A 72,089-nucleotide genomic window follows, 5' to 3' on the forward strand; every position below is an offset into this window, starting at 1 on the left:
AGGTATTTATTAGTGTTTTAAAATAAGTGAACCATTGAATTTTTTTCAAATTTATCCTCATGATTTGACTATCAATTAACCTTTGAAAAGGTATTATAAGATCAATCTTTTTTTTAGAGGTAAAAATAAAAATTTATATTAAATTTATATCTTTAATATTTTTTTCTTAATCTATATGTCAAATTATAACAATTCATTTATTATAAAATATAGGGAGTACCAACAAAAGTATATATAGTACATAAGGTCAACAATTTATACCCGTAACCCTCTGAATAAATTAAGGCAGGGCAGGCAGGCAGGCATCCTTTGCATGTCATGTCACCAAACCCTAAATATTCCATTTCTTTCTAACTTGTATTACATTACTTATTAGGAGTACTATTTCTACTTTGTTTTCTTCTGCTACCCCACTTGCCATCATTACCTCAACCTCATCATTCCAAATTCCTTTTTCTTTTTAGGACGTGGTGGTGGGGATAGGGGACTGAAGCGAAAGGGAAAAAGAAAGGGGGAGGGTTTAGGGATTTACTTAAAAACTTTAATAGGATCATGACTTCAACTTCCTTAATTTCGGAATAAGTAAATTATTTAGATATTTATTAATATTTTAAAATAAATGTTATTAAATTTTTTTTTAAATTTATTCTTATGATTTGACAACCAGTTAACTTTTGAGAAGGTATTACAAAATTAACTTTTTCTTTTTAGATAAAAATAGAAAGTTGTATTAAATTTATATCTTTAATACTTACTCCTTAATCTGTGTGTCAAAATTTAATAATTCATTTATTATAAAATGGAGAAAATATTATTTTATATTGTTGGCTCTCTAATTTCTACAATTCTTTTGCACAAATACCTGCAAACTTTCTTACTTCTGATCATTATTAATTACATTTATTTACGAGTGATCATTATTTGTCTTACTACTACTTCGTTTGACTTGACATCCCTACTTTTTAACTTTCCCATTTTCCCCTTTTCCCAAATTCTAGAGTTCCTTATACTTATTTTGTCCGACTATCTGCTTATTTTACTTAACTTATAAGTTGATCAAAATAACTTATAAAAATAATTTGTAAGTTGATCAAAATAGTTTTAAAAAGTATTTGGTAAATTTTATAATTGCTTTAAAAAGTTAAAATAAATTTTTTTAACCTAAAAACAAAAAGTAACAAATCCTAGATTACTTTTTTTAGCTTATAATCTATTCACATTTGATCAAATAATTAACTTTTTTGCCCTTATAATTTTCATTTATTGGTGCCCTTATAATTTTCATTTATTGGTGTTCGATTGACGGAAAAGAAGATTTACTTGTCTGAATAAAAAGTTAACATTTCTCTTCACATAATCAAGTTAGTATAATTTGGTTTATTCCTTAGTGAACAATTAATGTGAAGAGAATAATTAGTGGACAATTAATTGGACAAAATATGTAACATTTCTCTTCACATTTATCTCAAATTATACCAAGGACAAAATATGTAACATTTCTCTTCACATAAGCAATTATACTAACTGTTGACCAATTATCACAATTGTCCAAATTCTATTTTATTTCTCTTGCCCATCTTTTTCAAACACAAACATTCAACAATTAAACTCTTAAAAAAATATTTTTTTAGCGCACAAATTAATAGTCATTCAAGAAAAAATTTTTAATATATATATATACCAATAATTTGGGGTTGTTCACAAATAGCGTGTGCGTACGGAATTTTTTATTCACTTAATCAGTGAAATAGTCATCATCATACCAATAGTATGGATTATCATCACTATCCACATATGAATAGTCATGAATAGACCATTGTTCTTGGACAAGATGATCTATAATTTTTTTCAAGAATTTTTTCTTGTAAATCTTTATTTAATTTCATCACCTTTAAAATAGTGATTAATGTTTTTCCATCTAAGAAAATAGTGTAATAACTCATTAGGAAGTATAAAGAACGTATTTATTTATTTTCGCCTTATATCTTTTTAATAGAAAAACCTGTGTGTTTTTAGAGCACGGTTTCTATCTAATGCTCTAACTAATAATATTTTAAACTTTTTAATTTCAGAATTAAGTGAAGCAGTTTTTAACCGATAGATTTGACAAAGATAATTTTGCAAATTCGTCATGTCTCCGTTAATTCAATCTATAATTGTTTTGGATTCCCAAAACCATTTTCTGAATTTCTTTAATCGTGGTTGTACCACTCTTATGATGATAGGAATAGATTGTTCATAATTTTATATTCCTTATAGGTACTTAGTAACACATAGTATGTATGAATGTATAAAGTAGATATGAAGACAAATTTTTCTTATGTTAATATTTTCTTGAAATGATAGAGTTTTGGTATATACCTTTCGACTTTCTTTCTATATTGTTTGTATCAACACCATAGTGTTTCTCCTTCCAGCTATGAAGAACTATTTAGCCTATTGCGATTCACTGTCTCAGGCTACTGTGTCGTCCTTCCTCCGTCAAGGCTGAAGATCACAACTTTCGTTTATCACCAACATAAAAGAATGACAAAAGATATAAAACAAACATTTTTATTTCATGAAGATATTACAACATAGGAAAAATCTTTAATCAAATCTTCCTTATACTTTTACACAAACTATTTGTTACTTTTTCCTTACGGGAGAAGTGTTTCTCACTCACTCGTATAGAAGATACCTAGCATTTTCTAAAAAAGAGATATTCAGAGAAATGTAGTCTGTCTTCTATGAGTTTCTATCTCTCCTTTTGTAGATACAAGGGGGGGTAGAATTACAATATTCAATTTTCTTTCAGGTCATCCTTCAGAAATTTTCTATTTATCTTTTGGTCCCTTATCATCTTAGCAGGATAAGATAAGACATAAGATTCTTCTTTCATCTGATTTGCTACTTTTTGGATCATGGGGTCCATCCTTCTTTATCATTTTGTCGTCTGGTGCCGACAATTATGTTGACGTAGATGTTTTTGCTTGCGTCTTTTCTTTCATTGCTAACTTCATCTTCACAGCTGTGGATTACATTTCTTTGGACATTGATGAGCTTTCGCCATCATTCTTTTTGAGATATTCATGTTCCAAAAATTTGCATGTCATATTCCAAGTTGCTGGAGTAGCTGAAAATTGGTGTGTTTTGAATTCAACAATTTTGTCCCTTAGGACTATTGATTTTGATTTTCCTTTGGTCATAAGGATCAGTGTGTATCCATGTTTAGTACCTTGTAATTTTCCTCATATTTATTTTTAAGGATGTGATACACGGCCTTCATCCTAAAGCTCTCCTGGTTTGGATTCATTTTTTATCAAAAATATGGAATCATTTTATCAACTCTTGTGGCGCTGATATTAAAGTCACTTAATTTTTTCACTGTTATATAATTAAAAGTGGAAAAATATAATTGATCATCTTGAGATTCCATTGCTATGCTGTAGAATCTACAATAGACTGCTTCCTCTTCAGCGTAATTTCTTATTGAACTAGTCAAATGTATTGGTAGTCCTTCTAGTTCAGATAGATTTGATTTGGAATAAACACGATTTAAGTAACCGAATTCAAATAATTTGGCTCTGAAATCAACCAATCCTCCCAGGAATATAGAAATCCTTGGATATAGGCTCTTCATTTCAATAACTCCAAAAGTTTTTCCACAGGTTTCTGGGAGATTGTATATTCTCTTTGTGGAAGTTATATATTCTTCTTTCATCGAATGAATTTTTTCTACCTGAAAAGAAATAAACTATTTTCCTGAAGAGAAGTTAGTCTTTTTTTCTTATTTCTCAAAGATTGTTTCAATTTTTACTAATTTTACTACTTCAGAGAAATTTCTCTGTGTTTGTGCTTGGCTTTTGGCTTTGTCTGAAGACTCGTTCATCGGCATATCCGTACTTACCGTCGAGATGTTTTTGGCACTAAGTGCTAATGGGACATCTCCTGCCACTTTGTTACCTTGGCTTTTGGCTTTGTCCGAGGACTCGGCCATCGGCATATCCAGGCTGCTTACTATCGAGATGCTTTTGGCACTAGGTATCAGTGGGACATCTCCTGCCACTTTGTTAGGGATGATTTGTCGTCCCTTGGTCTGGTTTCCAGATGCTCGCATAGGATTTGGAATTTTTCCATGTTTTGAGCTTGATCAGTGTTAAGCCGACTCAATTCAAATTGTTATTTCTTTGCCTTTTCAGATAAGGTTACAAATTCGTCTCAGATTTTGAATAGCATGTTGCTTTTCTCATTTATAGCATCATCAATGTTATTCATTTTCTTCCATATTTTATTGACCAGTACTTGAGTTCTATCATCCATATTGGACGTTTCTTGAAAGAAAACCTGCAAAAACATTGTCAGATCCTTTAACATTTTCAATTTTGAAAGAATAAAATGACAATAACACCTGTCATTTGTGTAACCTTCTGTATTTTGGATCTAAAGGTAGTTTATTAAACATCAGTCCTGATATTTGTGTATTGTCTGTTTTAACGACAAGTGGTCTTGGTAATAAAAATGTAGAAAAGTTTCGTATTTCTTTTATTACCGCTAATAATTATTTTTTATTTGTGGAATAGTTAACTTCAGCTTCGTTAAATATTCCACTAGTATATCTACAAATTTTATTTAAATCTGTTTGTAATAATGCTTCCCAATGATAGTCTGAAGCATCAATTTGTAAAACCAAATTATCTTCTGGTTCTGGTAATCTAAGCTTTGGTTGCCTAGCACATTCTTCCTTTAAGTTTTTAACACAAAGAGTATGTTTATTAGTCCATCCAAGTCGATTTAACTTTCGAATTAGTTTTTGCAAAGGATTTCTCTTCTTTGGAAGATTCGGAATAAATTCTCCTGCATAATTCAAACATCCAAGAAACTTTTGTATTTCTTGTTTTGTTGTTAGTTAGAAAATTCTGTTATTTTCTTAGAAATATGAGATTATAATTCTATTTCATTTTTTGAAATTATCATTCCTAAGAATTCTATTTCATTTTTGTTTATCTCTGCTTTCTTTTGACTAAAAAAAATTCCATTTTAACACAAATATTTTAAAATTCTTTCAAATGTGTTAAGTGTTCTTGGTAGTTTTCTGAGCAGACTAAAATATCATCTATGTAGACGATTAAAAAATTCTTTTAAGAAAATATTCTATCCATCTTTCTTTGAAAAATTTGTGGTGCATTCTTTAGTTCAAGCGGCATTACTAACCATTCGTAATGCCTATTATGAGTACTAAATGCTAGGATTGATTCCTCTGAAAGTTTAATTTGCCAAAGTCCACTTTTGCAATTAAATTTTGAAAAGTAGTTTTTTACTTTTGCAAGGTTAATTAAATTATTTTTATTTGGGATAAAATATCCATTAAAAATACAATTTTCATTTAGCTCTTTGTAGTTTATGACCATTTGAGCTTTTCCTCTTTTTTGTTCTGCGTGGTTCCTTGCCATAAATGCAAAACTACTGTGTGGACTCCTACTTGCTCTTATTAATTTAAGATTAAGTAGTTCTTGTATCTGAATTTTAAATTCAGTTTTATCTTCTTCGTTATAAAGCATTGGTTTAACTCTTATGATGATACTAGGATCTTCAAGAGTTAAGACTGATTTTTCATGGTTATTATTCCATTTTTCTAATGGATTTTCTCCATAAGAGACTTGTAAATCTTGCTATATTTTCTCAAGATTGAGACATTTACAAGAATAGTTTTTAGGGGTATCTAAAAAATTCTTTTTAAAGATTCTCATTTCTTTTATCAAAATATAAGGATTGTGTTTCGTTAGAATTTTTATAAATTGATTACATGGGGTTTTAAAACTGACCATGTATATTTTTTTATGATAATTTTGAAACAGTTGTGTAAAATCATTTCCTACTAATAAATCAGTTTCAAGTTTGTCGTATGCAAAAACATGTTTTATAGAAATAAATTTAGATCCCAAAATTATTTCTACATTTTCTTTTTCATGTATTAATTTTTCTTTATCACCTGTAATGCCGATTACAAAGGTATTAGTATTATTAATATCTCAATTTTTTATTAAAAAGGATTTTGCTAAACTAGCTTCGGAGTCGTTATCTATTTGACAATAGGAAGTCAGTTTTTTTCGTAGATTGTAAACTCTACGAATACTGATACCCTAAAAGAGGTTTCTTTAGGCATTAGATTTTAGGAATAAAACAAGTTTCATTTTCTAAGGTTATTTGGATTCCTTCTTTTTGGATATTGTAGTGATCCAAGCTATTAAGAAATGTTCCTCCTAAAATTATACTGTAATCATTTTCATGACTACTAATATAGCAAGGAACTCTCATTCTAACTGTTCCAAGTTGTATTGGTAATTCTACCATTTTTGAACATTCGTAACTATTTCCTTCAAACATTTTGTAAATATAAGATTTACCTTTAAAGCTAACTAATCCATCTAGGATACTTTCCTTGACATGATTTGCTGATAATCCTGACTGTATTAGGATTGTTTGCTTGTTCCAGTCGCTTCCGTTGAAGAATCTTCCTGAAACTTCTGTAACATTGTTAGAGCTTTCGCTATTAAATATCATGGAATTACCTTTTCGTATGGAGTTTCTCCCATATTCTATTGAGAGTCTTGAATTTAAAGCTGTGGAGCTTCCTATTTTTATAGCTTTTCCCACATGAATTTCATATTCTTTAGGAATATTTGATTGTTGAATTTCTGCTTCAACTATTCTGGCTATTCCTGTGCATTCTTCATCAATTTCGAATAAACATTTATTTTTATAGACATTCCCATAATTTGAATTGGTAACCGTATACAGAGCTTAATAATATATGCTCATAATATGATTACCTGGTTTAAATAAATCCTTTCTTTTTACTTGAAAGTGCAAACTTAAAGCTTCATTAAAATTTACATCTTTTAATGATAAACAATACCTTGGATAATAGGTGAATAGTAATTTGGTATAAACCAAATTTCCTTCAACAATACCTAAGTTTCCTTCTCTGGTATTAGTAAATCTTTCATCTGAAAGGTTAATTACTATTGGACAGTTTATTCCTTCTTTAAAAGAGAATTTAACCATTATTTGGATTCCTCCAAGATGAACATAATTCATCTTTTTTCTAATTCTTTCTAGATTTTTTCTTAAAATTTGGTCGATCATAGGCTTTGTTAATAAGTTAAACTTATGTGTTTCAGTAGATTAAGTGATTTCAATTGTGTTTTCAATTTCTTGATATTCATGATAAGAGATTTTATTTCTTGAAAAAGTTCTTTGTAATCTATTGAAAATATCTTATCATGAATATCAAGAAATTGAAAAGACAATTGAAATCACTCAATCTACTGAAAGACATAAGTTTAACTTATTAACAAAGACTATGATCGACCAAATTTTAAGAAAAAATCCAGAAAGAAATAGAAAAAAGATGAATTATGTTCATCTCGGAGGAATCCAAATAATGGTTAAATCCACTTTTAAAGAAGGAATAGACTGTCCAATAGTAATTAACCTTTCAGATGAAAGATTCATTAATACCAGAGAAGGGAACTTAGGCATTGTTGAAGTAAATTTGGCTTATACCAAATTACTATTCACCTATTATCCCAGGTATTGTATATCATTAAAAGATGCAAATTTTAATGAAGCTTTAAATTTGCACTTTCAAGTAAAATGAAAGAATTTATTTAAACCAGGTAACATATTATGATCATATATTATCAAGCTCTGTAAACGGTTACCAATTCAAATTATGAAAATGTCTATAAAAATAAAAGCTTAGTCGAAATTCACCAAGAATGCGCAGGAATAGCCAAAATAGTTGAAGCAGAAATTCAACAACCAAATATTCCTACGGAATATGAAATTCATGTGGGAAAACTATAGAAATAGAAAGCTCCACAGCTTCAAATACAAGACTCCCAATAGAATATGGGAGAAACTCCATACGAAAAGGTAATTCCATGAGATTTAATAGCGAAATCTCTAACAATGATACAGAAGTTTCACGAAGATTCTTTAACGGAAGGGACTGGAACAAGGAAAAAATCCTAATATAGTCAGGATCATCAGCAAATCATATCAAGAAAAGTATCCTAGACGGATTAGTTAGCTTTAAAGGTAAATCTTATATTTACAAAATGTTTGAAGGAAATAGTTATGAATGTTCGAAAATGGTAGAATTATCAATACAACTTGGAACAATTAGAATGAATGTTCCTTGATATATTAGTAGTCATGAAAATGATTACAATATAATTTTAGGAGAAACATTTCTTAATAGCTTGGATCAATACAATATCCAAAAAGAAGGAATCCAAATAACCTTAGAAAATGAAACGTGTTTTATTCCTAAAATCTAATGCCTAAAGAAACATCTTTTAGGGTTTCAGTATTCATAGAGTTTACAACCTACGAAACAAAACTGATTTCCTATTGTCAAATAGATTACGGCTCCGAAGCCAGTTTAGCAAAATCCTTTTTAATAAAAAAAATTGAGATATTAATAATACTAATACCTCTGTTATCATTATTACAGGTGATAAAGAAAAATTAACAAATGAAAAAGAAAATGTAGAAATAATTTTGGGATCTAAAATTATTTCTATAAAACATGTTTTTGCATACGACAAACTTGAAACTAATTTATTATTAGGAAATTATTTTATACAACAGTTTTAAAATATTTGTGTTAAAATGGAATTGTTTTAAGCGAAAAGGAAGCAAAGATAAGTAAAAATGAAATAGAATTCTTAGGAATGATAATTTCAAAAAATGGAATAGAATTACAATCTCATATTTCTAAGAAAATAACAGAATTTCCTGATAAACTAACAACAAATTAAGAAATACAAAAATTTCTTGGAGGTTAGAATTATGCAGGAGAATTTATTCTGGATCTTGCAAAGAAGAGAAATCCTTTGCAAAAACTAATTCAAAAATCAAATCGACTTGGATGGACTAATGAACATACTCTTTGTGTTCAAAAATTAAAGGAAGAATGTGCTAGGCTACCAAAGCTTAGATTACCAGAACCAGAAGATAATTTGGTTTTACAAACTGATGCTTCAGACTATCATTGGGAAGCATTATTACAAACAAATTTAAATAAAATCTGTAGATATACTAGTGGAATGTTTAACGAAGCTGAAGTTAACTATTCCACAAATGAAAAAGAATTATTAGCGATAATAAAAGGAATACGAAACTTTTCTACATTTTTATTATCAAGACCACTTGTCGTTAAAATAGACAATACACAAATATCAGGACTGATGTTTAATAAACTACCTTTTGATCCACAATACAGAAGGTTACACAGATGGCAGGTGTTATTGTCATTTTATTCTTTCAAAATTGAAAATGTTAAAGGATTTGACAATATTTTTTGCAGATTTTCTTTCAAGAAACGTCCAATATGGATGATAGAACTCAAGTACTGGTCAACAGAAAATGAATAACATTGTTGATGCCATAAATGAGAAATGCAATATTGTAACACCCCAAAAATCTGTCCCGAGACGTCACACGGTGCTTAGGACCACAAGTGATCCCAAGCTAACCCTTTTACTGGCATAACTCATGAGCAACTGATTTAAACACATAAATCTGAAGAAAAATGCAAAAAATAGATCTTTTCTGAACTTGATCAATACAAAACTAAATTCACATGATTACAACTCTGTTTTTACAAACAAAAGTAAAATCAAATACATTAACTCTACTGACTGTCTATGAAGCCTCTACTAGTATTTACTATAGGTAGCCGGGACATGACCCCCAAATATCCCAAATCAATACGACTGAATAAGGAAAGTAAAGAACATAATTAAATTTAACTGAAGTCCCCGAAGGAGGAGGACTCATCATCTTGCTGGCTGAAATCTACAACTGTCTGAATCTGAATGTACATGCTAAAACTTGTACCTACATTATGAGACAATGTAGCACATAGACATATATGTGGATCAGTACTTTGAGGATGTACTGAACATATGGGGGTGCATGCAATAAGTAAAACAATATCATCATAGTTTATAATAAATCATGCATGCTAAATGTAAATGACTCACCTAGCTTGAGTAAATCTGAAATCTGAGTATATAAATCATGAATAGTAAAGCATGTAGTGTAAGTCTCATGAGTCATTACACTTAGTTCTAAAATTTGTATCATGTTCCCATTCTCAAAGCTTGTAGGCTAAATAAAGTCTGAAATTCAATATTCATAGTAAATACTTTATCTTAAGACTTTAAATCAACAAACTGTTTTAAAAGTGGGGGACGTCAATTTGAGAGTTTCTTCTAACCGACATACACCATGTGAGCATCAATGGAGTCCCACGTCTAGCCCCCGTTAGGTAGGGCAGTTCTACCCTTTCCATCGAAATAGAACAATCTAATATGTGTGATCACAATCTTAGTCATTCACGTAGAAATGGGAATAAATATTTGTACCTATGGTGGCACATAGTTCTGTGGAAGATAGGGCACGCTAATTCCACACTTCCCGCTTGGTGCTAAATACTACTCGCAATCTTATTCTCAAAATCTTAAGAAAATCCACTTTAAAAAAATGATCTCATGGTTTATAATGAAACCAACTGAAAAATCTGAAAATCTCAATCTGTATAGTGGATTTCAATTCTATTGTGACCAAAAGGTCAAATTTTTTCTCAAAATCTAAGGATAATCTCATCATGGGGTGCTTATAGCATAAAAATTCTCAAAATAACAATGTTTAGTTAGGGCTTAAGGACCCATACTTCAATCTCATAATAAAACATCTCAAAATCCATGCTTTATAACATAAACATTCAAAAATCATCTTATAATCTAGAATTTTTAGTTTTATGCATAATAATATCAACATACTCATGCAATTCAAACTTCTAAAATATTGAAAATCTCATAATCTCATGAACAACAACATAGGGTTTAAATCCATACTTAAATTTCATAGGAAAACATGTAAAATCATGTATCTTTGTAAATTAAAATAAGTTTTGGGCACAAGGATGAAAGAATTATCCTTTTTTGAATCCCACATATCTTAATGACGACAAAATTCTAAAAAGATTGGACCTTTAAGCTTGATTGAAAGAATCCTTGTAGAGAACTTTTAAATTTAGAGCTTAACTTCTTAATTCTTGAGAGATGACACTTAGATTTTATTCTTGGGAAGAGAAGAAGGGTTTTGATTTGTTTACTGACTCCTTAGGGTTAAGAGAGAGGAGTTTATGTGATTAATATATCATAAAAATGTTTAAGAGTGATTAGGGACGGTTTAGGGGTATCAAATGACTTCAATACTCTTGATATAAGTCATGACAGAGTGTTTTTAGCACTTGGCAATGACTTAGGCATCGCCCAGTCCATCGCCCAAGCTAGGCTTTGCGTCGCATTGCCCATCGTCCAAGTTTGGTTGGGCAACACATTGCCCATCGCACACCATTACTGCCTCTCACAAAAATGGGCATAACTTTTCACTCGGGTATTGGATTAAGGCAAAATTGGTATCGTTGGAAAGCTAATTCGATTATATACAATGTTGTGGGTCTTAGGATGAAAATTTCCTTGTATATAAAATATTATACACATTTAAAGTAGACCCTTTTAGAATCACACATTAAATTTTGGATGAATCAAATGATCTTAGCTCAACTTGGCTCTAAGTGATTCCTATGAACGTTTTTAACCTCAAGAGCACTTCAAACATGAGGGTAAATATCATGAAACTTATATTCACATGGGATTCACTAGGATTATATCTTATACACGTAAGAACGACGGTTCATAGACTAGCCTGAAAATGCGGGGTATTACATTATCTCCCCATTAGGAACATTCATCCTCGAATATGGCTAATTAAGCTAAAGACACTGAGAAATCTGAGGCTATAAGCTATCATGCATGACTGAAATAAATTGAATAGCTGAATCTCAAACATAATGAGCTACTAAACTGATCTGCGAGTGCATGAATTCTTATGAAGCATAGCTATATGGCTCATATAGAAGCGAGAGTGTCAACTTATGAGTAACCATTACTTTAGGCTGGACCTGATTTCACAAAAAAATGATAGGTTTATGACATAAAAAAAACTCGCGGTATTACAACATCCCCCTCTTGGGATCGTCCATCCTCGAATGAGACTGATTTGGTTAAAATACTTGGAAAAGATTGTGATGATACATAGGATATTTACGAACTGAATCATGACTTAATATCTGAAACTAAAATTGATGCATGAACTGAGCTGAGTTCCTAATTTACATAGATGCAAACACATTACCTTTTGGAATGGTCATACGCATGAGACTGCGGATAGTAAGACCTTCATGATCATCCACTGTACTAACTTTGTGTCTAGTGCTAGACATGATTACCAACCCAACCTCACATACTATTCTCACTTGGAAGTTATAAAATAATATATCAAGAAACACTAGTCCACTAGAACTTTATGACAACAATAATCGGTCATAATCAAATGGCCTATCTTATCATAATCCATTCACACATCCTCCTTATACACCTCATTACTATTTACCCTTCTATATATCTACATTACTATCATAGCTCTATAAATTTCAACTAAACTCCCTTTTTGCAACCTCAACAGAAGCTTAACTTAATGATACTAAACCACTAATTACTTCATTAATAATCTATACTTTTCTAACACAATAATTATCATCAATAAATCCATCCACACTTCAAGCAAACAACAATCACCTTAACTAATAACTCCCTCTCTATCCTCCGCCAACTAACACACAAGAACATATAAGCATAATGCAAAATTAATAGCATGCATAAATTTATCTTTATACTTTCTATCAATCATCATTCCCACTTTTCTTGTCACTACTCTTCTATACCCATACTTTCAACTATAATAAGGTTTTACTATTCATAAATCGCAGCACTGAAGTTTATAATATCCCTCGAATGTGCGCTACATTTAACAGTGTAGGTTCATACTATCTTCTCTCATGAGCATTATCTAGGGAGGAACTGAAACTTGCTAATTATGTTATCTCAATAATAAGTCATAGATGAGGAATTTTGGGGTAACATATAAATAGATAGGAGATTCTAAGAGAACAACTTTACTGCATGGTCTAGAGTAGGAAAGAAATGAAATATTTCTTAAATGCCTCGTAGCCTCTCGAACAAAAGTACAAACGTCTCTATACCGTTTCGCAAAACTCTAATATACACGGCTTCACAGACACTCTAGGATACTTGAACCTTGTGCTCTAATACCAAGTTTGTAACGCCCCAAAAATTATCCCGAGACGTCACATGGTGCTTAGGACCACAAGTGATCCTATGCTAACCCTTATACTGGCATAACTCATGAGCAACTGATTTAAACACATAAATCTGAAGAAAAATGCAGAAATTAGATCTTTTCTGAACTTGATCAATACAAAACTGAATTCACATGACTACAACTCTGCTTTTACAAACAAAACTGAAATCAAATACATTAACTCTACGACTGTCTATGAAGCCTCTACAAGTATTGACTATAGGTAGCCAAAACATGACCCCGAACTATTCTAAATCAATACGACTGAATAAGAAAAGTAAATAACATAATTAAATCTAACTGAAGTCCCCGAAGAAAGAGGACCCATCATCTCGCTGGCTGGAATCTGTAATTGTCTGAATCTGAATGTGCATACTACAACTTGTACCTACATTATGAGACAATGTAGCACATAGAAATATATATGGATAAGTACTTTGAATATGTACTAAGCATATAGGGGTGCATGCAATAAGTAAAACAATATCATCATAGTTTATAATAAATCATGCATGCTAAATGTAAATGACTCACCTAGCTTGAGTAAATCTGAAATCTGAGTATATAAATGATGAATAGTAAAGCATGTAGTATAAGTCTCGTGAGTCATTACACTTAGTTCTAAAATTTGTATCCTATTCTTATTCTCAAAGGTTGTAGGCTAAATAAAGTCTGAAATTCATTATGCATAGTAAAAACTTTATCTTAAGACTTTAAATCAATAAACTATTTTAAGAGTGGGAGACGTCTATTTGGGAGGTTTTTCTAACCGACATACACCATGTGAGAACCCATGGAGACCCATGTCTAACCGCTGTTAGGTAGGGTTGTTCTACACTTGCCATCGGAATAGAACAATCTAATCTGTGTGATCACAATCTGAGTCATCCACGTAGAAGTAGGAATAAATATTTGTACCTATGGTGGCCCGTAGTTCTATGGAAGATAGGACACGCTAATCCTACACTTCCCGCTCGGTGCTAAATAATACTCCCAATCTTATGCTCAAAATCTTAAGAAAATCCACTTTAAAAAAAATGATCTCATGATTTATAATGAAACCAACTGAAAAATCTGAAAATCTCAATTTGTATAGTGGATTTCAATTCTGGTGTGACCTAAAGGTCAAATATTTCTCAAAATCTAAGGATAACCTCATCATGGGGTGCTTATAGCATAAAAATTCTCAAAATAACAATGTTTAGTTAGGGCTTAAGGACCCATACTTCAATCTCATAATAAAACATCTCAAAATCCATGCTTTATAACATAAACATTCATAAATCATCTTAAAATCTAGAATTTTCAGCTTTATGCATAATAATATCAACATACTCATGTAATTCAAACTTCTAAAACAATGAAAATCTCATAATCTCATGAACAACAACATAGGGTATAAATCCATACTTAAATTTCATAGGAAAACATGTAAAATCATGTATCTTTGTAAATTAAAATAAGTTTTGGATACAGGGACAAACGAATTATCCTTGTTCAAACCCCACATACCTTAATGATGACAAAATTCTGAAAAGATTGGACCTTTAAGCTTTGATTGAAAGAATCCTTGTGGAGAACTTTAAATTTGGAGCTTAACTTCTTAATTCTTGAGAGATGACACTTGGATTTTATTCTTGGGAAGAGGAGAAGGGTTTTGATTTGTTTACTGAATCCTTAGGGTTAAGAAAGAGGAGTTTATGTGATAAATATATCATAAAAACATTTAGGAGTGATTAAGGGTGATTTAGGGGTGTCAAATGACTTCAACATCATTGATATAAGTCAAAACGGACTGTTTTTGGCTCTTGGCAATGACTTAGGCATTGCCCAGTCTATCGCCCAAGCTAGTCTTTGCGTCACATTTCCCATCGCCCAAGTTTGGTTGGGTGGCGCATTACCCATCGCACACCCTTACTGCCTCTCACAAAAATAGGCATAACTTTTCGCTCGGGTATTCGATTAAGGCAAAATTGGTATCGTTGGAAAGCTAATTCGATTATCTACAATTTTGTGGGTCTTAGGATGAAAAATTCCATGTATATAAAATGTTATACATGTTTAAAGTATACCCTTGTAGAATCAAATATCAAATTTTGGACGAATCAAATGATCTTAGCTTAACTTGGCTCTAAGTGATCCTATGAATGTTTTTAGCCTTAAGAGCACTTCAAACATGAGGATAAAGATCATGCAACTTATATTCACATAGCAGTCACTAGGATTATAGCTTATACACGGAAAAACGATGGTTCATAGACTAACCCAAAAATGTAGGATATTACATTATCTCCTCTTTGGGAATATTAGTCCTCGAATGTGACTAATTAAGCTGAAGATACTGAGTAATATGAGGCTATAAGCTATCATGCATGACTGAAATAAACTAAATAGCTGAATCTTAAACATAATGAGCTACTAAACTGATATGAGAGTGCATGAATTCTCATGAAGCATAGTTATATGGCTGAGATAGAAGCGAGAGTGTCAACTTATGAGTAACCATTACTTTAGGCTGGATCTGATTTTGCAAGAAAAGATGATAGGTTTATAACATAAAAAAAAACTCGGGGTATTACAAATATGTTGTTCGAAGTCCGAGACGAACTTGTAACCTTGTCTGAAAAGGTAAAGAAATTATAATTTGAATTGAGTTAGCTTAACACTAATCAAGCTGAAACCATGGCGAAATTCCAACTACTATGCGAGCATCTGGAAACTAGACCAAAGGGACGACAAATCATCCCTAAAAAAGTAGCAGAAGATGTCCCACTAGCAACTAGTGCCAAAAATATCTCGATGGTAAGAAGCCTGAATATGCCGATGGTCGAGTCCTCGGACAAAGCCAAAAGTCGAGCTAACAAAGTGGTAGGAGATGTCCCACTAGCACCTAGTGCTAAAAATATCTCGATGGTAAGAATGGATATGCCGATGGCCGAGTCTTCGGACAAAGTCAAATGTCGAGCACAAAACAGAGAAATTTCTCTGAAGTAGTATAATCAGTAAAAACTTAAACAATCTCTGAGAAATCAGAAAAAAGGACTAACTTCTTTTCAGGAAAACAATTTATTTCTTTTCTGGTAGAAAAAATTCATTCAAAGGAAGAAGAATATATAACTTTCACAAAGAGAATGTACAATCTCCCAGAAACCTGTGGAGAAACTTTTGGAGTTATCGAAATGAAGAGCATATATCCAAGGATTTCTATATTCCTAGGAGGATTGGCTGATTTCACAGCTAAATTATTTGAATTTGGTTATACTTAGACCATGTTCATTCCAAATCAGATCTATCTAAACTAGGACTACCAATAATTTGACTAGTTCAATAAGAAATTACGCCGAAGAGGAAGCAATCTATTAAAGATTCTACAACATAGCAATGGAATCTCAAGATGATCAATTATATTTTCCCAGTTTTAATTATATAATAGTGGAAAAATTAAGAGACTTTAATATCATGCCACATGAGTTGATAAAAAGATTCCATATTTTAATAAAAAATGAATCCAAACCAGGAGAGCTTTAAGGATGAAGGCTGTATATCACATCCTTAAAATAAATATGAGAAAAATTATAAGGTACTAAATAGGGATATACACTGGATCTTTATAAACAAAGAAAAATCAAAATCATAGTCCTAAGGGACAAAATTGCTGAATTCGAAACACACCAATTTCCAGCCACTCCAGCAACTTAGAATATGGCATGCAAAGTTTTGGAACATGGACATCTCCAAAAGAATAATGGAGAAAGCTTATCAATGTTCGAAGAAATGTAATCTACAGCTGTAAATATGAAGCCAGCAATGAAAGAAAAGATGTAAAGCAAAAGCATCTACGTCAACATAACTGTCGGCACCAAATGACAAAATGATAAAGAAGAATGGACCCCACAGTCTAAAAAGAAACAAATCAGATGAAAGAAGAATCTTATCTCTTATCTTATCCTAATAAGATGATAAAGGACCAAAAGATAAATAGAAGATTTCTGAAGGATGACCCGAAAGAAAAATGAATATTGTAATTCTACCTTTCTTGTATCTATAAAAAGAGAGATAGAAACTTATAGAAGACAGACTACATTTCTCTGAATATCTCTTTCTTAGAAAATACTAGGTATCTTCTATATGAGTGAGTGAGAAACACTTCTCCCGCAAGGAAAAAGTAACAAATAGTTTGTGTAAAAGTATAAGGAAGATATGATTAAAGATTTTTCCTATGTTGTAATATCTTCATGAAATAAAAATTTTATTTTAGATCTTTTGTCATTCTTGTATGTTGGTGATAAACGAAGGTTGCGATCTTTAGCCTCGACGGAGGAAGGACGACACAGTAGCCTGAGATAGTGAGTCGCAATAGGCTAAATAGTTCTTCATAGCCGGAAGGAGAAACACTGCGGTGTTGATACAACCAATATAGAAAGAAAGTCGAAAGGTATATACCAAAACTCTATCATTTCAAGAAAATATTATCATAAGAAAAATTTGTCTTCATATCTACTTTATACATTCATACATATTATGTGTTACTAAGTACCTATAGGAAATATAAAATTATGAATAATTTGTTCTTATCATCATGAGAGTGGTACGACCACGATTAAAGAAATTCAGAAAATGGTTTTGGGAATCCAAAACAATTATAAATAGAATTAACGAAAACATGACGAATTTGCGAAATTTTCTTCATAATATCTATCGGTTAAAAATTAATTCACTTAATTCTAAAATTAACAAGTTTAAATATTATTAATTAGAGCTTTAGATAGAATCGTGCTCTAAAAAACACACAAGTTTTTCTGTTAAAAAGATATAAGGCTAAGATAAAGAAATACGTTCTTTATACTGCCTAATGAGTTATTACACTATTTTCTTAGATGAAAAAACATTAATCATCATTTTAAAGGTGATAAAATTAAATAAAGATTTACAAGAAAAAATTCTTGAAAAAATTATAGATCATCTTATCCAAGAACAATGATCTATTCATGACTATTCATATGTGGATAGTGATGATGATCCATACTATTGGTATGATGATGGTTATTTCACTGATTAAGTGAATAAAAAATTTCGCACCCACACCCTATTTGCGAACAGCCCCAAATTATTGGTGTGAGTGTGTGTGTGTGTGTCTATATATATATATATATTTGTTTATATATATATATATATTAACAACTATAAGGGTATTTCAGACATTTTGATCAAAAATGTGCTTAAAAGCATTATTTACCAAACACATCAATAATTTTTTTTCAGGTTCAGCACTTTTATTCAAACACTTAACTGCTTATTTTTAAAATAAGTTCAGCATTTTCAAAAGCACTTTTAAAGAACTTTTTTTCAGCCTATCCAAACGGGCTCTATACTTGATACTATTTGATAATATTTTATTTTAATTTAAGTAACATTATTTGATTATATATGAAATTTATATATAAATATTTTAAAACTCATAATTTATAATGATCATAAGATATTTATGCTATAATAAATAATTTTATAATGAATAAAATAAAAAAAATATATAAAAAAAAATAAAAATTAAACTATATAAAAACAAAAGAATTAACACGACATGCTTTCTTTGTTGGTAGTTGCTTTTTTGTCTCCGGATATTGGTAGTTGCTCGACATGGCATTTTAATTTCATTTAGAAAATCACAGCTTTTTGTCAAGTTGAAAGCTAATCAGAAATTTCTTTCTGATGACACTTAATTTCTAGAGGGAGTAGTTAAGCCAAACAATTGCACTACTCCCTCCGTCTCAAATGATTAATTGTGATTACTAAAAATAATTATCTCAAATTATTTATCATTTAAAAATTTAGCATAGTATTAGTGAAAATATGTTTCAATTCTATCCTTAGTAATTGTCCTTAAAGACTATAACACTTCAACATGAGGTGATCGATCACATATAAATTGAGTGAATGTCTAATAAAGAGATATTATAATTTAAGACATAAATGAGGATAAATCAATCAAAAATCCTCTAATTTAATATTTTAGTAAAGGCGTTTGGAGAGAGTATTTATTATCATTAGTATCATAATTATATGAAGCCCACACTGGTTAATTAATAAGGAAACTAAATATGCGCACGTTAATTAGTTGGTTTGTTGTCAATTGTCATAATTGAAATCATGAAATTAATTCGTGCCTACCATATTAACTAAAAGGAAAATAAATAATAGTATATCATAATAATATGTTTCAGTTACAATCATGAATTATTGAAGGAATATCAGAAAAACTCATGATGGCTTATTGTTTTGTTTCCACGTGTCTAGAAAAAATCTTTTTTTTTTTCTTCAGGTTTCCTTCTATTTATTTGGTCCTTCAAATTTGTGCAAGAAAATTCAAATAATAATTAGTAGACCTGTCAATACGAGTCGGTTCAGTTCATTCAGGCTATCTCATACGAGTTTTAAAATTTGACGGATCAAGTTGGGCTGGCCATCAACATGACAGGCTAGAAAATAACAACTGCGGCCCATTATATTGTGAGTTGCGGGCCTTCACGAGTCGGTCCACTTTTTAAAATATATTATTTTTATAATCTTAATTTAAATTTTAAAATGTTAATTACATAAATATTTATAATATAATATTACATAAAATTACTATGTGTTAATCAAGTCTCAAATTTAAAAAAAAAAAAAAAAAAAAACTCCTAATAATCTGTGAAATTGAATAAATTTTGACATCAAATTCAAATTAAATAGAGATATTGAAAAACAAACGAAACAGTTATGAGTGATAATATAAATAGTTAAATAGCAATAGTAACTTAATTTTGTTTTAATTGGTCACAATAACACACAAAGAAACGTCAACATTTAATCCATTAAAAGTGAAAGTGAACTCTTAAAAAAAAATTTCGTGGAACTTATGGCTTGTTCATCATCACATCATCTTCATCAAATATATTTGATTCATTAAAAAATTTTGTATTTTAGTTATTTATATATTTTATAAACACAATTAATATTTAAATATCTATGATGGTCCAAATAGACTTTGAGTTAGGATTCCTTTTTTTATTCTTTGTACTTTATTTTATTTTTTTTTATCATTTTTTGTGTGACCCACAAGTCAGCCTAGCCCATATTGCTTAAGCTCCGCAGCTAACGGGCTTATTTGGGTCGGGCTGAAAAGTCATCTTCTTAAATGGGTTGTATAAATCGTATTATAGGCTAGGTCGGGCCAGCCCAACGGGCCTAGCCCATATTGATGAATCTAATAATTAGTATACTAAATATCTTAATGATACTACTTCTATTATGATACCAACATTAGTAAATGTTTCGGTTGAGATAATTAATGGAGAAAAAGATAAAGAAATAGTTGTACAAGTGGAAAAAAAATATTACTCATAAGGGGAAAAATAAGAATTGAAAAAGGCGAGCTAGAGGAATAGAAGCAATAGGTTCTAAGAATAATAGCATAATAGAAAGTTCAAAAAATAATTTATTTGATGTGGTAGTGATTGATTTATATATCAAAAATTTGTGTAATAAAGGAGAAGGAAAAAATAGTGAAATGTCAGACATAGAAGCTAAGAAGCTAAAATTAGTGATGGAATGGGAGGTCAGCCCGAAATAGCTCTCTTCTTTCAAATGAAGACGATGGTGTGGAATTACCCAGACTGCCGGAGGAGGGGGGTCTTTGACGGTTTTCTTTTTGAAGGATAAAATACGTCTCCACTCTCCGAGTATGGTTTTTTTAAGAGAGAATAAGAATCAAGAAAACATAATGCGAAGAGTTCAGAGACAGTTGAATATGCCACATGCAATTAGCAGGAGGGCTATGCTTGTTTTGGAATGATAAAATCCAGGTATGTTACTATCAATCTATCTCCTTTTACATTGAAACATATGTACATGATATAACTGTAAATAGTACATGTTGGTATGTGTTGTATACTTAAGTACTAATAAAGCTATTCGTAGAATTAAATTAATTACAAGAACTTTGCGGCAAATATAATAATTGGAGACCAATGTGAATTATGGATGGTGGTTTTAATGACATTAGGGATAATTATGAAAAAATAAGAGGTAGAGTTCGAGAGAGGTCTTCCTTTACAGACTTTAAAAACTTCTTATGGAAGATCAGAGCTATAGACTTAGAATTTAATGGGAAATCCTGGACTTGGTGGTGTCTTAGAAAAAATAATGGGATAATTCAAGAAAGACTTGATAGAGCTTTAAGTTTTCCTGACTGGAGAGTTAAATTTAATCAAGCTAACATCACCCATTTAGAAATGGAGGCCTCTGACCACTTAGCTTTGCTTATAAACTCTGAACCTAGCCCTATAGAAAAAGAAAAACAGGTTCTTTCTCGATAAAAGGTGGAGCGAAAAAAGAAAAAGTAAATATGACGATTGAGCAAACGGGGAATAGAAGTGTAGAAGGTACTAAACAATCTTTAGTGAGCTTCAAGTTAAAAAAATGTAAAATTGCGCTACTAGCTTGTCTTCGAGATGGTAAAGGTAACTCTAGGGAAAAAATTCATGAAATTAAGGATAGAATAGTTGAACTTAAGAACGACACTAGTCTTTTTGATATAAATAAGTTGAAGGTGCTTAAGAGAGAATAAGGCCAGGCCTATAAGGATGACGAAGTCTATTGAAAACAATATTCTAGAGCGTTATGGCAACAGAAGGGCGATATGAAAACATCTTTCTTTCAGATGAAAACTATCCGAAGACGTAAGTGTAATAATATTAAAATGTATGGCCAATGGATCTCCGAACAAAAAGAGATTGTGCAAGAAATACAACGATTTTATAAGAATCTCTTTACTACCTCTAGACCTTTCAACTTCGATTCTATTTTGAGCTTAATTTATCCGCTAGTTGATAACTCTATGAATGATAGTATTATTAGAGATGTTACAAATGAGAAGAATAAGAATGCGATATTTGATATTCATCCCTTAAAAGCTTCAGGAGCAGATGGTATGACTCTATTTTTCTTTCAAAAGTATTGAAATACTTTATCCACTACTAAAAAGATAGGAAAATCGACCACAAAAAATCGATCATAGATTGTGGTCGGAAAAAACCGACCATGTAGTTAGTTTTTTTTTAAAAAAAAAAAAAAAGCGACCAGATGTGGTTGCTTTTATATTTGAAAATTTTAAAATAATCATATCAATAATTTTTACATTAATTATTATTTCTTTTACAAATAAAAAATAAAAAAGCTAACCACTTGTGGTCGGTTTTTAATTTAAAAAAAAAAAAAAGAAAATAATTTTAATAAACTGAGCACTTGTGGTCAGTTTGTAATTAAAATAAAATAAAAATTAAAAAAATCGACCACTTGTGGTCAGCTTTTAATTAAAATAAAAAGAAAATAATTTTAAAAAATCGACCACTTGTGGTCGGTTTTTAATTAAACTAAGAAAAGAATATAATTTTAAAAAACTGACAACATGTGGTCGGTTTTGGTATTACAAATATTAAAAAAATATTTAGAAAACCGATTACTTGTGGTTGGTTCTTATTAAAAAATAATTATATGTATAATCAAATAATTTTTTTTTGAAATTACACTAATCACACATAGTCGATAACCAATACAATAATAATAAAAATTAATCAATCTTAGATTTTGTGAAAAAATTACACTAAAAAATATATCAAATAAAATAATCAAATTACGTTAAACATAATCTTTATCTTTTACTTATATTTCAATATATAAAATAAATATTTTTTTTATATACTTTAAATGAAGTTAAACATGCATAATATTTTTATAAGGAGTATGTATGTGTATATATATATATCATACCATTAAGATAATGATATTATGCTACTATTGCAGTCATAATAATGTAATATATAACCGATAATTCATCAGAATATAATGAACGTGTTCTATTATAAGGTAATATACTTGTAGATGTGATGTAAATAGTACGCATTCACGAGTTCATATATATATATATGACGTAGTGATCAATTGATGAACGATGTAGTCAAAACCTAGTAGAATCTATCCAAACATATTGAATACCTTGATTTGAAACGACAGAAGTAATAATATTGTACGTTGAAGTTATATTAATGTAAGCTAATCAAATTAATCGATCACTCATCAAAGTATGTTTATGAAATACGTCGCATTATATTATTGGATAATATACTCGTGTACGTATGTGATGTATATAGTACGTATTTAAAACTTGATATAGTCGATAGTGTGTATATGTGTGTGTATATATAGGTATATATACATAGTATATACATATTATATAGTGAAGGTATATTAATGACATAAGATAAACTAACCGATAATTCATCTAAGTATATGTGAAATACGTTGTATATTATTATGGGGTAGTAAAATCGTGTATGTGATGTTTATAATATGTATTTGAAAGCTGATAGATAATTGAATATATGTATATATACATATATCTCGCGTAGTGACGTGTGCAGTAATCGAAAGCTAGATTACTGAATCTATATATCAAAATATTTTGAATAATACGTTGATATCATACTATTGAGGAAATAGATATACTATTTTGTGTCAATGTAAACACACGTATGTTGTTGAAGTTGCAATAACATAAGACAAGTATTACGAGGTGTGTGTGTATATATATATATATATACATACATACATACATACACACACACACACATATATATATATATATATATATATATATCGTATTTAAAAGCTAATTAACCAAAAAATTATCGTAATTTGCAAAATTCATTGATATTATTATACGACTGAGGAAATATACTACTCATTTTAATGTGATGATAAAATAACTAATTATATGATTTATATATATACGCACTGCATTAAATTATTTGGATGTTGTTATAACTATTATAAAATTTATTAAAAAATAATTTTTTAATAAAAATCAACCTCAAGTGTTCATTTTTTGAATGATTTTTTTTAAAATAAATCAACCGTGTATTTTGGTAATACCTGTTAATGACCCGACCCAACCCAATCTTAATTTCCCTTTTCCATTTGTATATTATATATAGTATCGTATTTAAAAGATAAACTAAAAATTCATCCTAATTTGCAAAATGCATTGCTATTACTATACGATTGAGGAAATATACTACCCGTGTTAATATGATGATAAAATAACTAATTATATGATTTAACTTTTATAAAAAGTTGACCACCTTTGGTCATTTTCCTAAAGCAACTTTTTAAAAACTAAATCGAACACTTATATTTTATTTTGCCAATTATTTTGTAAAAATCGATCACATGTGGTCAAAAAATTTCCAGAAAACCAACTACATGTTGTCGGTTTTTAACAATATTTTTAGAAAATCGACCACATGTGGTCGATTTTTTGGAATTTAATGAAAAAAAATTATTAAATTAATTAAGTCCTACCCAACCCGACCCGACCTAACCCGGAACCAACATAATAAACACAACTAACACACACATCGCCCCTAAATTAACACACGCACACACACATCGTGCAACACACACACATCGCAACAAACACACACACTTCCGACCTCCACCGGAATAGGTACAGTTTATTATATTTATGTTCATTGGTACTTGTATTAGACATAATCTTAACCCCCATACTTGTACTAGACCTAATCTTAACCAAATTACTTTCTTGGAAATTTATGGAAACATATTTGGTGATTTTTTTAAGTAATTACTTGTATTGGTGGTTCTTCCAAGTAAATTAGGGTTTACTTTTCTTGATAGTCCATTATAGTTTTCGTATTTTGGTGGTTTTTTATGGTGATTTTAAGCTAAGAATATGAGAAAATAAGGATGTTGATGTAGCTGAAATATATTTGTAAGAACTTGGAAAGTGGTTGGGAATATGGAAATTGATCATACCTAATGGTCAAGATTTTTCTTATTTTACCTAATGGTCAAGATGTTTTTCTTCTAGTTGCCTAATGGGTTGCTTGAAATTTGATGTTACTATAAGATAGAATCCGAATTCGGGAAAAAGATTGCTTTGCTATTTTTCGGTGATCGCTTATCTCTTTGTCTTTAATTTAGGCCAAGCAAAGGTAAGTTGATTTCTCTCGATTTTCTTATGATGAAGTCTGTAAATGTAGTTTAGTTTGGGATTGTTTGTTATAGAAGGCTTTGAAAGCCATAGGAATTTTGTGATGATTAAATGGTGTGAGAGGAATATTCTTATGATGAAGTCTCTAAGCCTCTCTCTACAAAGACAAAAGGGGAAATGGTGCCGCCTTCTCCGGCGAACTCGTCGGCAGCTGGCCCTCACCCATCTTGTCTTTCTCTCTTTTTATTGCCATTCGCAAAACCATCACCGTCCAAGGACCACCGCTAAACCAGCCTCCTCTCCTCTCTCCGGTGAACCCATCATCGCCGCCACTCTCAGCCGATGAGAACCCAATCATCAAATCGGCGCTGTCCCTCCATCGCATACGTACATCACCGCCATCTCCGACCACGTTCCGATCGAAGAACTTCATCGCCGCCTCCGTCAAACCAGCCGCCGTCCTTTTCATTTCCGGTAAAAGCAGTCAGCAACCACCGACCAATCACTGCCCCCTACTCCTTCCTCTTTTCTCTGGAGATGCTCTGTCTATTGGATCTCTTCCCAAATGCTTCATCTCCTCGCCATCGCCGCTGTAAAAAGTAGCGAACTAGCTACCGTCACTAGTCCTCGCCACCGTTACCGCATCTCAGCCACCAGCCTCCATCGTCGCCAACAGCAGCAACTCCAACAAGCCACCGCCGCCTCCCTCAACACTTTCACAGGCCAAATCATCACCACAACAACCTTCAAGGACTGCCAAGGCTATTCCCGAGAACACTATTTCAGTGATACTATTCCGACGACCAATTTCTACTGTAAATTACCAAAATCCAGCGACTCAACCAAGTATAAGGACACAACCCAGCTTCGATCAGGTGCACTCGATCTATATTTTCTAGTTGTGTATAGCTTTCTTGATTTTTAAAGGCTGCTACTGGTAGTGTTCTGCAATATTCTTGTTGTGATTCCTGTTTTGTAGCGTCTTGGCTGATTATCTGGTTGTAGGTGTCAAATTTTTTGTTGATTGGTTACTTTGTAATAGTGTTGTACGTGTGAATCTCTTTGTTGTTCTTAGTAGTTTTGGAGTATGTTATCTTGTCTGATTACTGTTACTTGATTTACTAGCATATCCATTAACTGTGGTAGTATTAGTTCCCGCTATTGACTATTGTGTACCAAAATTTGTGTGTTTCCCTTTGTTATCTTTCTTTCCTTTTTCCTTTCTTCCCTTTGTTGCATAGTGGTTGTGATTGGTGAGGGTAAACTAGGGGCATATCATAGGTCGAGATTAGGGTTTGGAATTATTAGGTCTGGACCAGGGTTTGGGGGGATTGGGTTTAGGTCAGGTCTAGGATCGAGTTTGGGGTCAGGGGCTAGGGGTAGTAAGGTTAGGAGGGATGAAAGAGCTTCTAGGTTACGAGTTGGGTCTTGGAACATTGGTACTTTATAGGGTAAATCTATAGAGCTGGTGAAGATTCTTAGAAAGAGGAGGGTTAGTGTAGCGTGTGTCCAAGAAACTAAATGGGTAGGCACTAAAGCGAGAGATATGGATGGATATAAGTTATGGTACTCGGGTTGCGTGCGACATAGAAATAGGGTAGGTATCTTAGTAGATGAAAATCTTAGGGAGCAGGTGATAGAGGTAAAGAGAGTTAGTGATAGACTGATGTCTATTAAGTTAGTCATAGGAGGGTCTACTGTGAACATTATTAGTTCCTATGCCCCACAAGTAGGTTTGGCCGAAGAGGAGAAGAAGGAATTCTGGGAGGTTTTAGATGAGGTGGTGAGGAACATCCCGAGCACTGAGAAGCTTTTTGTGGAAGGGGATTTCAATGGGCATATTGGGTCTTTGTCGAGAGGGTATGATGATGTGCATGGCTGTTTCGGTTTTGGTGAGCAGAATAAAGAAGGAACTTCTCTGATGGATTTTTCTAGGGCTTTTGGGTTGTGGATAGCAAATTCGATCTTTTCGAAGAAGGAGGATCACCTTATTACATTTCGAAGTTCAGTGGCCAAGACTCACATAGACTTTTTACTTCTTAGAAAAAGGGATAGAGTGCTATGTAAGGACTGTAAATTCATACCTAGAGAGAATCTCTCGACTCAACATAGGTTGTTGGTGATGGACTTGGTTATCAATAAGTGCAAAAAGAAAAGAAGTAGAGAGGCGCGACCCAAGATTAAGTGGGGGAGCCTAACTTTGGCTAGTACTTTGGAGATGAAAGAGAAGTTGAAGAGTGGGGGGCTTGGGAGAGTATAGGGAGGGTGGATAATATGTGGGAGACGACTTCTAGTTGCATTAGGGAGACCGCTAGAAAGGTGTTGGGTGTCTCGAGAGGTCGATCTGGCAAATATCGAGGAGACTAGTGGTAAAACGAAAAGGTTAAAAGAAAGGTAGAGTCTAAAAAGGTGGCTTATGCTGAGTTGGTTGGGAGGAAGGATGATGAGGAAATATAGAAGAATAAGGATGAGTATAAGGTTGCTAGAAGAGAGGCTAAGTTAGTGGTTACGGTGGCTAAGACAGCAGCTTTTGAGAGTTTATATGTGGCTTTAGAGAAGAAAGGCAAAGATAAGAAGTTGTATAGGATGGCCAAGGCCAGATAATGGAGGGATTGTGACCTTGACCAAGTGAAGTGCATCAAATGAGAAGATGGTATAGTGTTGTTTGAGGATGCCTTCATTAGGGAGAGGTGGTAGTCCTATTTTCATACACTTTTGAACGATAAGGGGGACAAAGGTTCTGTGTTGGGAGACTTAGAGATATTTGAGAAGGGTCACAATTATAGTTATTGTAGGCATATCGAGGTTGAGGAGGTCAAGAAAGCTATTCGCAGGATGTGGCAGGGGAGGGTGATGGGGCCAGATGAGATTTCAGTAGACTTTTGGATGAGAACTAGTGGGGCAGGTTTGGAGTGGTTGACAAAGCTGTTTAACATTATTTTTAGAGTTGCTAAGATGCCTGAAGCATAGAGGTGGAGCACGATGATTCCAGTGTATAAGAACAAAAGAGACATTCAGATTTGTAACAACTATAGAGGCATTAAGTTGTCGAGTCATACTATGAAGGTTTGGGAAAGGGTGGTTGAGTTGAGGATGAGGAGGATCATGACGACCTCTGAGAATCAGTTCGGTTTCATGCCTGGTCGCTCGACTACTGAGGCCATTCACTTTGTGAGGAGATTAGTGGAGCAGTTTCAAGAGAGGAAGAAAAACTTGCACATAGTGTTTATTGATCTAGAGAAGGCATATGACAGAGTTCCCAGGGAGATTCTGTGGAGGTGCTTGGAGGCTAGAGGGGTGCCCATGGCGTATATTAGGTCGATTCAGGATATGTATGATAGTGCAAAGACTCGTGTGAGAATAGTATTTGGAGATTCAGAGCACTTCACAATTTTGATAGGGTTGCACCAGGGATTGACTCTCAGCCCGTTTCTATTTTCCTTAGTGATGGATGTTTTGATGTGACATCTTCAAAGAGAGGTGCCTTGGTGTATGTTATTTGCAGATGATGTGGTTCTGATCGATGAGACTCGGGGTGGAGTTAATGATAAGTTGGAGGTTTAGAGACAGATGCTTGAATCTAAAGGTTTTCCGTTAAGTAGAATAAAGACGGAGTACTTGAAGTGTAAATTCAGTAATATGTCGCAAGAAGATAGAGTGGTTGTGAAGCTAGACTCTCAGGCCATCCAGAAGAGGGAGAGTTTTAAGTATCTGGGGTCTATAATTTAGGGTAATAGTGAGATTGACGAGGATGTCACACATGGTATTAGGGCTGGGTTGTTGAAGTAGAGGCTCACTTCGGGAGTCCTTTGTGATAAGAAGGTGCCCCCAAAGCTTAAAGGTAAGTTCTACAGAGTGGTAGTCCAGATAGCTATGCTGTATGGAGCGTAGTGTTGGCTAGTTAAGAACTCCCACATCCAAAAGGTGAAGGTGGCGGAGATGCGAATGTTGCAATGGATGTGTGGACATACCAGAAAAGATAGGGTGAGAAATGAGATTATTTGAGAGAAGAAGGAAGTTGCCTCAGTGAAGAATAAGTTGTGAGAAGTGAGGCTACGTTAGTTTAGGCATATGACGAGGAGGAGCCCTAATGTTCCAGTGCAGAGGTATGAGACTCTGGATATAGATGGTTTTAGGCAGGCTAGAGGTAGACCAAAGAAATATTAGAGGAAGGTGATTAGGCATGATATGGAGCAATTACAGCTTACAAAGGACGTGACCCTTAATAGAAAGGTGTGGAGGATGCGGATTAGGGTAGAGGGTTAGGGGGTGGGAGCATGGCGGTAGTAATAGGGGAGTGCTCCTTTGGGTCTGGAGTTTCTGGTTTGTAGTGATGAGGCTGTATTTTTTAGGGTTAGTGGTGTTGGCTTTTTTGCTTCCTGTACTAGTTTATTATGCACTTACCTTTTGTGTTTGTTATACTGTTAGTTTGTTTTGTGTACCACACTAGTTTGTATCCGCATACTTTTTGTATTTGTTATACTGTTATTGGTCCTAAGCCGGGGGTCTATCAGAAATAGCCTCTCTACTTCTCTTGAGGTAGTGGTATGGTTTGCGTACACTTTATCCTCCCCAGACCCCACTAGGTGGGAATACACTGGTTATGTTGTTATTGTTGTTATATGGTGTGAGAGGAACATGCAACGCCTCTACTTATTTTAGTTTTGAATGTAGTTTAGTTTGGTAATTTGTGAAAATACTTGAAATGTAAATTTTTTTATTTGAATGTAGTTTAGTCTGGAGACTTGGGAAATAACATAGTGACTTGAAATTGATTAAGTATAGGTAGTTGAAAGGTGAATTTTTTCATTTTGAATGTAGTATAGTTTGGTGACTTAGGAGGTGACTTAGTAACTTGAAATTGATTAAGTATAAGTACTTGAAATGTAAAGTTTTTCCATTTGAATGTAGTTTAGTTTGGTGACTTGGGACGTGACTTAGTCACTTGAAATTGATTAAGTGTACGTACTTGAAATATGAATTATTTTATTTTGAATGCAGTATAGTTTTGTGACTTAATTACTTTAAATTGATTAAATGTAGGTACTTGAAATGTAAATTTTTTTCATTTTGAATGTAGTATAGTTTGGTGACTTGGGAGGTGACTTGGTCACTTAAAATTGATTAAGTTTAGGTACTTGAAATGTAAATTTTTTCATTTTGAATGTAGTATAGTTTGGTGACTTGGGAGGTGACTTAGACACTTGAAATTGATTAAGTGTAGGTACTCGAAATATGAATTTTATCATATTGAATGTAGTTTAGTTTAGTGACTTGAGAGGTGACTAAGTAACACGAAATTGATTAAGTATAGGTAGTTGAAAGGCGATTTTTTTTTAATTTTGAATGTAGTTTAGTTTGGTGACTTGTAGGTGACTTAGTCACTTGAAATTAATTAAAGTGTTGGTACTTGAAATGTAATTTTTTTCATTTTGAATGGAGTATAGTTTGGTGACTTAGTGACTTGAAATTAATTAAATATAGGTACTTGAAATGTAATTTTTTTTCCTTTTGATGTAGTTTAGTTTAGTGACTTGGAGGGGTGACTTAGTCACTTGAAATTGATTAAGTGTAGGTACTTGAAATGTGAATTTTTTCCTTTTGAATGTAGTTTAGTTTGGTGACTTGGGAGGTGACTTAGTCAGTTGAAATTGATTAGGTATAGGTACTTGAAAGGTGAATTTGTCATTTCGAATATAGTTTAGTTTGGTGACTTAGTGACTTGAAATTAATTAAATGTTTGTACTTGAAATGTGAATTTTTTTCATTTTCAATGTAGTATAATTTGGTGACTTGGGAGGTGACTTAATGACTTGAAATTGATTAAGTATAGGAACTTGAAATGTGATTTTTTTTCCTTTTGAATGTATTTTAGTTTGGTGACTTGGGAAGTGACTTACACACTCGAAATTGATTAAGTGTAGGTACTTGAAATGTGAATTTTTTCTTTTGAATGTAGTTTAGTTTGGTAACTTGGAAGGTGACTTAGAACTTGAAATTGATTAAGTGTAGGTTCTTGAAATGTGATTCTTTTCCTTTTGAATGTAGTTTAGTTTGGTGATGTGGGAGGTGACTTAATCACTTCAAATTGATGAAGTGTAGATACTTGAAAAGTGAATTTATCATTTTGAATGTAGTTTAGTTTGGTGACTTGGGAGGTGACTTAGTGACTAGAAATTGACTAAGCGTTGGTAAATGAAATGTGGATTTTTTCATTTTGAATGTTGTATAGTTTGGTGACTTGGGAGGTGACTTAGTGACTTGAAATTGATTAAATGTAGGTACTTAAAATGTAAATTTTTTCCTTTTGAATGTAGTTTAGTTTGGTGACTTGGGAGGTGTCTAAGTCTCTTGAAATTGATTGAGTATAGGTACTTGAAAGGTGAATTTATCATTTTGAATGTAGTTAAGTTTGGTGACTTGGGAGGTGACTTAGTCACTTAAAATTGATTAAGTGTAGGTAGTTGAAAGATGATTTTTTTCATTTTGAATGTTGTATAGTTTGGTGACTTGGGAGATGACTTAGTGACTTGAAATTGATTAAGTGTAGGTACTTGAAAGGTGTATTTATCATTTCAAATGTAGTTAAGTTTGGTAACTTGGGAGGTGACTTAGTGACTTGAAATTGATTGAGTGTTGGTACTTGAAATGTGAATTTTTGTTTTGAATGTAGTTTAGTTTGGTGACTTGGGAGGTGACTTAGTAACTTGAAATAGATTAAGCGTAGTTACTTGAAATGTGAATTTTTTTCCTTTTGAATGTAGTTTAGTTTGGTGACTTGGGAGGTGACTTAAGTCACATGAAATTAATTAAGTGTAGGTACTTGAAATATAAATTTTTTTCATTTTGAATGTAGTTTAGTTTGGTGACTTCAGAGGTGACTTAGTCACTTGAAATGATTAAGTGTAGGTACTTGAAATGTGAATTTTTTTCATTTTGAATGTAGTTTAGTTTGGTAACTTGGGAGGTGACTGAGTCTCTTGAAATTGATTAAGTCTAGGTACTTGAAAGGTAAATTTATCATTTCGAATATAGTTAAGTTTGGTGACTCAGTGACTTGAAATTGATTAAGTGTTGGTACTTGGAATGTGAATATTTTCCTTTTGAATGTAGTTTAGTTTGGTGACTAGGGAGGTGACTTAGTCACTTGAAATTGATTAAGTGTAGGTACTTGAAATGTAATTTTTTTTATTATGAATGTTGTTTAGTTTGGTGACTTGAGAGGTGACTTAGTGACTTGAAATTGATTAAGTGTAAGTTCTTGAAATGTGAATTTTTTCCTTTTGAATGTAGCTTAGTTTGGTGAGGTGGGAGATGACTTAGTCACTTGAAATTGATTAAGTGTGGATACTTGAAAGGTAAATTTATCATTTTGAATGTAATTTAATTTGGTGTCTTGGAAGGTGACTTTGTGACTTGAAATTGATTAAGTGTTGGTACTTGAAATTTGAATTCTTTTCATTTTGAATGTAGTATAGTTTGATTATTTAGGAGGTGACTTAGTGACTTGAAATTGATTAAGTGTAGATACATGAAATGTGAATTTTTTCCTTTTGAATGTAGTTTAGTTTGATAACTTGGGAGGTGACTTAGTAACTTGAAATTGATTAAGTGTAGGTACTTGAAATGTGATTTTTTTCCTTTTGAATATAGTTTAGTTTGGTGATGTGGGAGGTGACTTAGTCACTTGAAATTGATTAAGTGTAGGTACTTAAATGGTGAATTTATCATTTTGAATGTAGTTTAGTTTGGTGACTTGGGAGGTGACTTAGTTACTTGAAATTGATTAAGTGTTGGTAATTGAAATGTGAATTTTTTCATTTTGAATGTCGTATAGTTTGGTAACTTGGGAGGTGACTTAGTGACTTGAAATTGATTAAGTGTGGATACTTAAAATGTGAAATTTTTCCTTTTGAATGTAGTTAGTTTGGTGACTTGGGAGGTGACTTAGTCACTTGAAATTGATTAAGTGTAGGTACTTGAAATGTGATTTTTATCATTTTGAATGTAGTTTAGTTTGGTGACTTGGGAGGTGACTTAGTCACTTGAAATTGATTAAGTGTAGGTAGTTGAAAGATGTATTTATCATTTCGAATATAGTTAAGTTTGGTGACTTGGGAGATGACTTAGTGAGTTGAAATTGATTAAGTGTTGGTACTTGAATTGTGAATTTTTTTTGAATGTAGTATAATTTGGTAACTAGAATTTAGGTACTTTTCATTTTGAATTTAGGTACTTAAAATGTGAACTTTTTTGACTTGAACTAATTACATGAATCTGATTGATTGTGAAGATGGAACCTGATTATAGCTGGATATATCAATGGAATAATGATAATAGAATGGGTCTTAGGGTGGAATTTGTTGAAGGTGTCAGACAATTTGTTGAACATGCTAAAACACTTAATACTTGGTCACGTTTTGGGCTATTCGATGTCCTTGTGTTTGATGTGATGGTACAAATCTTTTAAAAGCAGAAATTATAAAGGAACATCTTTATAGAAAAGGATTTCATGAGGACTTTTTAAGATTGCATACTATTCATGGTGATGTCTGGCAAAATAACTTTGTTGTTGGTGAAAATAGTAGGTCTGTAGGGCATAATTAATATTAAAATACTAGGATGATAAAAATGGTGCACAATGCTTTTGGGATGCAACACGGAGGCAACTTCAGGGAAAATGTCGAAGATGTTCCCAATAGAGAAGCGGGTCATTTTTATAACCAACTTCATGCTGCTAGTCATTCTTTGTTTGACGGGTGTTCGAATTCTCATTTGTCCGTTGCTGTTATATTATTAAGTATAAAATCTAATTGGAATATTGCTGAAGGAGGAATAGACTCAATAATAAACCTTATTAAAGAGTTAGTTGACCCCGCTTTAGAGATTCTTGTTCTTTCTATAAGGCAAAAAGATTGGTGTAAAAGTTAGGTCTATCCTCTGTTAGAATTGATTGTTGTAAAAATGGTTGCATGTTATACTTTAAGGAAGATGATAACGTTGAGTCCTATAAGTTTTGTCAGCACCCTCGATATAAATGTTGTTGTAGTGGAAATAAAATTGTTATTAAGGCGATGCATTATTTACCTCTAATACCAAGGTTGAAGAGGTTGGATGCTTTAAATAGCTTAACTCCTCATATGAGATGGCACAGTGAAAATAGAAGGCCCACTGGTGTTATGTGTCATCCATCTAATTGAGAGGCTTGGAAGAATTTTGATGCAACTTATCTAGATTTTGCAGTTGAGCCACGAAATATTTGTTTAAGATTATGTGCGGATGGCTTCTCTCCTTTTTCAGTTGGTACTGCGCCATATTCATGTTGGCCTGTATTTATCATCCCGTATAATCTTTCTCCTGAAATATCGATCACTAGTCCCTATATATTTTTGAATTGTGTTGTTCGTGGCTCGTGTAATCCAAAAAGAGGAATAGATGTCTACTTGCAACCTTTGATGATGAACTTCAAATTTTATGGCATGAAGGGGTTGAAACTTGGGACATTTCACTTAAACAAAATTTCAATCTGTTTGCATATCTAATGTGGACTGTTAATGATTTTTCTGCTTATGGAATGTTGTCTAGGTGGATGGCAACTAGAAAGTTGGCTTGTCCATACTGCGTGGAAAAAATAAAATCTTTCACATTGAGACATGGCAGGAAAAATTCATGGCTTGATTGTCATCATTGTTTCTTGCCACCTAATCATGAGTTTAGGAGACTCAGGAATGGACTCAGAAAGAACAGAACAAAATATGATGGTCTACCTCCAAGGTTATTTGTTCATGACGTCTGGGAGATAGTTCAGGATTTGCCTAAAGTTAGCTAGGAACCATTGTATAGGCTTGATGGATATGGCATTTTGCATAACTGGACTAAGCAAAGTATATTTTAGGAGTTAGATTATTGGCCAGATAATTTACTTAGAAATAATCTTGATTTCATGAATACTGAGAAGAACTATTTTGACAACTTGTTCAACACAATTATGGATGTCACCGGCAAGACAAAGGATAATCCTAAGGCCAGACTTGATTTACCAGAATATTGCAAATGTAGAGAATTACACTTACAGAAAGGGATCAATGGCAATGTTCTTAAGCCCAAGGCTAGTTGTATATTCAAGTTGGACCAAAAGCAAAAAATATGCGAGAGGGTCCAAAGTTTAAAGATACCCAATGGATATGCCTCAAATTTGGGAAAGAGGATTGATATGGCACAAGAAATCTTGCATAGAATGAAAATCCATTATTGTCAGGTTTTCATGGAATAATTACTTCCAATTTCTTATATTGGTTTACCTGAAAACATATGGAAACCAATAGCAGAGATTAGTTTGTTCTTCAAAGACTTATGTGCCACCACATTAAAAGAAGAAAATGTGGGGCGAATGGAAAGTAATATTGTTGTTATCACCAACAAGTTGGAGAAGATTTTTCCACCAGGGTTCTTTGATATACTGGAACATCTTCCCATTCACCTTGTGCACGAAGCTCGGCTAGGCGGTCCAGTTCAAACTAGGTAGATGTATCCATTCGAACGGTAAGCAATTACAAAATATTTAAATTTCATACATATTTTTTTTAATATAGTAAACATCTAATCTTAAGATTGTGCAGCAATTGAAAAATTGAAAAAGGATCCCAAAAATAAACATAGGGTGGAAGGCTTTATAGTTGAGGCATATCTTGCAAGAGAAACGTCTCAATTTTGTTCATACTACTTTTGTGATGAAGTTGCTTGTTCAAGAAACAGACTAAATTGTCATCAGAACGATGGGAATGAGCATCATTTGCATCCGATATTAATTTTCAATTAATCTGGTAGTAAGGCTAAAAAGACCATATTTCGTCGGCTCTCTACCATGGAGCACAAATCAGCAACTTTGTATGTCTTGCTGAATTGCCCAGAAGTTGAGCCCTCTCTGAATTAAGGAGATTAAATATTAACATAACTTATTTATTTACTCATTCCCTTAAGAAAACTAATCGTGTTTCGTATGTTGGATCTTCAGTTCATTTAAGACTCAATTCCACGAAAATCAAGTGTATGCATCTTTTGCAACATGGTTTACATATGAGGTTCATATGTGTACTATTATTTCTACAAATTTAAAACATTTACACATTCTTCAACTAACATATATATGTGTGTGTGTGTGTGTAATATTTTTAAGTACACCAGTCACTAAATGCAGCCGCATACGATAAGTCCTTGAGATATATTTCTTTGGGGCCATTTGAAGCTCATATAATGTCCCATTACATAGTATATACGTTTAAATTTTCCACCGAAGAACACTCCAAAACAAGGAAAACAATAATAGCGGTGTTTGGGTTACAGGTGATGATGATGTTGATTACTTTGGCATCATACAAGAGATCTTAAAACTGGAGTATGTTGGTTTCCCAATAAAAAAAATTGTCCTCTTTTGATATAAGTGGTTTAATCCAGGCACAAGAGTACATAAGTAGCATAACATCATTGAAGTGAAGCACAATAGGTTGTATCCTATTTACGATCCCTTTGTTCTCACACAAAATGCTAAACAAGTTTATTATGCTCCTTATCTATTACGCAGTGATAACTCTGATTGGTGGGATATAATAAAAACAAAGCCTATGGGATAAGTGGAAGTTGAGAATGTGTTGGAGACTGCGCATCAAAATGAAATATAGATTGATCACCAGCTAGTGGACATTGATTTAGTGGATAGTTTGAATCACCCAGAAAATATATTTGAAGAAGTTAATGTTGCTGATGAAGAGGCTGAATGGGTAGGAGATGAGGAAACTTTTGAAGAGGGTGAATAGTTTAGTCGAGAATCTTCAGGAAAGGAGAATTAGTTTGTGTAGGTTGTATTTATTATGTATTGATGTCTTTATGCTTTATACTATTTACCTTTACGTTTCTTGTTTAAGATTGATATGTAACATACTGTGTATGATTGTTGTTTTCACTTTTTCATAATTTATATAGTAATAGAAATATTCTTGTCTTTCTCGTGTTGTTGGAGTGCTTTGAAATGTGAATTAGTAAATTGAAATTAGTTACTTAGAATGTTTTCTTATATATTCATTTTGTAAGGACTAACTACTTATTAACTTTACATAATTTAGATGGAAGGTAGAGGTGAAAAAGATAATCAAAAAGTTGATCCTACAAAAACAAAAAGAAAAAACAACCTCCGCCTTATATACGACCGACAGGTATTCATATATCTGAGGGTTGATTTGCTGATGCGCAAGCATGACTCTCATATTCTAGGTCGTCGCAGTATTCGGTTCCTCCTTCTATACATGTGGGTCCACTTCATGGGACTAGAGCGACTCATTTTGCTCTCATCCCCATGCCACCGCCATCACGGTACTATCAGATAACCACTGGCACATCCAGGCATCTACCATCGTCTGTAGTACCCTCTGCTAGCAGTCACCCACGTTCTCACAGTGATTATGCTGGATCTATTGGGTTGACGAGTCTTCATCTTTGAGGCACTCCATCCGATGCTTCAAATCCACCCATGCCAGTGCATCCACCGACACTTGTTCAGTAGCTCGGAGACAGAGATGATTATCAGAGGCGGTATATTATACCATATGGAATAGGGTAAGATTTCAAAATATAACAACATTATTCATTTTTTATTTACAAATTATTATGCTCTATGAAATTACTGTTTGATCTTGTGTTGTAGGTTTAAGCCCGATGCTGGAGTTAAAAAAATTATGACTAAATGCATTAGTCAAAACTTCAATGGCTATTGAACCAGTTGCCAAAAGGTTCCAGAATATGACAGAGAAAAGATATTTAAAGAATTTCATGTAAGGATTTAACTTATCGACTACTTAACACATTGTTAGAACAAAAAATTAAATATTATATTTTTATTGTTATTGTAGAAATATTACTGGTGGGATGACGCGCATGAAAGTGCTATACGGAGGAATTTTTATAGAAGAGCTAGAGCCAGATTGAACGGTCTGTTGGATTATGCCAGAACGAACAGGGTACAACCAGGGTTTATACTAGACTCATGTGGCAAGATTATATTCGCTATTGGAATAGCGATGAATACAAATTGTTGAGTGAGAAAGGAAAGAAAGTCAGGGCATCATCCAAGGGTGGCTCACTACATACTACGGGTGCAGTTAGTCGAATTACTGTGGAGAAAAAAATGGTATGTAACTTTTACAGTTTTAATTATTTGTTTTGATTTAAATTTTTAATTATTTGAATATTATTAATTTTATCATATGCAGAAAAAAATTGGGTAGGAAGGTAAGACACGATGAGATATTCGAGGAGAAGTATGTGAGGAAGAAAAAGAACCCAACTGATGAAGATATCTGGGTTGAGCCTCGTGCAAAAGCTGCCCATGTAAGAATCAAATTTTGTATTTATGAATCTTTTTCTCAAAGTTGATAATATTCAAGTGCAAGTAGTTTAATATTTTTTTACTATTAATTTTAACTTTACTTTGAATATAGGACAAATATATGCAGCTCGTTAATGAGTATGTAGTACTCAGTCTCCTGAAAGTCAAGGTGACACAATACCTGAAGATGTAGAGGAGGAGTTATGGCAAGAAACTATGGGTCCTCCAGTTAGAGGACAATACTACGGATAACACAGAAAGTATTTTGGCGAGAATGTTAGGTCTTTAGCCGGGCCTACATCCTATCCCTTATTAGTAGATAGAGAAACCGTTGAAGCACTAAGAAATACAATTTCTAAACTCACTGAAGAGTTTATTGCACAGTGAGAGAGGGCGAAGGAGAAGGAGGAGGAAACAACATCACAAATCATGATGTTGCTGTAGCAGTTCAACTCTTTTATTCGATTTACAGGGATTCTTCCTCCATGTCCTGGTGATGCAGTTTGGGATGCAAAAGGTCCAGGCCCACTGGATGATATCAGCACAGATGAGGAATCAGATCCTATGTGTGCGACTGAGGATGCGGATGAAGAAGACGATGATAATGAGTGGTAGTTTTTTGACTTTTGTATGTGTTGTAGTTTGAATTTGGAGATGAGTTGTAGTTTTTACACTTTTTTATGTTTTGTATGTTTTTAGTCTTGTATTGTATGTTGGTTGTTTGAATGGAATGTAACATATATATTGTATGCTCATTTGTTTGGTTGGTTGATGGAATGTAGCATATATAAGTCTTTTATTTTTAAAAAAAAATTACCAGAAAAAACGATCGCAGGTGGTTGGTTTTCAGGAAAATTTTATAAAAACCGACCACATGTGGTCGGTTTCCTGGTAATTTGACATAAATCGATCTCAAGTGGTCAGTTTTTTTTTAAATAAATTAATTAATTAAAAAATAAAACCGACCACATGTGGTTGATTTTATAAAATTAAATAATTAATTTAAATAAAAATACCGACCACAAGTGGTCGATTTATTTTAAATTTTTTTATTTTTAAAATCTTTTATTTTCTTTTTTAAAAAATAATATTGAATTTTAAAAATATATATATATATTTTTTCAAAAAACCGACCACACGTGGTCGATTTTAAAAAAGCTACCACGCTTTTACCGACCATGCATTTTGATCGGTTCTGTGGTCAGAAATGCAGGAAAATTGACTACATGTGGTCGGTTTGTGTGGCCAGTTTTTCTATTTTTTTTAGTAGTGATCAAAAGATATTTGTAAAGCAGTTAAAAGGTTCTTTCATTTAGACCATTTAAATCACTCATATAATCAAACTCTTATTACTTAAATACCTAAAATAAAAAATTCAAGCGATATTAGCCAGTACAGATTCATTAGCTTATGTTCAACGATTTATACAATTATTGTCAAAATTATAACTGCAAGACTTAAAAGATGCCTTCCTACTATTATTTTTCCTAATCAGTCGAGTTTTGTTGGTAAAAATTAAATTGTTGATAATGTGATTCTAGCACATGAGTTCATTCATATGTTGAAAAATAAAAGACGAGTCAAGGACAAGTATATGGAACTAAAGCTAGATATGGCCAAAGCGTATGATCAAGTGAAATGGGTTTATATACAAAAACTAATGACCAAAATGGGTTCGTTATAATCAAGTGAAATGGGTTTATATACAAAAACTAATGACCAAAATGGGTTTTTATGAAACTTTTTTTAGCTGGATAACGCAATGTGTCACTACTTCTACGTATAGATTTAATATTAACGAAGAGGTAACGGGGGAAGTGACACCTACTAAGGGTTTAAGATAAGGAAATCCTTGATCACCTTATTAGTTCCTTATATGTGCCGAAGGTTTATCTAGAATATTAAATCAAGCGGAAGTTAATGAAAATATTCAAGGGTTAAGTTTGATCAGAAGTGGACCTACAGTTAGCCATTTGTCTTTGATGATGATTTCTTTATATTTTATAATGCTAATATTCAGAATACCTCTAATATTTTGAATATTATTAAAAAATATGAAGAATATTCTGGTCAAAAGGTAAGATTTTCTAAATCAACTATATTTTTAGTAAAAAATCTTTTAAAATTAATAAGGATAGGATTATTACAGCAATAGGGCAACTAAGATCTAATGAGATTGGGATGTATTTAGGTTTACCGGTAGTAGTGGAAAAATAAAAAAAAGAATGTTGAAATTTATAAAGGATAGAGTTAAAACGAAAATCAAATGTTGGAAAAATAATTTCTTAATCCCTGCTTGAAAAAGAAGTAATACTTGAATTCGTTTTGTCTGCTATACCGTCATATGCTTTATCATATTTTCAATTCTCTGATAATTTGTGTAAGGAGATTACTACTATTTTTTCTAATTTTTGGTGGGGCCAAGATGATAGTAGAAGAAAAATGCATTTTAAAAAATGAGAAAACTTTTGTATTGCTAAATCTAATGGGGGTATAAAATTTAGAAAGTTAAAAATCCTTCAACCAGGCTCTGTTGGCAAAACTAACATGGCGAATCTTATCTCAAGAAGACTCTCTTTATCTTTAGAATGCTTAAAAGTAAATATTTCAGAATACCTCTTTCCTCAAAGCTACTTCTTCTTCTACTAGTTCTTGAATTTGAAAAAGCATCATTTGGGGTAGAAACCTCTTACAAAAATGCATTAGATGGAGGGTGAAATTCGGAGATAGTATAAAAGTGTGGATTGATTCTTGGATCCCCAACTCGTGCGATTCAAACCTAGGTTTTCTCAATCTCAAATGGATATAGAATTACAAGTGAATGACCTTATTGATCATAGTAACCACTCTAGGAAAATTCAAAAACTTCAAAAGAGCTTTTCTATAGAGGATATCAGTGTCATTTTGTCTATCCCAATCTCTAGCATCGGATCTCCAGATAGGATTATTTGATATCACACTAAGTCGGGAGTCTATGAGGTGAAATCAGTTTACCATTTGGCGAGGAAAATTGATAGAAGTAGCATATCCAATAGTGATAGACCTCAATCAAGTTACCAGTCTTTTCCTAAGAAAATCTGAGATTTTTTATGGTCTATGGATATAAATATAAACACTCTATTCGCAAAGGTATCCTGAATGTGCTACCTGTTAATGATATTATTTCTAAAAGGCTAAAAAATAATTGTGATGTTTGTAAGATTTGTGGCGTAGAAAGTGAAACTATTTGAACATATGCATTTTAGATGTCTGAAGGTTTAGATGGTATGAAAAATTTGCCCGATAAAATGGCCAAACATCAAAAATATTACAGACTTTGCTAGATAGTGAAAAGAGCTCTTTGTATCCCAATACAATTTGTTGGGAAAATCATCATTGCATAAGCACTAGCAATTCAGATTGCATTCAAAAGCGCTCATGAAAATTGATGGACAAAGGTGAAACTCTTATCAGACACAAAGAATGTAGTGGATATGATTATAAAGAAGACTGTAGCTTCATGGGAGATTAGATACCACTTGTGAAGATATCTGGAAGCTTATGAGGTTGTTTGAAGAAGTTCAAATTACATATATTCCTAGATCTTGAAATATGGTAGCGCATAATATAGCAAAATTTTCTCTTACATTGTTAGATTAGTTAGTGTGGACTTCCTGTTTTCCTAGTTGGATTGTCAAAGATGCTTCTGCATCTTTTAACTCCCTAAGTTCGTCTTTGCATTAATAAAGTAAAGGTGTTGGTAAAAAAAAAAAAAAAAAAAAAATTAGCTTATTATGCGTCACTACCTAGTATGCAATTCGCAACCTTTTTTTTTTTGTGATTGTTGTTGTTCTTGTTGAAAAAAGAAAAACATGATGTTTAATGGGATTTTATAAAACATTTTTTCTATTCAATTACTATAATTATTATTATTATTTCACTTTTTTTTTTACCCACTGGTCTACACAAACAGTCTTTTTTTCCAATAAAAGTAAATGTAAAGTATATATATATATCCCACTAGATATATTATTGTTGTACAATAACTATTATTGTTATCGATATAAAATATAATACCTCAGTTTTGCTGCGTGGTTTGGCAATTTTGCTAGAATTAGTTAATTCTTCTGGAAAAGAGTTTGTACAAATCTAAAATCTTTTTTCGTTTTTTCCAGAGAAAAGTATTGTGCAGTACTTTTATATCACCATGATAAACTCTAGCCCCGCCCAAGAATATAGAAGGATTTATAGCAAAGTCAAGCACATTATAACGTTACCTCAATATAATGGTATTTTAAATTTTATTTAAAAATAAAGTGCCATATTTTACTTTTTTTTATAACAATATTCTACCTATAACCATTATGACGTTTATTATAGTGGTATGCTCTTTGTAAAATTACTTCTCTATATGTACAAAATAAAATATCAAAATATTTATAGTAATCATCATTATTGTTATGCGCACAGTAAATTTCAACAATGAAAATCTAATACGAGGAAAATGCTACTAATATTTGCCATATTTTATATTCATGCTATTTCTAATTTTTTTTTTTTTGCTTATAACGGCTAAATGAGATCTGAACGTCAAAGATAAGTACACCTATATAACAGAACCTCTCTATAGTAGTCATAAAATTTTCGGACAAACACTACAACTACAGAGACGTTACATTATACCATTATTTATGTAGTGATGACTGATGAGCAACAATATGACCAAAAGATCAAGGGAAAAGGACAGAAACGACACTTCAAATTAAACTATTTTCATGAAAATGCCCATGAAATTTAAATTCCACTTTCTAGCCATTTCAATTTATTGGCTTGTTCTATACTGTTTCTACACACCTCTATACAGTTTTTATACAAATCTTATACATATAAATATTCTATATGAAAATTATACAGTTTTGATACATAATTTATATAATAACTGTACTTTTTTTTTACACGTTTTATACAATAATTATATAATTTTTATATAATTACATATAGTTTTGATACAATAATTATATATATATATATATATATATATATATATATATATTGTACATATACATATTTGATAGAACTATACAATTTCTATACATATATCTTATATAGATACATATTCTATTTAATAATTATATCATTTTTATATAATTTAATTATTATTTCTAAACAGCAAAATATTTGATCAATTAAAAAAATTATAGCAAAAAAAAAATTAAAATATTTTTAAAAGGGCCGAATTGCCCAAGTTGAATATTTTATCAGTATTGTATATAGACTGTATCAGTATTGTATATGGACTGTATATGGACTACGTTGATCAAAATGATCCAAATTGAGAAAGATTAGGAAATGGTCATAAAATGGCATTTGTTTACCCGACTGGACATTATATGTCCAAATGCCCAAACTTGGGCTATTATTTTTTAAAAAGGCCATAGAGTGTCCTTTTTTCAAAGATCAATTTGTCAAAGAGCAATATCCCTATTAATTAGAACTAGATATGGAGGGCCCGTGTATATTATCTCAATTTATTTGACACAAATAGAATTTAGATAACCAATCAGTCTTTTAATATATTTGTTGATATTTTAAGTTTTTAACTATTGCAATTTGTAATCATTTTTATGTAATTTTCAAGTAATATATGCTACTTTCCTTGTCCAAACTTTTGTGGCATTGATAGTCAATCACATTTTTAAAATAATGTAGTTTTTTAATTATTGAGATTTATAATACTTTTTCTATTTCAGTTTAAGTGACACTGATATAATTTTGACAATTAACCAAATATGTTATATCTTGTAAACTTTTTAAGTCATTAATTATTGTGTTTTATAGTATTTTTTACTTATTTTTTAAAATATATAACAATTTTTTTAGACATTTAAAGTTGTTAACTATTATAATTTATAATACTTTTTATGTAATTTTCAACTAATATATGTTACTCTCCTTATCCAAACTTTGTGGCATTGATAGTCAATTTTATTTTAAAAATAATTTAGTTTTTAATTATTGTGATTTATAATATTTTTTCGTCTATTCCAATTTAAGTAATACTGATATAATTTCGACAGTCTGACAGATATTTTATATCTTTTAAATTTTTTAAATTTTTAATTATTATGATTGATAGTATTTTTTACGTATTCTTTTTTCCTCAATTTATGTGATACGGATACAATTTAAATAATCAATTCTTTTTTAATATATTTTAGATATTTTATGCTGTTAGTTATTGTAATTTATAATACTTTTTTGGCACTATAATTTACTATTTTAAGTTGTTAGCTATTGTAATTTATAATACTTTCTCATTGTTCAAACTTTTGTGGCATTGATAGTCAATTATATTTTAATAGTTTTTAACTATTGTGATTTAGTATTTTAAAAATAATTTAAGTTTTAAATTATTGTGATTTATAATACTTTTTCTTCTAGTTCAATTTAGGTGACATTGATATAATTTCGACAGTGAAGCAAATATCACGATTGAAGTAATGAAGTAGACATGTGTTAAATAACTTATAATAAGTAATTAGAAATGATATATAAAAATTGTTATAAAAAGTACTTGTGGAAAAAATTTAAGTGGCCATTATATAATACGTCAAGTTAATTTAAAACATCAAGAGTTAGGTTATCATTTTATATCTATTTTACATTTTTTAATGAATATTATTAATTTTTTAATAGTTAAACAACTTAGAATAATTAATTTTCATTTGTAAACAACCTACAAGTGTAGCACGTTGAAGGAGAAATATTTTTATTCGTTGGAAAAATTCAACCAACAGAACTGAGGGAGGGTATATTTGTTTGTGTATTTTTTGTGGATATCGGGTGAATTAGATTAGGGTGCGATTTATTTTTAAAAATTGGAAAATTTAACGTTGATTTAGATTTTTTTGTTAAAGGAAGGATACAAGTGAAAAATTTATTAACAATGAGGGTAAATATGGCTACAAAGTATGAAATTGAAGGTAAATTTTATCTCAAAGTTAGGGGTGGGCATTCGGTTTGTTCGGCTTGATTGTTGAATATCGGTTCAGTTTTTTTATTTTTGGATTGATGAAAATGACAACCATAACCAAACCAAAATTATTTCAGTTTGGTTCGATTTTTACAAATTCGATTCGATTATTTTGAATTTTTATTTCGGTTTTAACGATTAAAGTAGTGAGCATTTAAAATTAGTGATTTTTATAGAAAAATAATCTTTTTTTCAAATCTATTTTTCGTTCTCAGATATAATTAATTCAGCATGCATGAAATAACCATAAATATCAACCTCGTTTAGTCATCGCCGTTGGCGTGACGGCAGTAACCGCACTCGATAACGACTGCCGACGACAACGACAAACTGAGCAAACGACTGCTTACTGTCGTTTGTGATGTTGAAATTTCAAATGAACTGACAAACTGAGGATAATTTAGCGCCGCTCCAGCCTTCACGTTAATGTTAGGGGCTAAAGCAAAGCAGTATATTAGGATTTAGCATTACTAAATGGTTATAATTTATATATTTATATGTTATATCACATTATATTATATTTTTAGTATATTTACATATATAATAAAATATATATATAAATTATAGTATATTATTTATATAATTTCAGTTTTTTGGTTTATCCAAAAAAGAAAATTGAAAATCCAAACACCAAACCGTTTAACCAAATTTCTAAAATTTGAAACTGAAACCAATCCGAAAAACCAAAACCCAAACCAAAATTAAATGTCGATTCGATTTTTTGGTTTTTTCGGTTTAAATCAAAATATGTCCAGCCCTACTCAAAGTATGAAAAAAGGTATATTTAGTCAATTTTTTAAAGTAAATGGATAATTTATCCACAAAGTATGATAGCGATGGTAAATTTAACCCCAAAGTATGACGAAGGGTATATTTAACAAAGTTTTTAAAGTAGAGACGTAAATTTGACCCTTTTTCTTTTTTTATTGTTATTATATAATTTCCTTAAGATTGTTATTTTTCGAGTTTAGTAAGATATGTATTTACAATAAAAACTTCAAATACATGTTCAAACTAATCATATGAACAATCAAGTGAAGTTATAACTCTGTATTCACAATTTTGAACTTCAACAATAAGTTCAACCCAACTTATGAATATCAACAAAATGAAGTTCAAATTATTTTTTTGGAAAATAGCAAAATCAAACGTTTATGAAAAGATGAAGATCAGGAGATTCAAGTCACCTAATTCACGGTGTGTCCTTATGAAAATTATTCCCCTCAAGTACCCGAGGCTATGAAATATATACCCTCAGGATAATATGAATCACTTCGACGGAATAGCAGTACCTCAAACTCTGTTAAACTACGAACACACTCAATGGTAACAAATCTAGAGTTGTCAATACCGGTCGACCCAACCCATTCGGGCTAGCCCATATGGGCTTTGGAGTTTGATGGGCCAGGTCAGACTGGTCTTTCAAAATGAAGGCAACCTATCACTTTGTGGGCTGCTGGCCTCCATAGGCCAGACCACTATTTAAAATATATTTTTTTTATAATCTGAATTAAAATTTTAAAATGTTAATTACATAAACATTTACAATATAATATTGCATGAAGTTACTACTTGTTAATCAAGTCTCAAATTTACAAAAAAATTCTAATAATCTACGAAATTAAATAACTTTTCATATTATGTCAATTATCAAATTCAAACCAAATATAAATGTTGAAACATAAATTAAATGAGTAATGAGTAATAATATAAATAGCTAAATAACAATATTAACCTAATTTTGTTTCAATAAATCACAATAAAACACAAAAAAATGTCAATAATTAATCCATTAAAAGTAAAAATGAACTCCTCAAAAAAAAAAAAAAACTCTCATGGCACTTATGACGCGTTCAACACCACCTCATCATCTTCATCAAATATATCTGATTCCTTAAGAATTTAGTGTGTCTATTTTAATTTTATATATATATATATACATATATATATACATATATATATATATATATATATTATAAACATAACTAATATTAAATATCTATGATGGTCTAAATAGACTTTGAGTTTGGACTCCTTTGTTATTCGTAGTATCCTATTCTAATTTTTAATTATTTATTGTGGCCCACGGGCAAGCTCAACCATATTGCTTAATCCCCACGGGCCAACGGACATATTCGGTCTAACTAAAAATCCTTGTTCTTAATCGAGCTGTAAAAATCACAGCTTAGCCCTATCAAATTACAAGCCAGGCCGGTCAGTCCATCGACGGCTCTAAGCAAAACACACTAGAGTTATTCAAAAAAGAGGAGTGTTTTTTTCTTCAAAAATTTCATGTCTATACTTGAGGAAAAATTCAAATATTTATAGCTATCAAGGTGTTGCTTCCTAAAGAGAAGCAATGGCCCAGAAAGGTGCACCCCTTCATAAAGGTGCAACTCTTCGAAAAGGTATAATTCTTCAAAAAAAGTCACAACCCATTGAAAAGATCATGCCCATCTAAACCGAAAATGTGCCTATTCAAATTGCATTATTTTTCTAGGTGTCTTTACAAAAAAATACCTATTCATTTTCCATTCACACCTTTTAAAACCTAATAATTTCTCATGTTTGATTGATTTAAATATTTTGAAAAATATTTTCCAAAGCACCCTATTTTCCTCAAATTTTAGGAAAATGACTTCCCTTCAAAAAGTAAGGAAAATATTTTTCAAAACTCTCTTTAACATCACTCTCAAGTTAAAATGTTCATACAATTCTTAAAATCACCCACCCCTACCTCGACCCATGGGCGGCTCAACGCTGATGGGGGCCTAAAGCGAGACTTCAGTGAGAGGCCTTAAATAATTTTTTAGTTAAGAATTTTTCTTTATTTGAAGTCTATTCTTTTAGCTTTTTGAGATGCAAAGTTATGAATAATGGTTTTGCAATTAATTTCTTCTAATAATTCTTTCTCGATTGATAGTATACTAATCCATTCAATATTTCTTGAGACATTGTTAATCTTAAATAAGATTGTATTAATTTTAATATTGAAAAACTTCTTTCAGACGAGGCAACTGTAACAGGAATGGTTAACATTATTCTATAAGCAATGTATGCATTTGGAAAAGAATCTAATCTTTTTATTTGGTTGAAGATATCGAGTAGACTATTATCGTCTACTTGTGCTATTTCCCATAACACTTTTAGTTCAGAATATAAGTCTAGACCATCAATAGCTGAGTGATTATTATACTTTAAAAAGCATTCAAGGTTAATACAATATTTTTTCAAAATCTCGTCACTTAGTGATTTCAATTTTTTACCACTAAATAAAAACCAAAAGTATTTTCGTAAGTTTCGAATTATTCAAATCTATTTTGAAGTGAAGATATGACTTGAGCTACTATGTACAAGAAATAATCAGTTCTAAAAAATTCTTCAAGAGATTTTGTGACTTCATTTTGAGCATTCTCATCAAACCGTCTCTTTCTATATATTACACGTTTAGAACGAAATTCAGGTTCTATATTCATTTCAGATGCAATATCTTTAGCAGCAATCATAGCAGTTACAAATCCTTCTTCTCTATATTTTTTTAAAAAAGAAATCAAACCTCTTAATTGATCTATGGCAAGATCAATTTGCATATCTTTTGACTGTACTGCTAACTGAGTTAACCACAAATAATATATCATACCAAATAATACTACCTAATAAAAATTTAAAATTTTCAAGCTCATATGTTACTAAACAATGCGCTTCACTTTTTGTTTTTGGATCCTCACTAATTCTACTAATTTCAATAAAGCATCTCTAATTTTTAGAGTTTGAAATCGTATTGCTTGAATACTTTCAATACGACTTTTCCATCGCGTTTGTGACAATGATATAAGAGTTAGACCGGGCACATTATCTTTTAAAACTTTTCAGCGTTTAGTTGAAGAAGAAAATAGTGAACATATACGTTTTACCACTCCAAAGAATGAAATAGCTTTTGTGCAAGAACTAGCCATGTCACAAAATACTAAATTTAGATTATGACAACCACATGGAGTATAAAATGCTCTTGGATTTATATCTAGAAGTCTTTTTTGCAAGCATTGATGTTTTTCCTTCATATTGGATCCATTATCATATCCCTGTCTTCTTAAATTATCAATATCAAGCCCAATATTTTTTATCTCATCTACAGTAACTTCAAAAAGACTCTTTCCACTTGTATCATCTACTTTTAAAAACTCTAAAAAATATTCATTAATTTTTATTGGAGTTGCTGAAATATCTACACTATGTACTATAAAAGACATTTGTTCTTGATGACTTATATCTGGAGTGCAGTCAAGTATGATTGAGAAATACTTTGTTTCTATAACTTTTCTAATAATTTTATTTTTGATTTCACTTGCCAACAAATTTATCAATTCATTTTGTATATTATGTCCAAGATAATGGTTATGAATTTTATCATTTTTAATTCGCCGAACATGCTCTTGCATGACTGAATCAAATTCTGCAATCATTTCAATTAAACTTAAAAAAATTTCATTATTTTCCTGATAGATCTTTTCATTCTTTCCTCTAAATGCCAAATTATTTTTCCAAGAGTTTTTGTGACAACAATAATTCTTGACAATATATTTTTCCGATGTTCTCAATCTCTATTAATTTGTTCTTGAACATCTTTGTCGATTGTTCTATTTTTGTTCAATCTCATTTCTAAATCAATCCATGCGCTCATATTAACTACATGCTCATTTGTTGTTTCATGAGATTTAAGCTTAGTACTAAGATTTCTCCAATCTCTACTACCTTCATTAGCTAGTTTATTATTTCTAAAATTAGAAGTTGTATTAAACAACTTGCAACCAAAAAAAAATACTCTATCTAAATATTTAGAATAGACTAGCCATTTTCTTTCATGTCTTTCTCCATTTGCTAATTTTTGAAAATAATGTGCATTAGAAAAATGCCTTAAAAGTTTATCCTTAGGAAGATCTACGTCGGTGATTCTAATTGGTCCCTTTTCTACTAATAAATCTCTCAACATTGTATCGATATTAGTCCATTGACTAGGATCATATATATTTTTGGGAGTGCAACTATTTAACTCATTTAAAAATTCTTTATTTTCTTGAGAATCTTCGCTGGAATTGGATTTCTCAACAATTTCTTCTTCTTGAACTTTTCCAAAGTTAGTGACTTATTCATTTAGAGAATCCTCTTCTATATTTTTCAACTTATTTTTTTTATTGTTTATAAAGAATTTATCAAGAGTTCCTTTTTGAGATGCTATTAGATTTTTGATTTCTCTCTTCCTTTTGAGTTTTGAATGACCAGATTCATATTTTCTAGTTGACATATTTAAATTTTAAACAAAATAATTAAAATTACCTACAATACAAATAACAAAAATAACAAATATAAGATAAAATCTAAAAATAAAACTAGAATATGAAATGATAAAACCTGATTAGAAATTTAAAGAATATGTTTCACGATATGTTGTGACTACTTTGATAAACTTCTTTCGGAACTTGAAATTTGAGAAACAACAACACATGGTATTTTTTTAAATCGATATGTAATAATATTTTTCAACTCTTGTTAGAAATAATAAAATTTTTGCACTTTTTGAGCAATTGAAACTATGGAGTAAATAAATAAAATTCTAAATGAAAAAGGTAAAAAAATCTGTTTTGTTATAAATGTATTTATATTATAGTGAATGTCTATCAAGATCTAATAAGATCTAGTTGATATCTATCAGGATTTGAAGTATCTGACTTTTAGTTGGACACTAGGAGTATTTTCCCCTATAAATAAAGAGGTTTTGTTCATTGTATTCTCAATCATATGATCTCTCATTACTCAAGAGAAATAACAATTACTCTCTCTATTCTCTCTACTTTTCTTATTTATTCTTTCTTATTTTATAACACATTATCAGCACGAAACTCTGCCAAACAAGGTGAGATTATAAATCTGAAGGATTTCAAGGTTAGTAATTCTTTATGTTGTCTTTCTTTTGCTACTACTAATATAATTATTATTGGATTTGAGGAAAAATAATTGGTTTGGAACCATTTATATTTTAAATTTATTCCTCAAGAACAATAGTATAAAAAAATGATAATATTTTGGGTTCAAGTCCCATCGATTCATGCCTAAGACGCCTTTATATGGATAAGATGTTGAGTTTGAATCTTAATACACCATATTGATGACATTATGATGGCTAAGACAAATAATGGGTGTTTAATAAAAGGTTGAAACATATCCCATTAATATGCTCTATTTCATGAAGTGAGTATGGTAGCATAAATTTGAAAGTTGACAACTTGGTTCATTGTTGAAAGAAGACAAGTGATTGAATGCACGAATATAAACGTGGAGAGACAATATGATAATAATCATCAAAAGTAATAATATTTTCACACGCTTATTATGATTATAAGATATGCTAGAGAAAAATTCTCTACATCATATGTATGCCTCAATTTACTCCTGAAGTAGCAATATGATGAAAAAGGTTATAAGATATATAAGCTATCATAATTTGGTAGGCTTAAGACACGATTATATTTCATTCTTGGGGAATAAAAATTTTAATTATTATAAGCACAGATCCATTCTCTGATGTGAATGTGATAATATTTAGTGAATCTTATTAATATAAACGTGTACTTAATTGTGATCGTATGATAACTCACCTCCAAAAGAGGCAGAATAGCTGAGATGAGTTGTTTTGAATTCTACTTCTGAAGTAGTAAATCTGAAATTTACTAAAGCAAAAACACATATCATGGTAAACTTGGAGTTTACTAGATTAAAAGTTCATAAGTTGACATGAATGATTGCGATATCCCGAAGATGTGCATACTGAGTATTGAGCATATATTGAAGAATTAGAAAATTCTTCATGAACTTTAATATTACTTGTTCTCATGATAAGTTGGTTGGACCAACTAATTTTGGGATTGGATCCCTCAAATCTGAAAAGAATGAAAGGTGAATAAGGGTCCGTTCACCTATCATGTGATATGTTGAAAAGATGCATCAATAAGATGATCATATGTACATTCATGGTCAACCTACGTTTGACATTCATAAAGTTACTTGTTCAATATAAATTGAGTATAATTTTCAAATTGTGTAATCAAGATAATTCATTTTGGTGATGATTGTTTAGCACTGAATGCCTTCCATAAATAGCTGAACCATTACTAATGAGAACAAAGTTTCATGTATTGATATGAAATATGATATGTTGCATACAATAGCACTTGTATGCATTAGACCAATATATTATGATTATTTCCTCCCTCTCAATTGGTTCAAGGTCAGAAGCCAACTATTTCATCTAATAGTTTTGATGTGCGGCATACAATTAATAAATATACCATGATGCACAAAGATGGATTTCTTAAAGAAAAAGGAGGATGTATGTTAGTTTTCCTAACATAAGAGAGAGATTATAAGCAGCTATAAAATATGTTAGGAATTATCATCAGATCCTCATTCAAAAGATAATTCAAGTCAAATACCGAAAGCATTTCATATTTTGCTGCAAGTTCTCCTATTTTGTGTCCTTAAAGGATAAAGTCTATGCATGCGTGAAGCATGATAGACTAATCGACTCCAAATGAAATAATCCTTGAAAAGGATAAGGAGCAAATAATCATGATAAGAAGGCAATGTGCTCTTGAAAAGCCTACGACATAACACTTCATGAAACCTTATGAGAGGTTTAGGTACCTAAAAATAATGAAGTGATGAGATCTCAAAATGTTATGTCGCATTGTGAACCGATACAAAATAAGAAATCGTCGACGATATCTTTGATACAATATTAGCGTAATATTGTAAAAGATTATAAGGATCTGAATTCTACGTTAATTTAAGCATACTAACGTAGAAACATTTATTAAGTGACCTGAAAGGATGCATTTTGGTAAGCGTAAAAATTATTTGATTTGCAGTCCAGACACTAGAAGATGTCACACTTGACATATTGGATATTGTTACTTGACAAACATCCATATGAAAATTCTTAAAGGATTCAAAATGCCTGAAGCATATAAAGTTTCTGGGAAACTTTTTACTATCCTCATAAGATATAATTTGATGATTTCCGTATCATTGAAACTCTTGGAGAGTTTTCAAAAGCAATAGAGTATTTGCTTAAATGAGAAACATGCAAAAATTGAATAAGGATCCATTCCGACCTCAAGAAAAGAATGAGGAACTCCTTGGTTATGAAGTACCATATCTAAGTGCAATTGATGCACTAATATATCTTGCAAATACTACAAGGCCTGATATAGCCTTTTTTAGTTAATTTTTTAGCAAGTTTGTAGTCCCGATCTTATTAGTCATGCTGATTTTGGGTACTTATCTGACCTACATAAGCTCGGTCTCAAAGAGGCTATATGTTCATAAGTGGTGGTATTGGAATATCTTGGAGATATACAAAGTAGTCTATCATAGCCACTTCATCGAATCATGCTGAGATAATAGCTATTCATGAAGCAAGCCAAGAATGTGTATGGTTGAGGTCCATAATACATATCATTTGAGAAAAATGTGGTGTAAAATATGATAATCTACCCATGATTTTATACGGAGATAATGCATCATGCATAGCATATCTTAATGGAGGATTCATAAAAGAAGATAGAATGAAGCACACTTCATCAAAGCTTTTCTACATACATGAGCTACAAAAGAATGGTGATATCAACGTGCAACAGATTCGTTCAAGTGAAAATGTGGTTGATTTATTCACCAAGTCTTCTTCAATTACAACTTTTAAGAAGATGGTGCACAAGATCGGAATGCAAAGAGTCAAGGATGTTCTCATTAGGGGGAGTTAATACGCGCTATACTCTTTTTTCCTTACAAGGTTTTGTCCCACTGAGTTTTCCTTGTAAGGTTTTTAATGAGGCAGCCGATATGCGTATTGTTAGAGATGTGTACTTTTTTCCTTCACTAGATTTTTTCCCTACTGGGTCTTTTCTAGTAAGGTTTTAACGAGGCACATTATCTATCTAGACATTCAAGGAGGAGTGTTATAAATGTATTTACATTATAGTGAATGTCTATCAAGATCTAATATGATCTAGTTGATATCTGTCAGGATTTGAAGTATCTGACTTTTAGTCAGAAATTAGGAGTATTTTTCCCTATAAATAAAGAAATTTTGTTCATTGTATTCTCAATCATATGATCTCTCATCCTTCAAGAGAAATAATAATTACTATCTCTATCCTCTCTACTATTCTTCTTTATCCTTTATTAGTTTATAACATGTTCTATATATAAGGAAAAAGGAAGTATTTCAGCCTAAAGAAAAGCAGAAAAAATAAGTGTTCAATCTTCCCAAAATTTTCCATAAAAAAGGGTAAAAAGTAAAATCATATTAAATGTCCAATCAACTTTTCATCTTTCTAATCGAATGACTAAATCTAAAATATCTTTTTCCTCGTGATTTTATATTTTCCTTTTTACCATGAAAAAGTTAATATTTTATTAAAATATTAAATCCATATATATAGGCCATGATAAAATATGAGGCTCCCCTAATTTGGGGGCCTAAAGTTGTTGCTTCACAAGCTTTAGGTAAAAGCCGCCCCTGCCTTGACCCCCAATCCCAAACCACCCCCAACCCCTACCAACCCCCATCAAAAGAAAATCTTTTATTTTTTAAAAAAAATATTTTAAATTTTTTTTCATACCCCATCCCCTATCCCAAAATCCTAACCCCTACCCCCTACCCCAATTTCTTTTTAATTTTCTTATAAAAATTTAAACTTTTTTCTTATCCAGCCCCCACTCCTATCCCCCCACCTCCTCCTCACCACTACCACCACAAAAAAAAAATAATTCTTAAACTTATTTTTGTAAAACAAAAATAATTTTTTTCTTACGCCACCCTCATTCCCCTATCCCAACCTCCACCCCCTACTAGGGCCCCTCTCCCTCAAAAGAAAATATTCTTTAAATTTGTTTTTCAAAAAAAAAAATTAAATTTTTTTTCTCATCCCACCCCTACCACCTATTCTCTCCGAGGTTTATTTGTATCAACCTCGGAGAGTCAAATAAATTTCTTGTATTGTTTTAAAATATCTTAAATTGTTGATTATAATAAAATATAATGCCTTTATATATAGAGAGAGGGATTTTAGATAATATATTTTACTCTTACCATTTCAATTTATGTCACATTATGAAATTTGAAGAATCAATCAAGTTTTTTTATATAATTTTAAGATTTTTGTATGATTTTTAAATATTTTAAGTTGTTAATTATTATGATGTACAATACTTTTACATAACTTTCAGATAATATATGCTATATGCTATATGCTACTCTCTTTGTCTCAATTTATGTGAATGATGGAATTAAGAGAATCAATCAAATTTCTTATATATAGTTAGTTTTTATATATTTCCCGTTGTTAATTATTGTAATTTATAATAATTGCTAATAATTAAATTTCAAATAATATATGTTACTCCCTCTGCCTAATGTAACTATAACAGTATTTGGAGAATAATTCATTTTTTATATGTGCTTAAATATTTTAAGTTATAATTATTGCAATTTATGATGCTTTTTATGGCATTTTTAAATAATATATGTTATTTCGTCTATCATAATCTATGTAGCAGTGATAGAATTTTGAGAGTCAACCATATTTTTATATGTTTTTTAACTTTCTTAAGTCGTTAATTATTGTAATATAAAATAATTTTGTGTAATTTTTAAATATATATCAAATTAAAAATAAGACAAATAAATTAAAATAAAAAAATAAAAAATTACAAAAAAGAGACGGCAGAAGCTGGCAGGACGACCTCCACCTTCTTCCTATTGCTCTTCTATATAATAAAATATATTATATTCCAACTTTTCTCAAATAGTAGAGAAGCATCCAAAGTAGCCAAACCTAAGCCATGCGAGCATGAGATCTAAGGGCCTAAGTCGAACAAAATTAGATATTACTTCCTGTACCATTTTAACTAGCATTTGGCTCATAAAATTTGTCCCAGCAAAATATTTTTCACTTTAAAAATCCAAGACTAATTAAATTTACAATTTTTAATTATATTATAAACGTTAAAGAAGTATGCATGATATTTCAGAGGAAGAACTAATTTATAAATATTAGATAGGAATAACAGTAGTGAATCATGTTTTTTTTTTTATTAGATAGGAATAACAGTAGTGAATCATGTTTTTTTTTTGTTTTTCATCCGGTGTTCGGTGCCCGTATTGGAGCCCCGACTAATTTGGATCGCGCATTACAGGGCTCATTAAGATGGCAGCACTCCCAACAAAATTTTCTTCATACTCAGGGTCGAACCCTCGACCTCTGGTTAAGGATAGAGTAGCTCATCTACTGCACCACAACCCATGTTGGTAGTAGTGAATCATGTTGTTTCTTCTTCAATTAGTTTGTCTATTTGAATTGTCAAATAATAGTTTGAGTATGATACCGAAATTATTAGGTGCTAGAGTTTTTGTATGAACTATTACAAACTATTTATCAAAACAGTAAATTATTAACTGTTTATTTTCTTTCTAAAAGTTCATGTATAAAATTCAAACAATTAATAACTAAAATATTTTTAATAGATAGCTGATGATAGTCCAAATAAAATATTTGAAAACTTTATAATTTAGGTATAAAATTTGAAAAACCTAAATACTTTAAATATACTTTTCGCCTTTCACTCTATTTATTACTCCCTTCGTTTTGTTTTAGTTGACCCTTATTAACTTGGCACACCCCTTAAGAAATTACTCCCTCCGTCCCATTTTATCCGTCCCAAATTGGGATGGCACAACTATTAAGAAAATAATGATTGGTAATGTAACTTTATCATTTTGCCCCTCTTAATTGTGTTTTGTTGTTAGTTCCAATATTGATGGATGACCAATACCAAAGCACCATTTATATTCTTAATGGTGTACTCTTAATGGTACTCCTCTTTATAACATTTTTCAAGAATACTAATAACAAGGAGTAAGCAATTACACTAAGGGTATAATGGAAAAAGGAATTTGTCTTGTCTTGATAAGTAAAAAAGGACGAGTAAAATGGGACACTAAATTAGAAAATTTGGGATGGGTAAAATGGGACGGTGAGAGTATTTAATAGAGATTTACTTTACTAAAATAACCTTATTAATTATGCATTGAAAATATGAATTTTAGTAAATATACTTTATTTAATCATTTAATGTTGAGGGTAATATTGAAAAAAATAATACTTCCTCTGTTTCATAATAAATGAATTATTGAATTTTGGCACGCATATTAAGGACAAAGTATTAAAAACATAAATTTAACACAACTTTTCATTTTTATCCAAAAAAAAAATTGACCTTATAATATCTTTTCAAAAGTTAATTGATTGTCAAATCATAAGGGCAAATTTGAAAAAAAAATCAATGATTCACTTATTTTGAAACACCAATAAATATTCTAACAATTTACTTATTCCGAAACAAAGTGAGTAAAATTCACTTGATTTCATTAAAAGAACAATTAAATTAAAATAAATATTTTTTTAAAGAGAGGATCAACTAAAATAAAATGGGGAGGAGTCGTACTATTTTCTAAAAATATACAGGGATAAAACGGAATCAAACGACAGTGAAACGAAGACGAGAGAAGCTATAGTATAATAACGGCGTGGGCATTAATGCATGGGAAGATGAAGGTGACCGTACAGAAACAGAAAGGCAGAAACGAGATTCCCGACAAGCCAGTCCATGAAATTCCACGCTTTGTTGCTGACTTGCACCTCTTGCCAATTTGCATTGACGTGCGTGGCCTTAGCCTCAAGTCCTTTTCCCTCTGTAGGTCCCATTTACTGACTAAGCGTGCTAACCCGGCGGGCCCATCAAAGCTTTATTAGTTCTAACCTTGTTTAATCCAAAATTTATATAGTCCTTATGGTATGTTTGTATCAAATTGATGATACCAGAATTTGACTCTAAAAGATTATTATTACTCCTTCAATTTTGTTCTATTTGACCTTTATATTAAAAAATAAATATATTAATTCACTTATTAAATTTTTAAAAAAATTATCATATTTTTATTTTTAATATTAAATAAATATATAAATTAATAATAATTAAATTTAAAATTTAAAAATATCATTAATAAAATTAATTTAATAAAATATATTTTTAATTAAATTTTTTAAAAATTGCCAAGCCATCAAGGTTCAAATAAAATAGAACGAAGACAATATCAAATTGACTCTAGGAAATTATTAGCCGCTATCTTATTTCTCTTTTACACGCCATTTACGTGTTACTACATTAGATATTCTCTTATTATATAAGAGGGAGTTGGGCGACTGAAGCAGACTGCTCTTCATCGATATATCTGCTTTAGTTGCTTGCTTTATAATTTATTATTTTACTCTTAATTAATTATTATAAGTTATTTATATATTAAAAAATTAATCATATTTAATTAAAAATAAAATAGATATTTATAACATGTCTGTTTCAGCTGTTTCAATCATAATTTTATTAAATATCATCCTAATTATTCTCTTATTATATAAGAGGGAGTTGGGCGGCTGAAGCAGGCAACTCTCTGTTGACATGCGTGCTTCAGCTGCTTGCTTCATGATTTTACTATATCACCCTTAATTAATTATTATAAGTTATTTACATATTAAATTTTAATAATATTTAATAAAAAAATAGAATAGACATTTATGACATGTCTGCTTCAGCTGCTTCAATCGAAATTTTACTAAATATCATCCTAATTACTTCCGTCCTATTTTACTCGTTCCAAATTTTCTAATTTGATTTTTCAATTTACTTGTCATTTTTCATTAATCAAGACAAACCAATTTTTTTTTTCTTTTTTTACCCTTATTATTAATTATTTTTTCTCCAAATTAAAATGTAAATATCATTTAATAAGGGTACGATAGTAAAGTAGCCGTGTTATTAATTATTTTTCTTAATCAATGTGCAATGTAAATTGAGACGAGTAAAATGGGACGTAGGGAGTAATTATTATAAGTCACCTAAATATTTAAACAAAATAATATTTAATATAAAAACGTAAAATAGATATAAAATGATAAGTTAACTTTTGATATTTTAAATTAACTTCAAGTCTTATATGAGGCCCATTTAATTTATTTTTTCACAAGTACTTTTTTATAGTAATTTTATTATATCACTTCCAATTAGTTGAGCTTCTTCATGGATTTCTCCTTTTATTTATCATTTTTAACATACTTTCTCCGTTCACTTTTACTTGTCACGTATTTTTTAATTGTATTTCTATTTTTACTTGACATTTTAACATATAAAAAAAGACGACTTTTTTTTTCCTTTTTTATTCTTTGTATTAATTTTTTTTCTCCAAATTAATTTCAACACACAATATAAACATCATTTAATATGAGTACTATGGTAAAATAGTCATGTTATTAATTATTTTTCTTAATGGGTGTGACAAATTAAATTATGGCAAGTAAAAACGAATGGAGAGAGTATTAAGGAAGGACAAATTTTTTTTTTCTTTATCCTTATTATTACTCCCTCCGTTTCATACTCCTTCCGTTTCAAATTAGTTGGCTAGACTTGGCACACCCATTAAGAAATCAATAAATAGAGATGCATTTTACATATCTATTCTTGTATGTCTTTTAAAGTCCAACAATCAATATAATGATTAAACATTGAAATTTGATGCATATTACTTCTTATGCATTATGTCTAGAACATTGAGTATTTATAATTGAAATTAGTAATAATCATTTAATTTTAATTTTGAGAATTGAGATCATTATGCACTATTCAATAATTTTAAAAAGGATAGTGCTAAATGGCCATAAAAATTTGGCCATAATTTGGCCATAATTATAAAAAGACTTCACTGACCTTTCTCTTTCAAAATAAATTAATTTTTTCCTTTTTTTAATTAAAGAAAATTAAAGTCTTTGTTATTTTCTAAACTTAAAAGTCAATTACCACATTGAAAAATGATAATCAATAAATGACTATTCAATAAAATAAGAAAATGTATTGGTTTATTTTAAATAAGTTTAATAAAATGTATTTATTGTGCAGGATCAAAATGTAGTGAAAATTAAATTCACTATATCAACCATGGGATGGGACAGAGGGTGTAAGTTGTAATAAAATGTATTTATTTATTTTAAATAAGTTGAAATTTAGGACGGATAATTTTGTTATTAAAATATTTTCAAATTATATTTAAAAAATTATTTAAATTATGTAATTTAAACTTTTAAAAAACATAATAATTTTTAAGTAATATCTTTTATACCCTTTGCCTCAATTTATGTGGTATTGATACAATTTTGAGAGTGTACTAAATTTTTTTTATATATTTTTAAAATATTTTAATTTATTAATTATTTTAATTTATAGTACTTGTTCTTTTGTCTCAATTTATGCGTCGGTAATAAAATTTAGAGAGTCAATTAAATTTTTTACATCTTTTTAATTATTTAAGTTGTTAATTATTATGATTTATAATACTTTTACGTAATTCTCAAATATATAATATATTAAAAAGTAAAGCTAAATAAAAAAATATAAAATAAAATATCTAAGCAGGCAACACAAGCAAATATGTCGATCTGTTGTCTATTTATCATTCTTTATAAGTGAGATAAATAAATCACAAATGCCCATTTAAGAGGTACAATGCTTAATTATTTTTAATTATTATGTTAAAATTAAGTTAAATTATATATTTGAATAATTTATAAAAATAATTATTGAAATATTTCAATAACTACAAATCACCACACTTTAGAAGTGGTAAATGATGACATTATAAAAATCATTCATATAGTCATATGTGCCGAACCAAAGAGAGTGAGACATAAATGTTGATGGTACAAGTCTTTTGCCCCTAAGTCACGCCGGTTTGATAAATTGTGAATCATTACTTATATTTGTTGCTAAATTGACCTCTAATTCTTTATTTTTTAAGTATATGGTTAAATAAAATTAAAATATATATAATTTAATAATTCTCAGGCATAATTTGTAAGATATCGCAATAACGACAATTTAACATACCTTAAACCTGATAAACGTTGACACTTATAAAAATTATGCATAAAGTTCACATCTATCGAACAAAAGAGAATGAGATATAAGTGTTAATCATATAAGTCTTTCACCCCTATATTACGCCGATTTGATAAATTATGAATTATTATTTGTTACTAAAATGATCTCTAATGTTTTTTTTATTATTATTAAACTTAATATATATATATATATATACATATATATATAATTTTCAGATAAATTTATAAAATATTGTGATAACAACAAATTAATACACTTTACCTTGATCAAGTGTTACGACAACAGTTATTTTATTCGAGGATTCAAACCTCATCTATCTGAACAATGTTTTTATAGTCTAATACTAAATTATTAATTAATAATTATTATAAATATAGTTATAATTAGTTGAACAAAGGATTAATAATTGAACATAGCTATCACAAAAGTGTATTTGTACAATAATTTATATCTAAATAAATAAGTGATTAAATTTTGCTATTTTTTAACCAACTTATTATAACAAATCTAAACAAATTAAATTTACTAAATTTTACTTTAGACTTATTTCATCGAAATAATATCTTTATCAGTCCATTTTAATTAGTTTTGTCAATGATACGATTCAATTTTATAACTTGTAAGTTTCAAATATAATTTTTTTAGAAAATAAATATCTATATTAACGATTCTATTAACTTCAATTAACTAATTATAAAGAATTTAAACAAAAATTTAATATGTTTCACTCAAGCTTCATCATGATCAAGTGTTTTAAGAATTTTAGTGGTGTTTATTATTCGGCTTAATTCAAATTTACAGGATCTTATTTATAAGTTTCAAATATAATTTGAATAAATAAATTATTATATATAATTATTTTATTAATTAATATACTTAATCTAATATTTTTTTTTTATAAATTCTCGCTAATTATATGAAGATAGATACAAATTATTTGTCGAGGATAAAATCACTTACTATATATATATATATATATATATATATATATATATATATATATATATTGCAAAGTAAAATTTTCTTTATAACTATAGTTTACAACATAATAGATTTCATAGAAATAAGTATAAATTCTTAGTCATGGACCATATAAAATGTGTATATAAATTTCAGCCACATTTATTGCTACAAATGTTACGAAAAAAAATATTGTGGTTAAATTATTTAGCAAAATATTTTTTTATATTTAACCACAACATATTTTGTTAGTATATCTATCTATATACAAATATAAAATAAAAAAAATTAAACATGCCAAAACATGTTATTATTAAAATTCTGAGTGAATTTGAGAATTCCTTTCAATATCACTTATATTTCATTTAGGACCACAATATTACTCAACTATTACTTTTTTCCTAAAAAAATACTAAACACCTCAAAAATATTTTTTCTCTTAGTTAACATGTCATGTCATTAAAATCAAATTTTTAGATAATAAATCATTTAATTCATCAAACTCATTTACTCAAAATTATAGTTTTATTCCTTTTTTAAAAAATACATTATTTTAATTTTACTGTTTAGAAATTCTTTACCATACTTAATCTTTATCATATTATTTTAAATGTAAATTAAAATCTCTAGATAACTTACGTAATTTAGTGATATTATTTTATTTAGAAAATAACTGATCTTCGTAGGTAATTACACATAAAAACCAGAATGATTATCTAGGAAATTAACTCTATGAAAAAAGTATAAATACCTAAGTATGACAATTTCTTCTTAATAAAATAATATATATTTTAGAAAGATTAAACTATTTTTTTTGTTAAATGAGTTTGCGGAGTTAATATTTTATTATTTTTTTAAAATGATAGTTTACTGACATGACATGCTAATTAGAAGAGGAGGAAACTTTCGAGGTACTTAGTATTTTTTGAAAAAATATTAATAACTGAGTGATATTATTTTCTTAGCAAAAACAAAATCGAATTTTTATAAGCGACTCCAATAATATTTATAATAATCCAAAAGAATAACTTTAGAAAAAAATTGAAAGTTTAAGTAATAATAAAAGATTTCTAAGCATGAAATTTTTTTCTTAATAAATTAATATATTTTAAAGAAAAGAATAAGAATATAATTTTGACTAAATATGTTTGATGATTTATATAAGTCTCTTATTAAAAAAAATAATTTAATAACATGGTTCGCCAATTAGAAGAGAAAGAGACATATATGATACTTGTTTTTTTTTTTTTTAGAATAATAGTGAAAGTTGAGTCATATTATTATCTCTAAAAAGATTAAAATAATTTTTGTAGGAAATTAAAAAATTATGAGTAGCCAATGACAAAAATAACCCTTGAAAAAATATATGCCAAGTTTTAGTATCGATAAAGTTTTTTTAAGTATAATTTTTTTTAATAAACTAATGCATTATTTCAAAGAAAAAAAGAACTATAGTTTGATTGAATGAGTTTGATGAGTAAATAGGTCTAGTCTTTTTTAAAAAGAAAAAATTAGTGACATTCATGTCAACCAAGAGAGAAGAGGACTTTTGAGATGTTTACTATTTTTTGAGGAAAAAAGTGATAGTTGAGTGATATTGTGATCCTAAATAAAACATAAGTGATATTTGAAGAAAAATTTTAAAACTTAGCTGACTATTTTGGAAATTCACCGTTAAAACTCTATTTCCATACAATAATTTTCATATTCATTAAAAAAATCATAAAATCGAACTTGATAAAGAATAAGTAAAACAATTTAATTAAATTTTTTAAAATATGTACAAAGTATAAACTATACTACATAATTAAAAGTTGAACAAAAATTAAACAACTACCAATGTAAAAAAGGAAAAATATAACTAACAATTAATAAATAAATTTGTACTAATTAATTTTTATTTTCTTAATAACATATTACTACATTTGATAATTTTTTAATTGTGTAATTGCCAATTAATAAAATTTAATAATTATAATTAAATCCATAAATTATTTATTCCCATGTATTGGGATAGTTTTCAGTGTATTGGAAAATGATATAATAAATAAAGTAATGCCATAAATTTAAATTTAGGATGAAAAGGGTAAAAATGTCTTAAAATAAATTATGTGAATAACATTTATTACTATTATGGCCAAATTATGGCCAAAAAGTTTTTTCCTTTTAAAAATTGTGGATGTATTTAGTTTTCCTATCAAAGGTAAAATGAGAAGCATATGCATAAAGTACTCTTGATTTTAGAATTTGGGCAACTAAATTAAAACAAACATTTTTAGAAAGAAGGCCAACTAATATGAAATGAAAGGAGTATTAATTAGATATCATACTAAAAATAAATGACTCATATTACTTGATCACTTACTAAATAAAAATAAAATTAATTATTTTTTCCTACAATTAATATATCATGGAAGCGAGGAATTACAGTTTCCTGTTACTATACGTATGATATTCATTCAAATCACATTATTGTGAATAATTACATCCTCGGTTTTAAAATAGTTGATCCTTATTGACTTGATATTCTCTTTAAGAAAATATTTGTTTGGAGTTTATTTTATCAAATTAATCTTATCAATTATGCTTTAAAAATATAAATTTGAGTATATACACATTTTTTAGTCATTTAATGATAGAGGTAGTATTAAAAGGGTATAATAAAATCTTTTTAATTTCATAAAATGGACAGCTAAATTTAAATAAATAATTTTAGAAAAAGGGCCAACTATTTTAAAACGGAGGGAGTACATTTTCAAGCAAAGAATCCCAATAATATTCATTTCAATACCTAATAAATATCATTACTATGAAGAAAGGGTAAAATAGTAAAATTCATCATCTTATTTATAATTTTAATCACCGGATAAACTGTAATGTACCCAACTAATATAGGACGGAGGAAGTAATTGCTTATCCTCCAAACTAATTTTCAAACACAATAATAATGTAACAACTCGAATTTTGATAAATTATGTGAAATATATATTTCTATGTGAATTTGTCTATTTTACCCCTCCTCGTAATTGCATTGTGATATTTCTGAGGCGTGGGAATGATTGACATGGTTCTTGATGCATTTTGGTGTGATTTATGTGATATTGTGATTTTTGGTGGCTTGAGAAGCCTTATAGTTGACTTTAGTCAACAACTTTTTGATCTGTATGTCGGATGATAAAACAGACTATGTTAGCAGATTTGGAACGTCAATTTTAGGATTCTAACATGGTTGGTGTGTTTTTATGGCTTTTAAATTTATTTCGATCCTCGATTCAAAAAGTTGTGATTTTGGATTTCAAGGTCAACTTTATGAAAATGATATTTTTTTTTTCAAAAATCAGATATCTCCATTGAGTCTGGAGCTTCGAATTTGAAAGGGTAACATATTTCATTTGCGTTCACAGAATTTTGAATGAATCTTTAGGGATCCGAAGAGACTTGAACCCTATATGTACATATGTTTTGCTATTTTCCCCCCATTTTGAGACTTGGAGCTTAGGGTTTCACACTTTTGAGCAATTTCTTCCACTTCCAAGCTTAGGTAAGCTTCTAAACACCCATTTCAACTACTTTACTCTAATTTTATCATCTATTTCTTGTTTTAACGAGGATTAACATGAAAATTGGAGATTTTGGCTCGGAAGGTCCAAAATTATATTTCTTTGATTTAAACCCGATTTCAACCCATTTTCACTTAGGTAAGTTTCTAATCTCATTACTATTACTTTCCTATCAATTTCATCTACAAAGCAACTTCAATTCTTGATTTTTAAAATGAATTTCGGAGATTTTACTCGGTAAAGCTTGAAATTGATTTTTCTTTGATTTGAACCTCATTTTAAACTCATTTTTCTTGATTTTTCAGATGTAGACTCCTCAAAATACGGGAAACATATTTTTGAATAAAATTACAATTTTTCTTCATTTTCAAAAATTCATTTCGAGGGTCCATTTTAACCCTGATTTGAAAATAGACAATATGGGTATCATTGGCTTTATTTTGATGCATAGATTCTATATTTTCACATTTTAGATGATTTTGGATCCGTTTGTGGGGAGTAAGGCTTTGGATCAAAGGCTTGTAGATCGATTTTCGACATTCGAGGTAGGTTATGGCTTAACTTTTTCTAGACTAGGCTGGATAGCTAATGTTGATACAAAATCATGGTAAGGGTGTGAGAACTAATCATGAAAATGGCTAAGTTTATTATATTGTGCCCGTGTGGGGCCTATATGTTGATGTATTTGGTGGTTTTAGAATATTATTTGCTATGTGTGACCGTGTGGGGTGTTATATGATATTGATGGCCTTGTATATGTGAAATTAATTATATGTTACTAATGAGAAAGCCTAACGTGATATCAATTGTATATTGTGATGTATTCATACTCTGTTGGCATGTGAATCGTGTTGGATTTCATGGATGGTTGAAAAATTAAGTAGATATTTGGCTCACTTGGTTGGATATGAAAACACTCATGTTGGTTGGCTATGAGAATTTCATCCTCATATCATACTCATTCATGAAACATTGGTACTACTGTGGAAATACTAGAAACACTAACTTTTCTGACAGAAAATGGGACATCTTAAAAAACCCTCCCCGAGGGATGTGCGGGGGAAGAGATTTGACTATGGATTGTATACGGGTAGACGAACCCCCCATGGGTTCTACGTCTGGAAGCTTTAGCTCTGCAGGTGTATACGGAGGTTGTGTGACAACCTCGTGCATTACATCATCATCATCATCATCATCATCATCATCATCATCATCATTATCATCATTTTCATTGCACTTACCTTATATACCTATGTTGTGATTGTATATCTTTGACTTATTGCCTATCCATTTTTTCTATCTGTCTCTACTTATACTTGATATTCATGTATATGTTTGCTCTTCTTTTCCTTACTTGGATATGATATAAATGTATACTTGTATTCCTTTCTTGTATTTTGTTGTAATATATGTGAGTATTATAGAACTGTTTATGGAAATAGTGTGAGCTACTGTTGTAGGACATTTTTTGATTGCAGGTTACGTGCCCATGTGTGTATTTTGTATATTTTATTATCTACTTTGCTCAGTCGGCCTATGATACCTACCGAGTACAAGTGGACCGTACTCACTCCTATTATATCCTTTTGATGCAGATTTTGATTTGGGTTTACCCCACGTTGGTTGATTCGGGCGATATTTGAAGCTTTATGAGGTAGAGGTTGATTTTATGCATCCGGGTAATACTACTACCTCTTCTTATTAGACTATGACTTTATTAGTATTCAGAGACAGTTTTTCTTATTTTAGATATCATTTGTATTTTGAGTTGTACTAGTTATATTCTTACACTGCGACACCAGATTTAGGGAGTTTGGCATGGTATCTGTCGTGTTACACTTTTCGCTTATATTATGTTGTTGTGGTTTGGCTTCGTTCCAGGATCCTTGCCTTGGTTATTGGTGTTTTTTTTTATATCAGTTTAGGTGATAGTCTTATTTCCAAGGTTTGCCGTAAGAAGTGCCATCATGACCCTTGGTTTTTGGGTCATGACAAATTGGTATTAGAGCTATGTTCATTAGCTTAATAGTGTAAGAATGGGATATCTAATAGAGTCTTGTAGATCGATACATAGATGTCTGTATCTATTTATGAGAGGCTATACGATGTCTTTAGTAAATTTCCCTCATTTTGTTACTTATCATGCTGATTTATTTCATACCTTGTGTTCTAAGTCATGTTTTACTCTTTTTTGCATAGATGGTATTTGACTAGATCTCGTGGGGTTAGAGATATGGAACCTTCATTAGAGGAGAGAGTCTAGTCTATAAGGCGAGATACGAGTCACGGATAGACTCGAGGTAGTGGACGGACATGTGGATCTGACTAGACTAAGAGTAGTGCTAGGGGACTCTCCCCTAAGCCTTATATTGAGCATGTTGGAGGTGTGGTTTCTACTTTTATTCCATCAAGTTCTTTTAGCCTTGTCTTGGCAGGATTGTTGATTCGATTGCTGACCCATTTGAAGGGTGCTCCTTTTTGTGTGCCTGGTATTCCCCCAGCTCCGAGTATTATACCGCTGTTTGTGGTAGAGTCTATTTTTAGTGTTTCTCCAGCTGTGAGCGTGGATCCTCCAACTGCACCTACTTATGCTTTTGGTACTCCACAGACTTCGAATGTTATTCTTCTTTCAACACCTACATTCGAGTTTGGTATTTTGAGGTTACAAGTTCAATCTTCATCTATGTTTCCCCCTCAGGTGGGATCTCAGCCTTCTAGATTCACCATGTCTACTCTTGTTGTGAGTACATTATATCTTCTGAGGATCAGAAGAGGTTTGATAGATTCACTCGTTTAGGTCCCCCTAAGTTTAGTGGTGTTATGGGCGAGGATGCCTATGAGTTCTTGATTAACTATCATGAGAAGTTGCATAATTTGGGTTCGCTGAGTTGCATGGTGTCGCATATACTACTTATCCATTGCAAGATGTTGCTAGAGATTGGTGGAGGTCGTTGTTAGTTGTAGACCTCTTGATTCTCTCGAGATGACTTGGGATTAATTTGTTGAGGCCTTTTTGGAGAGATTCATGCCTTGAATACTGAGGGATTGGTTGAGATTGATTGCCTGGAGAAGGACTCCATGACTGTTATAGAGTATGACGCACACTTTCATGCTTTGTCCAAATATTCCTATGCCGGCATTGTCATAGAGTCTGAGAAGATTTAGAAGTTCATAAAAGGGTTGTATGTATCTCTTCAGTTAGCTATATCTCAGATGATTTTTGTTAGAGTAAAGTAGATCATGCTAAGATGACTGAGGGTATTCTTTGAGTATCTCAAAGAGGTATACCTAGGGGATGGATATCTCTCTTCAGTTAGCTACATCTCAAATGGTTGTATTTGGAGAGTTTTTTAGAGTATAGTAGATCCCCTAAGATGACTTAGGTATTCTTCGAGCATCTTAGGGAGGCACCAAAAAGGTGCACTATTTTAGTGAGTTTAGAAGTCACACTTCTTGAGGCAGGGATTCCAGAGGTTTTCATAGCTATTATGGTAGACAAGTGCAGATAGCCTTGCAGAGTTTAGAAAGTGGGTCTTATGGTTCAAGAGTTTAGGGTGATTATTCCGGTCCAACTATACCTCCTCCAATTGAGTTGAGTTATAGAGCTTTCTATGTGTGTGACGAGATTGGCCATTGGCCAAAGACTGCCCCCGTTATGTGTTCAGAGCTACTCCTATTTCAGCTGTGAAAGGTAGAAGTTCAACTAGAGATACGTGAGGCAGATAGGTACCCGCGGTGGTGGTCACGGGGATACTCAGGCAATTATTGGTTGTGGACAGTGCTATGCTATATCTGCTAAACTAGAGCAGAGGCTTCCAATGTTGTTATCATAGGTATCATCCCTATTTGTTTCAGATCTGCATCTTTGTTATTTTATCTAGGATTGACTTTTTCTTATGTGTGCATATTTTTCTTTGGGTTTTGATTCTACTAGTGAGCCTCTTGCCATGCCTATTCATGTATCTACCCTTATATGAGACACTTTAATGGTGGATCTAGTGTACCAATCCTGTATTGTGACTTTTTTTGTGTGAGACGGGTAGATTTGCTTTTATTAGATATAGTTAATTTTGATGTCATCTTGGGTATGGATTGCTTGGCTTCTCACCATGTTATTTTAGATTATTATACTAAGACCGTGACTTTAGCTTTGCCAGGTGTGCAAAAGAAAACTTGGAAGGGTGTGTTTTATTCAGGTTCGAAGAGGGTTATATTTTATGTTCAGGCTCGTCGATTAGTTAAGAGGGGATGTTCGTTTTATTTATCTCATATTCATGATACTAGTGTTGCTTTAACTTATTCTTTGGATTTTATTTGTGTTGTCTGTGAGTTTATGGATGTGTTCACTACGAATTTGCCTGGTATGCCTCCATATCAAGATATTGATTTTGCTATTGATGTTAAGATGGGCACCATGCCTATCTTTATTCTTTCCAGTCGAGTTGAAGGAATTAAAGGATCAATTGTAGGAGTTTTGGATAAGGGATTTATCCGACCTAGTGTATCACTTTGGGGTGTGTTTGTCTTGCTTGTGAAGAAGAAGGATGGGTCTATGTGTATGTGTATTGATTATCAGCAATTGAACAAGGTGACAGTTAAGAATAAGTATTCCCTTCCTCGTATTGATCATTTATTTGACTAGCTTCAGGGTGCTTCAGTGTTTTTTAAGATTGATTTAAGATCTGGGTATCACCAATTAAGGATTAGAACTTGGGATATTTAATGACAACTTTTTGAACTCGGTACGGTCATTATGAGTTCTTGTTCATGTACTTTGGGTTGACCAATGCCCCTACCGTATTTATGGGGTTGATGAATCAAGTATTTTAACCGTATCTTGACTACTTTTTTTATTGTATTTATAGATAATATGCTGGTTTATTCCAAGAGCGAGCTAATCATGAGGAGCATCTGCAGATTGTGCTTCAGAGATTGAGGGATGAGAAGTTATATGCCAAGTTCTCCAAGTGCAAGTTTTGGTTGGAATCTATTTCTTTCTTAGATCACGTGGTAACTAATGAGGATATTATGGTCGATCCAGTTAAGATTGCAGTGGTACGTGATTGGGTTAGGTACTTTGCCCTCTGAGATTTGGAGTTTTGTTGGTTTGGCAGGTTATCATCGATATTTTGTTGAGGGTTTCTCATCTATCACAGCTCAATTGATGAAGTAGACTCAGAATAAGGTTTTTTTAGTGGTCCAATGCTTGTTAGGTGAGCTTTCAAAAGCTCAAGGATTTGTTGACTTTGGTTCTTATCTTAACTTTACCCAAGGAGGGCATGGGATTTACTATTTTTTTTATACTTCAGGTGTTAAATTTGGTGCTATTTTAATGCAGGAGGGTAAGGTGAATATGTATGCTTCTCCCTAGTTGATGCCCTATGAGAGAAATTATCCTACCCATGATTTGGAGTTGTGCGCAGTGGTTTTTGCTTTGAAGTTGTGGAGACACTACTTGTATAGAGTCCATTATGAGATTTTCTTAGATCATCATAGCCTTCAGTACATCTTCACCTAGTGGAATCTTAATATGAGGCAGCGTCATTTGCTTGATTTGCTTAAAGATTGTGACTTGACTATCTTTTATCATACGGGCAAGGCTAATGTGGTTATAGATGGCTTGAGCCAGAAGTCAATTGGTAGCTTCACAGATGGTGTCTTAAGGATTAGATGTCGAGTTTGTGTACCAAGAGTGGGTGATTGGATTAGATTTGATTTTAAATAAAGCCCATTATTCCAGGTATACTATTCATCTGAGAGTGACTAATATGTATTGTGACTTGA

At 30.8% G+C, this 72,089-nt stretch overlaps 2 long non-coding RNA genes across 2 annotated transcripts in view; one reads left to right on the forward strand and one right to left on the reverse strand.

Annotated features, from left to right (window-relative positions):
• Window positions 1-2,722, reverse strand: part of LOC107876307 — a 4,348-nt gene extending 1,626 nt beyond the window's left edge. Inside the window, exon 1 of the long non-coding RNA XR_001676047.2 lies at window positions 2,362-2,722. This is a non-coding gene — a long non-coding RNA (uncharacterized LOC107876307). The remainder of the gene's footprint in view (window positions 1-2,361) is intronic.
• Window positions 2,723-37,473: 34,751 nt separating this feature from the next.
• On the forward strand, window positions 37,474-39,588 carry LOC107876300. The gene is made up of 5 exons (XR_001676046.2): window positions 37,474-37,942; window positions 38,031-38,157; window positions 38,236-38,513; window positions 38,596-38,713; window positions 38,824-39,588. It is a non-coding gene; the product is annotated as an uncharacterized LOC107876300 (long non-coding RNA).
• The last annotated feature ends 32,501 nt before the right edge of the window (window positions 39,589-72,089 follow it).

This window comes from Capsicum annuum, chromosome 1, assembly GCF_002878395.1.
Source record: "Capsicum annuum cultivar UCD-10X-F1 chromosome 1, UCD10Xv1.1, whole genome shotgun sequence".
In the NCBI taxonomy this organism is placed as follows: domain Eukaryota; kingdom Viridiplantae; phylum Streptophyta; class Magnoliopsida; order Solanales; family Solanaceae; genus Capsicum; species Capsicum annuum.